A 54,964-nucleotide genomic window follows, 5' to 3' on the forward strand; every position below is an offset into this window, starting at 1 on the left:
AAGTGCGATTTCAATGTCACGACAAAGTGCAATAACAAGCTCATTGGAGCTCGATACTTCAATTCTTTCGATGGCCCAATAGATGACAATGGCCATGGCACTCACACGGCCAGCACTGCTGCTGGGAACTTTGTAAGAGGTGCAAATGTGTTTGGCAATGCTAATGGGACGGCCGTTGGCATCGCTCCGCTTGCTCATCTGGCTATCTATAAAGTATGTTCTGTTTCTTGTTCGGAAAGTGATATACTTGCTGCAATGGATGCGGCCATCGATGATGGAGTCGATATACTTTCTCTATCACTTGGTGGATTTGCAAACAATTTCTACGACGATAGCATTGCGCTAGGCGCATATAGTGCAATGGAGAAGGTCGTTGTCCAATGAAGCGCCCTGGATCCTCACGGTTGGTGCTAGTACTATCGACAGGAAAATAAGAGCGACTGCCGTTCTTGGAAACAACCAGACATTCGATGGCGAGTCGACCTTTCAACCAATGGATTTCCCACCAACATCGTTGCCTCTTGTATATGCTGGTATGCTCAACACGAGTGATCGTAATATCCAATTTTGCACCGCAGCATCATTGAACAGAACTGATATACGAGGGAAGATAGTAGTGTGTGAAATAGGATTCACAACAAGAATTGCAAAAGGAAGAGCAGTGAAGGCCGCCGGTGGCGCCGCCATGATTCTGGTAAATCCTGCAAGCTATGCGAACCTTACTCTTTCCGAATCCCACGTCCTTCCAGCAACGCACGTAAGTTACGCCGATGGATTAAAGATCAAGACTTATATAAACTCAACATCCACACCCACGGCCGCAATTGTGTTCAAAGGAACTATCATTGGCGATGATCGTGCGCCTGTGGTGGCTGCATTTTCCTCCAGAGGACCGAACTATGTGAGCCGCGGCATCCTGAAACCCGACATTTTAGGCCCTGGAGTGAACATTCTTGCAGCATGGCCTGTCTCAGTTGAGAACAACACAAACACAAATGCCACATTCAACATCATCTCTGGTACATCCATGTCATGCCCACATCTCAGTGGAGTTGCTGCCCTGCTCAAAAGCTCGCACCCTGATTGGTCTCCTGCTGCCATCAAATCAGCAATCATGACTACAGCCGACATCCTGAATCTGGCCCAGAACCCGATCGAGGACGAAAGGTTCCTTCCTGCCAACATATTCGCCACTGGCTCAGGCCATGTGAACCCGTCAAGAGCAAACAATCCAGGACTCATTTACGATATCCAACCAAAAGACTACATTCCTTATCTGTGCGGTTTGAACTACACGGACCGACAAGTCGCCTCAATTTTGCAACGCAAGGTGAATTGCTCAGCGGAATCAAGGATACCGGAAGCTCAGCTCAACTACCCTTCATTTGCTCTCACTTTTAGTCCATTTCAGCCAACTGTTCAGACATATACCAGGACAGTAACAAATGTCGGCGAGGCAAATTCATCTTACGTGGTCAAGATCGTCCCACCACCTGGAATTGATGTAGTTGTTGAACCCTCTAAGCTCGATTTCTTGGAGGTTAACCAGAAACTGCAATATCAGGTGACGTTCAGCCGACTAAACTCCAGCTCGAACATTGGTGTTGTTCAAGGTTACCTGAAATGGAATTCTTCCAGGCGCTCTGTCAGGAGTCCTATTGCCGTTATACTGCGTTGATTAAAGAACCTGGAAGAATATATCTTTCTAGCAAAATATTGCGTTCTGTTTAACAAACTGTCATGAATTGGTTGATGTTGTTAATGATGTTAGTATAGATATAACCTGGGATGTTATAATTGCTAATAATAATTTGTTGCTGAACTATTCATCTCGTTGTTTTGTAAATTCAGTAACATGATTCTTGTTCTGTTCAGATCTCGATTTGGTTTCTTTTTGTCGTGGGTAATAATGAATAGTTCATTGCTTTCACTTATTATTATTATTATTATTATTATTAAATTCTCTGATTTTAGTTGAAATTCTCTTATTTTAGTTGAAAATTTTTTATTTTTAGAAAAAATTACTTTTCAGGTCTACTTTTTCTTCTTATAATAAAATAAAATTCATTTCATCATTTAATGTATTCAAATTTAAAAATTAATCCAATACATGAACAATTTTAAACCAAATTCTAAATCGACGAATATGTTCAAAGAAACAAAAAAATAAAAAAATATTATAAAAGTAACCATTATACCCAGGTTCGCAAGAAAATTACTCTTGGTACCATTAAAAATGATAAAAATGGAAAAGAAAAAGAATTGAACCAAATGTGCCTGCCTATTAGAACGTTTGCAAAGTTACCTTGAGAATGGGTCGAATGGCTATTCGTCGGGGTTTTTTAAAACTGCATGAATAGTCGTGGGTGATGAAGTCACTAGAGTTGTCTTGGATTTCTTTGCTACGGGGAAATTTTTAAAGCAGGTCAATTGTACGCTCTTGGCGGTTATTCCCAAGAGTGGGATTTCCTCCTTGCCACACTTCAATTATTTGGGTTCCCGGTCATATTTATGAGATGGATTGAAGAGTGTATTACAACACCATCATTCTAGGTGGGCTTGAATGGGAAGGCACACGATTTTTTTGTGGGCTCAAGAGGGCTTCGCCAAGGTGATCCTCTATCTCCATACCTCTTTGTCCTTGTTATGGAAGTGATGCACTTGGTCTTCCTCCAAATTATTGAGCAAGATGGACGCTTCCAATTTCATTGGAAATGTGAAGCCTCCAATATCTTCCAACTGGATTTCGCCGATGATGTTATCTTATTCAGTCGAGTAGCGGTGGACTCTATACGTGTATTCAAGGACGGACTGGATCACTTTGGTGATTGGTCGGGGCTTCGGTTAAATGCGCAAAAAAGTCATCTCATATTGTCCCGAGCGGCTCAAGGAATGAAAGAGGAGCTGCTGACGATGCTTGAGTTCCAAGAGGGACAACTGCCAATGGGGTATTTAGGACTCCCCTTAATATCATCTAGACTTTCGATATCTGATTGCCTACCCTTGCTGAATAAAATCGAGTCTCGTATTACTGGATGGGAGGGGTTGGCTTTATCATATGCAATACAAGTGCAAATTATTAAATTTATGCTTTTGTCCCTTAGTATTTATTGGTCTTTCGACTTTCATTCTCCCAAAAACGGTCATTAATGAAATTGAAAAACGCTTACGGAAGTTCCTATGGAAAGGTACGGGGAGTAGTGGGTATGCTTAAATTGCTTGAAGGGAGGTGTGCAAAAGAAAGATGAAGGGGGTCAAGAATTGAAAGACATTGGGATGATGAATCGGGCCCTCATGTGTAAAAAATTGTGCGATGTTATTCGTTGTGACGGGACATCCATTTGGGTGAAATGGTTACACCAAGGACGACTTCGGGACTCCTCTATTTGAACTATATCTGAAATAAACTCATGGTGTTGGAAGAAACTTATACGGTTAAGGGCATGGCTGAGATCGGAGGTTGTTTACCCGCATCGATAATGGGCGGAATTTTTATTTATGGAGGAACCCTTAGCACCATGTAGGCCCTCTTATTCAGAGAGTTCCCATGGACCTGGATTGCAGGAATCTAGTAGGTTGTGGGCTGTCATTCACGAGGGTCAGTGGCAATGGCCTTCTATCACTAACTACGAATGTCTGGAGATCTTGCAAGTACTACCTATCATTCACGGAGGTAATGACCGAATTTTGTGGCGGTCCTCGGGCAATATTGTCACCACACAAGCCATCTATCGCTTATTTGATCCCCTGGGTCCAAAAGTAGGCTGGTATTAACTACTTTCTGGACCTCTAAAAATTTCTCGGCACATGTTCATTCTCTGCATCGCTATTCAGGAAAAGCTTGCTACAAAGGACAAGCAATGGTTATCACATTTAGGAGGATGCGTCCTATGTACTGAGGACAACTTGGAGACATACACGCATTTGTTCTTTCATTGTCAGTATAGTAGACGTTGTTTGACTATTATCAGACGAACTATTCGATTTCTCTGGCCTAACAGACAGTGGCGAATGGATATTGAATGGGCTTCTAGGAAGTGGAGCGGCAAACACATTATTAACATGGCATACCGTGCGCTGCTTGAGGCATGCGTTTATCACATTTGGAGGGAACGCAATATGAGACGATTCGCGCACACTTCAAAGTCGCCGGCTATGTTAGCTAGCTTAATCATAGAGGATGTTAGATTACGAATTCTTAGCAAAAATCTTCCTAGCTCTGTCAGCTCTAGTGCACTTTATAGATTATGGCGTATCCCTTGGCCTGTCGAGGGATTACATATCATATGAGCACTGTTGTATTATACCTCCTTTTTCCATTTATGAAATTTACCTTTCCCCAAAAAAAAAAGTTACCTGGAGAAAGAGATCAAAACAAAAGCTTTTACTTTTATTTATACATCTACCATACAACTGGCAATTCAAAATATAATCTGAAACAACTGCAATTCACAATATAATCTTCAAAATCGATGGCTTTAACAAACTTAAATAACATCATAGTCGACTCTACTCAATTTGATTTGTTTACAACCTTGACCATCAACATACACTTGAAAGTTGATGAACATTTTTGCAGTGAATCAAGTAATTCTGCTAAAGTTGTTGCAAGCACCATTACAAATTCGTTATCAAACAGGAAGAAAGAACCAAGAAAAAGCTTAGTTTTGGCATTGCAAAGACAGATGTTGCTTGGCATACAACTAGAGAACCGAAAGCACCTTACTTGATACAACGACATCAATGAAAAGAAAGGATCATAAATTCAATAGGAATGGAAATGAAATAACTTAGGATGGTTGTACAATATTACAGGTTGAAAATCAAAACTCAGTCAGAGGACTCTAATTTTGTAACTTATCTACTCAAATTGTAAATTACAAGGAAATAAGTCTAACTCAATGAGCCTGTCGAAGCACTCCCCCAATATAATTCAGCAGCTGAGATTGCTCACACGTCACCAAGTACAAACAGGAAACTAAAATGAATGTTCATCTTCTTCAAGTGCATTGAAAATCATCCTACACCAAATAACAATGTGATCAAACTATGTTATAGAAACTTGGAGGATCTAAACCCTTGTTACACTGAATGAGGAGAGTAGGTTGCATGATTCACTTACCAGAATAAGCACATAAAGAGAAGAAGTATGATATAACCAAGCTTGAAAAGTCTTTGCTTCTTTTCCCAATTGAGCAAGTTAAAGATCTCTGTTACATCTATAAGGTGCTGTCTTCGTAGGTACCTGATGAAAGAAAATAACAGCTCAAAAAATATACGACAATCATGGGTGGTCAATTGGCCTAAATTACATCCCATTGGCATGGCCTATTTAATGAACAAAATTTTTCGAATATGTGAGAAGTTCATGTGATCAAGCAGTAATTCATCTTAGGTCAACAAGATGCAATGCATGCTAAAAGATCTGTTGCGGATTGGGAAACAAAGAGAAAGACTAGTAAGAATAAAATTTACACACATATTCATTAAAACTAGTAATTCAAAGGGAATATATGTATAGCAGTAACAACAGATAGATATCGGTTAAGTTACGACAGGATTGAATATACTTTTATATTATTGCTCTAAGCCTCAGCAGGATCTTAAGTTCGTGATACTGGTGTAAGTCTTTAAAAGTTGAATATAGCTCCTTATTCAGTAAATTACTAGGACTGTTGAGAAAAATACATGCAGCAGATGCAGTGCGCTAAAAAAGTTGTAAAATCCACCCTTTAGAAGAAAATACACTTAGTGCAGTTCTCCTATATCATGCTGACATATTTCTTAATTCTAATTAATATAAGTTCAATATTCCAAAATATATTTCCATAATTTATTTTAGAAGCTTTTGCTGACTAAATAAATTAGCTTGATGTTGATTTTATTTTAGGTATTATTACTTTAATTTTACTTTGGACAGCAGAGTGGTTCAAAGGCATCATGAATCATGATGCTACTATTCTCGCCACTCAACCTCAGCCAGAGCCCTAGGTTCCAGACAGGGTGGCAGTGACCAAACATAGATCATCCATATGCATAAAAAAATGAATGTATTCATGAAATGATTATGCTAATAGGCATACGGAGATACACATACAACCACGCAATTAACTGGTGGCTATGATGCATGGAGGCGGATCGGACACAGCAACATGAAATATTTTAAAAAATAGGACACGACTCGACACTTACACGGCTAATATATAATATATTTTTTATCATATATACTTTCAATTTCTAATAAATTTAAAATATGCAAAATGGAAAATTAACAAATAAAACATAAAATAAGCATGTCTTACATCTAAATTCTTAACAGAAGTTGGCTTAAAAAATATACATAATCAATTTATTTCAAAAAGTACGCAATGAAAATTTTCTAATAATCCAAATTAGTTAAATCATCATGACCATCTCTCGGATTTTTAGTAATGTGCTCCCAAAACTTTTCGGCTGAGATAAGTGAATTAATTTTTTTTTCTTTTTAATCTGGATATAAAAGTCAAGTTCAATCGTAACTCATTCCATTTTTTTTTTAAAGACAGCCCAAAACTTTGTGAAATTGTAAAAAAAATCCTAAACATGTCTGAAACTTGTCGGACATGCCTCTGTGTCATTTTTTTTTTCTTTTTCTATTTTATATTTTCGGCACGCGGATGCCGTGTCCGTGTCCGACATTGCACCAGAAAATTTTTTGGAGCATCTGTGCATTATAGACTGGTGGACTAGAACTATCAGTGCAATCTTAGGTATATATAGGCATCCAATATTTCCTGAAGAGCAAATCAATTTAAATTTGAAGCAAAAGAATAAGAGATCTTACAATCTCACGTTGTAGTACAGGTACGGAACACAGAGAAGTGACATAACCCAATGCCCTGTTACCAGGAAGAGGAAGCATAGCACTCCTTGTGTGATGAATTCTGGTAAAACCACATTGTTTATTCGAGATGCAGAGTCATAAGGATTGATATAATCAAACTCTAGATCAGCCAAGCACATGAGCTGCACATGTGAAAAAATGTTTACAAAGTTTGCAGACCATGCACTTCACATGAAAATTAAGATAACTAAGAAGCACCGAAACACCATGTACTGTGACATGGAATTTAACGAAGCAAGTAGGTAACAAAGCTACAATTGTAACAGATCAAAGTCCTGGTCTATTCACATCCTACCATCTCTGAAGCTGTAACAGAAAACTGAAATTTGCAATAACTTGCTCTATCCTAGTTCAAAACAATCCTATTAAGAACACCTACAATCTCATTTGCAAGAGAAGTTTTAACCTACTGATTCAAAATCTAGCAAGAAAAAGAAAATTATACATTCTTCAAGTTGAACGCATGAGAAGTACTTATTATCTCCAGATTATTAACTGGAAGCTTGAATTCAAAGATCCAATGCAGATTTCAATCCAGGATGGTCCACTACCTTGCCATCCATTACAGAACAAAAAGATGGATCTAGAATGTTGAATACCTGTAGATTTTAATCTTGCACACTTCAAAACTACTCTCTACGTATAAAAAGTTGTAAAGACCCCCTCTTCAAAGTAACCTGATCCTTAAACCCCGCCAAAGCCTTAGACTTTTAGACGAACTCAAATTCTATGGACTCTATCAGAAAGACCAAATGCAAAACACTGGTTATAGTTTCGTACCCCAGTATCATGCCTGAAAAATCATTAATCCACCGCTTCAAATAAAAGATTAGACTTTCTCTGAGGCATCACTATTGGCAACATTTTACCAGTCAACAGACTGAGTCTACAAATAAACTTAGATACTTTTCCTACCGAATAATTTTAAATAATTAATAACTCTAACACCAACTTCTTTTCAATCCAATAATTCTAATTTCAACACAATTCATCAAACATTCAAGGCAAAGGAATACCGTACTCAACATTGAAAAACGACAGAATTAACCAAAGTATGCACAAAATCAAAGGAAAACAAAAATTGCCAAAAGCTTCCCAACACTATGCGTCCCGTCAACAGCATAAAAGCTACAAAATAAAGTAAATCCAAAAAAACATGGTTTTGGGAGGTAAAATAACCTGGAAAACAATCATAACAAGAAGGGCAATGAGTATGAAGAAGAAGAGCAGCCACGCGAATACATCCCCCATATCCTCTTTTTCCTTCGAATCTTTCTGGGACAATGAATGTTCTTCTTTCAGGGAGCTATACAGAGGATATAGGGTAAAGGGAGTTGAGTAATCGGAGCGCCAGGTGCACAGTGGCCCCTGGTGGTTGAAATGACAAGAAAAGAATCGGAGATGATCGGAGTTGAAACCCTAGCTGAGGTGTTGCTCGGAGAGAAGAATCTTTTGAGGTGTGTGAGACCAAATTCTATGAGTCTAAGAAGTCTTTTTCCATATAACTTTCTTTTCTTTTTCAATCACTTTAGAGCTTCAACATATGTTAAATTGGACTCAAGCGGAGCAAATAGTCTTCCACTCTCCACTTACATATTTTTTGCCCCCAACCTTCCACTATTAACTATTCGAATAATTATATTTTATTTTTTAAGATTTTGTATAATTACACGTAAATTTATATCTAACAAATATCGACATAATTAATATGTAGAAATGGAATTATATGAGAATATAATGAAATAAAGAAGGAAATGGAATTGCATTTAATAGCATTCTTATTATTGATATATTCAATAAATTAGAAGATAATATAATTGACCCCGGAGCTCCTTAGTTGATTTCATTAACATAATTAATAATCATAAAATAATAATTAGTAATAAAATAAAATTATTTTTATGACAAATTTTTTCTTTAATAATTTTTTTAAAAGAAGTATTTATTCATATTTTTTTGAAAAAGTAGAATTCAATGGTATAACAATATTATTCCAAAAATTGCTTACGGTAGGTTATAAACGATTTATAAAGCATCTCATATATTATTAAAAATATATATTTATGTAATTATTTATTTACATAGCTAATACCATGTTGGGGGTGGAAATCGCGAATTCCTTATTTAATAGAATAAGAATTCTTATGGGAATGAGAATTCTCAAACTTAATGCATACCAATCAGAGGTGTAGGAATGGATTTGAGAATGCTTATGTCGTTCATGCTCCATTCCTACAAACCAATCATACCCTAAGTTTTTTTGTTAGTTAAAATTCATCGAATTCGATAATATTAACAAAAAACTTGGATAAAAAGTCCATATTTATTACCAATTAAATTTTTATGACCAAATCACTCTTATACATCTTTACACATTGTATACATAAAGATAGTTTACTCACAAAAAAAATATTTGACCTACAATAGCCAATAATAAGTCAATCAAAGGCAAATACCGATTTTCATTCAATTTTTCATTAATATCAACAAATTCAGTGAATTTCGACTAACAGATAGACATATTTGTTAGATGGAAGCAGACCCCGAGGGTACTAGATGTAATTTTTCAAGCCACAGAGGTTTTACGTATAATTACACTAAATCTTAAGGAAGGAGAATGCAATTATCCCTTAATTATAAAATTAAATTAACTTTAAAAAATTAATATGATATTTGTATTTATAATCTTATGATTGATTATATAATTGGACCTGCAAGAATTTTTTTTGTTATGTATATTATTTCTATTATATCTTATATTTCCAGCACTTTTAATTTCTTATTATATATGTATTCTTAGGGAAAAATCTCATTTTTAATTCCATATGTTAGGCCCTGTTCAATTATAATCTCATTCGTTACAAAATTTTAATTTCAGGATAATATCTTTTGATTTGTCCCAATTCTATCACTAAAAAAAATCATTTTATAGTAACCGTCAGATTATTGATTTGGAATAGTTTTTGAAAACTGTAACGGTTTTTGCAACAGCAATCCTTACCGCAGTTTTTTTGGGAGTTACAAAATATTTGTAACGACTTACTTCATGGTCGTTACAATTTGTAATGGTTTTTTTGTTGGCCATGAGAGGCTGTTACAAGCATGGTCCAAATGCAGAAAATGCATTTGAACTTGTTTTTGGAACAGTCAAATTAAATTTGATTTAATTATTATTGAACAGTCTTTATAATACATATATGTATGACTTTTGTAACGGCCTTTGTAACTCTTTATGCGCATGTTGGTCTTGTGTCAGCCTTTGTAACTGTTTTTTATACTGCTTTGGCACAACTTTTCGGACGATCATTTTCAAAATTGATAACTATCTTTTAGACGTTTTTGTAACGACTTCCTGATTTTATAAAAGTAAATTTTATTCCGAAAGCCGTTAAAAAAGCAATGAAAAAATCTAAAATATTTTCTATAATATTTAATTATATTTAATCTATTTTAATATTCATTTTGTAAAAATAAATTATTAGATTTTTGGTTATATAGGTAGTTTTAATTTCTTAAATGTGTAATATTATATAAAAAAATATATAATATAATAAGAAAATAAAATTATTTAATTATATAAATAAAAATTTGTTTAAATATTGTATTTTTACAAATAAAAAGAAATCATATTTTAAATCAGCCTCCCTGTCTTCCGCTTATTCGTCATCGCCGTCGAGTACATAGGGATAAGCTGGAGGCTGCGGCACTGGAGGATCGGGCTAGGTGGGATCCATCCACTCCTCGAGGGCGATGGAGCAATGGACATGCTGAGTTGTGATGGTCCAGCAACCGTGTGGTGGGTCTCGAACCAAAGACCAAATACTCAAAAATTACAAATATTTTTTTAAATTAACACAAATTACATAAAATTACACTATTCATAAATTAAAATAAATTACATAAAATTAAACAAATTACTTAATAAATTACATAAAATTAAATCCCAACTTTTTTCCTAATATTCATAAGATTACAACAAAAGTAAAATAAATTTCACAAAATACATAAATATCTATTTTCAGAAATTACTGAAAACATTACAAAAATACTTACAGGAAAGATTCAAAATTTTTAGAAAATTAAATTTTAAAAACTTTTAGAATCTTTTCTAAATTACACATAATTTTTTTAAATTAACACAAATTACATAAAATTACACACACATATTCATAAATTAATACAAATTACACAAATTATACATATTCTTAAAATTACACAAAATTAAACAAATTACACATATTTTTAGAAATTACATAAAATTAAATCCCACCTTTTTTTTTAATATTCATAAGATTACAAAAAAAGTAAAATAAATTTCAGAAAATACATAAATATATTACTGAAAATATTACAGAAATATTTTTTTAAAAAAATTCAAAAATTTCAGAAAACTAAATTTCAAAAGTTTTCAGAATTTCTTTTTGAAATTACACATATTTTCTTAAATTAACACAAATTACACTTATTGATAAAATTAACACATTACACAAATTGAACATATTCATATAATTACATAAAAATAATACTAATTATACATATTTTCAGAAATTATATAAAATAAAATCCCAACATTTTTTCTAATGTTCATATGATTACAGAAAAATTAAAATAAGTTTCAAAAATTTCAGAAATATTTTCAGAAATTTCAGAAAAATTAAAATAACTTTAAAAAATTTCAGAAATTACTGAAAAATTTTCAGAAAATATTTTTAAAAAAAATCTGAAATTACCTTTTATATTAGAATTTTGGAACGGCTCCAAAATGAGTTGTTATATATATAAAGTCGTTCCAAAAGGAGTTCTAACATTTCTGTATATTATTTTTCATAAATCAAAATGACATCATATTGGTTAGTCGTTCATAAAGCCGTTCCAAAAGGAATTTCAAATAAAGAATTATTTTTTAAAAATATATAAAAATTAATAAAAATCCGTAATGGACAATTTAATGCTGAAGAAAAGTATCCATTGTGTGGAATAATACAATTGAAGTACATAAAATATTTGAAATTGAGATTGATATATGTTTACAATATGAAATAAATTAATATATTCATAATTGTTAGTATTACATTGATGTAACTATTATCTTATATTATTGTGCTGCATGGCTTAATTGAACCGCCAAAATTTAGATCGAACCATTAGATATGATCAGACTAAGAAAAGAATACATATGATGAAGTTTTGGACCATTGGGTTCACAAATGTCGAGATATTATATTCGAAACATTAAAGTATTTTTTCAATCAGGTACATCATTGGAATCAGACCATGTGATTTTAAATCAAACCGGCAGATGTGATCAAATGGACATCGTCTTATATGTATTTAAGTTTGACATAAATCCGGTACATGAAGACTAAGATATCGTACTTGGAAACAAAAGTTTTGAAATTTAAAATAGATATTGTAACGGCTTTTTACACGACTTTAGATATTAACATAATGAAATGGCTTTTGGAACGGCCATTTGAAAATTGGATTTTCCCCAATTTTTTTCAGAATTTTATGCCAAAACGAATAAATTGGAAATAGGGGCGGTTCTAAAATTTAAATTTCCCTCCACATTTTGAACCAGTGCCAAAATAAATCTGCCAAATATCGTAAATTTTGAAACAGCCTTCGTAACACATTTTTTAAATTTTTGGCCGTTCTAAATATTAATTTTTATTTTTAAAAAAATAAAAAATTATTGATAAAATATTATAAACTTAAATATTTCACAAAATATCATATAATTGGAACGGCTATTGAATTTATAAACTTTTGTGCATGATACAGGGTTCATGCTAGTTGTAGCTAAACACTAAAACTGACCTCATTTGTAAGATAAGAAATTAAAGAATTCTTTATGGGTGAAATTCTGATTTGAGGGAAGTATTTGGAAAAAGAAATTTAAATGAATCTATTTGAAAACAATTTGATTTCCATTAATATTTAGCAATACGTAGTTTAAAATTAAAATTGAAGAATTTGAAATTTATTATATTTAATATTATTCATATAATTTAAATAATTTCTTATTAAGGATTTAAAATATATCTTTTAAAGATATATTAGGTAAAATTGGGGAAAAGATACAATTTATCCTATGTGATATGAGAAATGAGCAAAGTGAAAAATAAAATAACAAATTATCCCCTATTTAAACCATTGATCATTGGGGGGTATTTGCTCATTTCACACATAGGGGTAAATAGGATTAAAAGTTACAGATCGTAGCAAAAATGTGGTAGGATTTTATGGAGCCGGTGATTGCTGTATGTGTGGTTAGACGTGAAATTTACTCGGACAACTCTGAGGACACCAGATAGTCTCTCTCAGACGCCCTAATGGCTTATGCAGGGATTTAGACGAGTTATCGTTGATATTTAATTGAGTGATATTGGGTTCTCAAGTCGAAAGTTCACCCGATGTATCAATAGGGAGTATTTGTAATATGGTACATTGTAGGCTTGAAGGACTTTCTCTAGGCTTGTTGAGAAATTCAATTTGTAAATTTAAGCCTTACAATTATTTTTTTTTTTCGAAAAAAACTAATGCAGATTCAGAACAAAATCCACTGAAATGCAAAATTAAACAAAATGCAAAATTAAGCACAAGTACTGAAGATAAGTGAGAGTAAAGAAGAAATCAAATTCTTGGATCAATGTATTTATATATCCCCAAAGATTACATTAATCCAAACTCTATATACAAATCTCATGATGAAATGTTACTTGATTCCCATTCTATATATAATTTTTTTTCTTTACAATCGACTATTATTACAATGATTAATATCAAATATCGATATTTAAAAAATACCAGGAACAATTATAACAATCATATACTATTAATCAGTATCAGATAATTATATCTAATCAACACCTACTATTAAAGTAAAATTACTCCACATATTAGTGGAGTTTGAACCCACGATCTTAAAGTCACGAGACTTTAATTTCGCCAACTAAATTAAATTTCATTGTTCCACATATATATATATATATATATATAAATATATGATTTGTTTATTATATATTTGTATATGAGGATTATTAATAATATTTATATATGGGGGGTGGGTGGGGGATGGGAATCCAGTACAAACTACAGTAAGAAATTGGTGAATTTTGTACTAATAAAAGGAGACTTGGCTACTATTCTTGGTTCACTAGAGTAAGATGAATTCACTGCACACCCAGGTTTTGGACATAAAAAGAAATTGCGGGATCCCAACTCCATCAACTTCTCCTCTGCCTTCAAACCTGCAGTCCAATTATGCCAATATTTCTTACTATCTTCACCCAAAAATTTGGAATAAAAAATAAAAAAATTGTTTAGGAGAATCTTAACTTTTTTTATACCTCTATTTATCTATAAATTTATTTTAATTTCTATTTTGGATAGTTGTGTATATTTCGTTAACTTTATCTTTTGTATATATTCAATAAACGCAAAATTGTGAGACATCGTCATAATTTTTTATTCTTTTTACTTTTTAAATAGAGCGTTTGTTCCATTTAATATATATATACACACATCGTGTATCTTGTAAGTGTTAAGTATAATAAAATTTGAAATAAAAAATTAAATAATACTCACTTTCGAGGCTGAACTGGGAGTAGTGAAGCTCGTAGCACTCGGGATCACTACTCCCCAACAAAGGGCGTCGCTTCTCTTTCACGTAAATGCCTATCGCCGCCTTCGTCAACTCCCCTACAGTGTTTCCCGCCGACATCACCACCTGTACTGCCCCGAAACTGTTTTGAATATTCACATTGAGCAACACTTTTGTCAGTTGCTGCCGACTCTCTCCGCCTCCTCCACTACCGTTCTTCCGCCCTGACTCCGAACAAGCTCCTCTCTTGACACCATGGCCTTGGCGTTTACGTGGAGATGATAAAGAGTCCATCTTAGTAACGAAAGAAAGATAAGAAAAAAAAAAGACAATTTGAAAAAGAAATCTTCGTACATATATATAGATGATAAAATATCATGAGCAAGCTATAAAGTACTAGGATGATTTATATAGGCATAATCGTCTATTGTCCCGTGTATAAGGGATGGTAAAATAAGAACTCCAAATATATAGAGGTGGCAATAAATAATCCTTACAAGACTTTGGTTACCGAAATTTTAAAAGTACACGGAAATTGATGAGAACTATGATTTTTTATGGATTTTCGCTGACTTGATATTTTTTTTTTTTTTTGCAACATAATTACATACGTGGAAAATATCTCTTCACACATAAGCAATGGCGAGGAAAAAAAAAGGGGAAAACACTTTTAAATTTTGAGGTTAATTTGTTGGCCGGATGATCTTTTAACCTCTCCTCTCACACATAAAAGCTTACATGCGAATAAAAAATGAAATTGCATAAAAATATAATTTGAATTGTTGTTATGTACTATCTATCATGGCAGGGTGTCGACTCCGACTTAGGCTATAGCAGTCGCCAAGATATATCTATTGTTCGCTGGGTGACGGCAGCGTCGCTCCCCTTTGCTGGGGGTAGGGTTGCTGTTGGCCCCTTCTATGGGGGGACGGGACAATGGTGGCGATGGGGAAATAAAAAAAACTACTTAGTCAGTAAAAGTTTTAATTTTGTTCACCTCAGCAAATTCCAATTATTTTTAAAATTTTGATGATTGGAATCCTGCAATTATAAAAAATAACCAATTAAGAATTACTAAGTACATATAACTAAGCTAATTTAAATATATAGGTTAGAAATTGAAATAATATATATATGTATTATATATTATATTATATTATATATATAGGAAAAATTACAATCATCCCTTGAGATTTGAATAATTATGAATACCCCCTTATTGTTTGAAAAATTACAAATATGCACATAATATTTGATGAAATTATATAATCCTGGATGGAGGTATGAAATTGTCAATTTTGCATTTATAATATTTTTTATTTTTCAAAAAAAATAAAAAATTACTAAAAAAATCAAATGAAAGGGATGAAAAATTTTTAAAAACTATAAAAAAATTATCCACTTATTTCATAAAAAGATTAAAAAAATTAAAAATTAAATAAAAATTATAATTTTTAATCCACAAGCGTATTATGGTCAGTTCACCATAAAAAATGGATGAAACACTAACATATTGGGTTAATTGTTAGACGGTCATTAAAATTATAGAAGTATTTGTAATTTTTCAAATAATGAGAGAATATTATTAATTATGCCAAATCTCAGAGGATGTCTTTATAATTTACTTATATATATATGGATATGGTTGGAGGATATTAATGATTAATTTGTGGGAAGATAATGCATGCCGCATGAAAAATAATTGCATGGTGCTGGAATATTGTGTCGAAAAGAGTTTGGGATAGGGAAGGTTCGGCGAAATTTATCAACTTTTGTCTTTGTCTAGTATGGGGAATATGACATCACAACTCTACATTTCTCATCAAATCATCTCAAGAACTACAAAAAGTAATTTTTTCACTAAGGCTTTTCTCTTACCTTAATCAATTATTCCATGGAAATTGCATATTAGATAGGAATTAACCCATATTCTTTAACCGCTCACATGATACGGTTGTTAAGTGTTCAGTTTTTCACTTGATTAGCAAGAATTCAAACTTTATTGGTGAATATATAGAGCTCGTTATTTTATGTGACCGTGTCATGGGAACGTCAATCTGTTCATAATTATGTTTGATATAGTGAAAGTTGAGTTTGAATTGTTTGTATGTTGGTTGATTATAGTGATAAGATTGTACAATATCTCAACAAGTTTGGCGGAAAGAACGTCTAACGGTGGTTAGGTTGGATGGACACAATGGGTTTATTCCATAGTCCTCATCTCGCTATTTTACGTAGGTGTATTATAAGATTACGTTGATCGACTCATTAACCCTTTAGCTCACTAGCAGTTGGTCGCATTCAAATACATGTGTAATTAAAATAAAAAAATATAATATTTATATATTTAATTATATAGTTTTCTTAAATTGTACGAAATAATTAATTTTAACGATTTCAGTATTAATAAAAAATGTCCCTAAATTACGATTAGAAAAACTTAGTGATATCTAAATCAAAAAATAAGATATAATTATGGAATTTTTAGCCATTTCTTTTAATAAGTATATGTCCACAAGAAAATTTCTTATCAAAATTAGATTTGGTCGAAATAAATCAATCACAGATTAAATTTATCAAATTTATATTATCATGATATAGATAAAGTTCTCAAGTAAATGTAATTGATGATAATTTAATTTTGATAATGTCACGTGACATCTTGATACTATATTATTCATTCTTGTTGTGGATGGGTTTAGGTCTCAAGCAGAGGAGGTTTTAACTGAAAGAAAAGGTTGGCCTGGGGAAGTTGGAATGTAGCCACAAATGTTAGCAATATGAGCTATTCATAGCTAATTTTTTGTGGGCAGACATCTATACTATGAATTATAAAATCTCGAACAAATTCAAACATCATATCCGTACTTTAAGTCTCACATTCACAAATAATAGCTAAAGATACATCAAATAGGTCTGAATTATATCACTTCAATATTTGAGTCAGTATGACTCGATTCGAAATAAAATTTAGAGCAATAAACGCGATTAAATCACTTACCTAGCATACGAGAAGGATACTTATAGCCCACAGGTTGAGTCACTTGGCCCAGTCAAATAAAAGTGACGTGATTCAAATGTTGTCATCGATCATTTGAAAATTAGATGATTAGATTTGATGATAGCATCATTCGATTAAGTTGGATTGGATCGGGTCCTTAAATAAAATTCACGAATCCATTCGTTTTTAAATTTTAAAAGGGTATTTATGTAATTTTTAATTATAGAAGACCATATCAAGTAGATAAAGTTGGGATGAACAAATTGGTATTTTAACATGGCGTGCCTAATAATGCACCAATTGATTCGCCTTAATAAGTTGGAATTAATTAGACAAATTTTCACCAAACTTTAATGCCAAAATGCCTAATTAGCTTACATGAAACATTTTTCTAAGAGAAATTATCTCAATATCATTGGTGTAAGCACTTTTCCCCCTAAAAGATAATTATATTTTTTAATATTAATATTATATATAAATTCAAATTTGATAGTAGTTATCATTCTTTGTATGAACTTTGCAATTTGGAATTGCTGATATATTCGATCAACTATTGATTTATATTTAAATGTAGTACATGGGGAAATCATACATTTTTTTTTTCCCTCATAATTTAGGGTCTTTCTATTTTTAGTTCTATTGGTTACAAACTTCTCACTATTAATTCCGTAACTTCTAAAAAATATCATTTTTAGCTAATGACACATTTCTGTTAGATAATTTAACGGAAAAATGCCACGTGCACAGTTTTTGTTCCATTAGATATGAAATTCTCATTTTTCATCCCATAACTTTAAAACGCAGCACTTTTGGTCCCATGCACTCAGTGCTCACATGGTCTTTTCTATTAAATATCAAATGATAATACGTCATAAGACCAAAAATGCTATTTTTTTTTTAAAGCTACGAATGTAAAAATGAAAATATGTAACTGATGGAATCAAAAGTAGAAAATCGTAAATTATGAGATGAAAAATATTGTTTTCCCCATTAAATAACTTAAATATGTAGCGTACATGAAGAAAGAAAAAAAGAGTAACAAAGTTATATCTATTAAAGAAAGGGTAAGGAATTATATTGATTAATTATATTTAAAATATTCTAGATTTCTATTCTTATTTTTTTTTAAAAAAAAAGATAATAAAAGATGAGGAATTTTAAGTTAGACAAACAACATTTTCTTTTCTCTAACAAAATTTAGGCACGATAGCGAAGTCATGCTCATATTTCACGCATCTAAAGAAATACGTACGTAGAAGAAATATCAGCTGAACAATTTTATCGAGAGTTTCCGCCAAATGTGTCATTTCTTGTTAAATCGATTATATATATAGAGAGAAATTATAATTATAATTATATCTATATCTCAATATCATACATCACAAAGAATAATACGTAAATCCTCTGCCAGAAAAAAATATTACTTTTAGTAATAGCTAATTACAATAATTAAAAATGAAAAAGTATGACAAATGCTAAATAATTATAACTATGCAACAATTGATTTATGCAAGAACTGAGAAAAGACAATCTTTGAAATTTTCTTTTATCCCAAATGCTAAATATAGATTGTGCCTAAATGTATATGTTTTCAATTTACGCAATTTTAGGACAAAATTGGCTGAAAGGCCAGCGGCATCGCTTTGTGGCCAATTTTGAAAATTTCGGTCAATTTATTTTGAAATTGCAAAAAATTAAAACGTACAGGATTAAATTTCCAGCCTAGTAAGTTATAGAATTAAAATGTTAAAAAGTCATTATTAGGGAACAAAAAATGCATTTAAGTCTTATACATATATATGTAGGATAAATTATAATAATATTTTTTTTGAGATTTGCCATCATTACAAACACATTATCGCTGTTTGAAAAATTATTTGCATTTGATTTAGAAATTTTGTATCAGCAAGAATTTTAAATTCTTTAAATCTCATTTCGAAATATATTTTATGGATTAGTAATAGATTTTAAATTACTCTAATATAATGTTATTTAAAATCTTTTTTTTTTTTTCAAATTCGAATCATTTCATCCAAGCATTAAAAAAAATGACTTTGAAGGCTGCACCTTTCAAGAAAAGCTTGGGAATATGGATCAAAAAAATCAATCAATGTCTTTGAAAATGTAGGACAAAAGTAAAGAAAAGTAAAAGAATTTTTACATTTGAAATCATTAGCACCCCATCATATCACATACACATTAATCTTCATACATATATATATAATATCAAAACTTTTTAATTGGTCTCCAAAATGATTAGAGAGATCTTCAACCAAATCCTCCTCGAGATGCAAATACTACATGCCATCTGCATATGTTTTTAGAAAAATAAAAAAAGATAAAAAAAAAATACAGCGAAATATATTATTTATATATGACACTAAAATATATAAATGATTATTTCAAAATATAATTATTAGAGAAATAAATTTGACTTGGATTTTTAATTTTCATGGGATTTAAGTTAAAGTACATTTTTTTTGCGGACACAATGACATTGATTACGTGCGTATATACGTATATATATAAGAATAAATTATATAGATGTTCTTTAAAATTGAGTTTAATTATACAAATGTTCCCTATTATTTACATGAGGTATTAGTATAATAAAATTTAATTTCTAGAAGTGTCGATTTATTTTGAGCATAATATTATAACGTGTCGAATTGCCATAATGCAGAAGATTATATCTTTATTATTCCTTCTTAGGCCCTCTTTTTGGTGACTTTAATGACTCAATTAAATTGGTTAATCAACTAATTAGGAATAATAATTTTATTACATAATTACATATATATGCTTTCATTATGACACCTTAATTAGAGGATAATCAAACCATTGACCTAAGTATGATCCTTGTATAATTAATTAGTGTATAAATAATGGAGAGGCGTTGTCAACTGCCTACCATAAATAGCCTAATCCACTCTTTACTTTTCAATCATGTCTTCTACTAATTATCCAATCTACATAAAATTTGCAATTTAAATTAAATTATAAAAACAACATAAAAGAATATCAACTAATTGTAAGTCTTAATTCCGTGATACATACTATCAATGTGGCCTTGTTCGATTACATTCAAAAAATTATGGGTCCGAGTCCTATGAATGTGTGTATATGTCTACTTTAATAGTAGTTTTTTGTTTCTTTCTCTCGATTCAACGTATTTATTGATTTGAATTGTTGATGTACTAAATCAAATTTAAAGTTTTGAGGTATTGAATAATGTAATAAATTACATAAAATAATATATATATATATATAGATCATATGTACTTATTAAATAATCTAGACAAGTACTATAATCTTTACTTAGTGACATGTTATTCATTTTTTGTTGCTATTATTAGGAATAGTGGTTCATTAATATATATAGATTGTAAAATATGTGCAAAAGAATCAGAGAAGAAATTCACTACCATCAACGATAGTATTAATTAATTAGCCTTACAATCAATTTGGGCTAACTCAATTAGCAAAATTGAGACATTTGATCTTAGAAGTTATATGCGTAAGATGTTGTTTCTACGATATAGTAGGTGTTGTTTTTACTGTAATAGTAGATGTTGGTTAGATGTAGTTTATTTGATTTTATTGATTTGGGTATGATTGTTGTAATGGTCTTCGACGAAATTATTGTGATCGATTTATTTCAATTAATAATAGTTCATTTTTCTTGCTTCAAAAAAATAAATAATTATCTGAGATTTAGTATATATACGAATACCCCTTCATTGTGTGAAAAATTCCTTTCTGATATTGATGAAATTATATAATCATTAATTGGATGGAGGTCTGGAATTGTCAATTTGGCCCTTGCTGTATTTTTTTTTTTTTAAAAAAAAATAAAATTTGTAAAGAGAATGTACGAGGTGGATGGAAAATTTTAAATTATTTTAAAAAAAATTATCCACGTTATCCGTAAAAAAGAGTTCAAAAAATTTTAAATAAGTAAAATTATAATCCATAGTTCACAAGGGCATTTTGATCAGTTTACTAAAAAAGATGGATGAAAACCTAACGGAGACTAATAGATTGGACTAATTGTTAGACGATTGTTAAAATCGATGGATTATTGATGATTTTTCAAACAATGATGGAATATTTATAATTATACCAAACTTTAAGATACTTTATTATAATTTACACTATTAATTACAATGTACTACGGGACGTTTTCAAAGTTGTCAATGAAAGTTACATAAGTGACAATAATTTTAATTTTGTATAATTTAATTTTCACTATAAATATAGATAATTATTGATATGTTTATACCAACTATTCAATGATAATACAACTATAGTGACAACTCTATTTATTATTATTAGGCTGTGATCACTATACATATATCGCAAATTACTTTTGTAACAACTTTATGCATAATATTATTTTATTGACTAATTTTTGCTACTATTAACTTTGACAAAATAATTGTAACTATTAAAATTATAAAACTTATTGTTTTAACAAAATAAAACATATAATTGATGATATTTTAGTATCATGACGGAATTCTTTCGCTCTAATATTATAATTTTTTAGTGAAAATAAATATAAATTTAAAAATTTGCATGATTCGAGAATATTTCTACATACATCTGCCGTTACACAAGAGTTAATTTCACTAGGACGAATTTTTATAAATTACAATAAAAGATCATATATCAACAATATATATCAAAACACTTATAAAATTTTAAATTTACATACACTTTCGATAAAAAAAAAAAAGTAAATACTAGTCCCCAAGGCCCTCTTGCGAGCAACGGGTCCTAACCCAGCAATCAGTTCCGATTTCTCAATATAAAATTTATATATTTAAATATAATATTGGATCAAACTACACACTTCGTTAATTATTTTCTGTGCAACAAAAATAGGGACAAGCTAGCATATCTTACCCTATTCAAAAGGGGGTAAATCGTGTTTCACAAGTGCGGTCAATGAAATGAAAGCTGCATTCGTAAATTGGTATCTCGCCTTTTTCTTTTTATCCTCTTTGGGATGATCATCATGCATGGCATGTGCCATCATGAATTTGGGATTACTTTTTTATCACTTTGATGGAACTACCAACACGACTTAGTTGCTACCGCTTCACGAAATATAATTTTTTATTATAATTAATTATTATGATTAAAAATAAAAACTCGTTATGAATACAAATTAATAACAATTGTTCAAGAATTACTAGTCGTTGTTTATGTATGAAGGCTCAAACATTCGACATAAGTAAAACGTGAGATTGCCTCGATCGCAACGTAGCTGATTTGAAATTCGACTATAAACAACTCTTCGTAAAGAAATATATCAAATGGGCGCACTTGAATTTTTTTCAAAAAAATTATATGATTCTTATTAGTTTTTAATTGATGTGGAATGTGGTATCACATCCCATCTCATCTAGTAACAGTTCTTGGTATAGATATATATTTTTGTTTATGAAAATATATCTCAAACTCAATTCACAAGTCTTAAAAATAAAAATAAAACATATTACATTAATTATAATAATTACATGTCATTTCTTACATAATATGTTTTATGTATTACATCAACTATTATTATTATATTTTTTTTTCTTACGTTCAGTCACGTGATTTTTTTAAAAAAAAATTATTTCATGTAAGCTTGTTTCATCTCATTTTTTTCTGGAAATGGAGGGAATATTATTAAGGGATAATTACAATCTCTTCCCTTGAGGTTTCGTCTAATTATATGTAAACTCCTTGTGGTTTAAAAAATTATATCTAACACTCTTAAGGTTTGCTTTCGTCTAATAAATAAGTTCCCCATTAGTCAAAATTATCCAAATTTGCTGATATTAACAAAAAAAGTTAAAAAAAGATCTATATTTACCCCCCGTGTTGACTTATTACTAATCAATTGGAAGTCAAATAAATCTTTTTATGATCAAATTACACTCACACACGCCTTCACGAATTAATGCATGTGAGGGAGGTATATCTTCACTGTTATAAGGGTAGTTTAATCGGAAAAAAATTTGTTTGACATGCAATAAGTCCGTAATAAATCAATCGAGGGTAAATAATATCAATTTTCATATATATATATTTTTTTTGTAAAATCAACAAATTCAGTGTATTTTGACTAACGGAAGATCAGTTGTTTATTAGATGGAAGCAGGCCTTAGGGATAATTTTTCAAACTATAAAAACTTTATATATAATTACACCAAATCTCAAAAAATGAAAGCGTAACTATCCCTATTATTAAAGGGATCATGTCCTAAGCAAGCGTGCTTCAATAGGTTTTATTTAGTGTAAGTAATTTGTCTGAAAGTATTCCCAGCAGAGAGAGGGAGCATTTGGTGTACATTGATGAGATGGGACTCACCTCCTGAAAAGCATACGAAAAGTTAAAACCTAACTAAAATCTGAAGTGGTCGTGAAATGAAATAGTGATGGTCGATGCAGACATCAGTATGTGGAAAATGTACTTATGATGTTATTGCAATGAGACACTATGATATGAATATATGTCATGCATCAATATTCATATCTATCGACAATTCCAAAAATTCATGTCTTGTCATGTTATCCTTCGGTTCACCAGCATTTTGATGTTTTATATAAAAAATTATATATGTAATGGATTTGAAAATATCAAATATGGGATATATGCAAGTCTTCATATTACTATGATTTAATTTTTATTAATTAGCTCATATTTTCATAGCTAATAAATATAGAAAAATAAGTTACAAATATGAGCCGTGATATATACTGTAACGGGGTACGTTTGTTTGTATTTTTATCTAATCTCGTTGAGAAAAATCGAGAGTATATATGTGACTTGTTGTGGGATCAATTTGTAATGATATATTACAATTGATATAACAATTTTGATAGTAGATGTTGTTTGGTAATAAGGTATTTTTTATGAGATATATATATATCTAGAAAACTATAATCTTTGAAGAATTTGCTATAATGTACTAAACATGATGTAATAATATTTTTGAAGAAAAATAAATACATATTCTTTTTGTAAATTTATATGTACATATATGTTACTTATATTATTTATTGAACAAATTGCAATCTACCTATTTGTAATAAAAAAAAAAAAAAAAGCAAACAACTACATTGTTAAAAAAGATTTACTAATTTACCTTTCTCAAACATATGCAAAATACCCTTTTCATGCAGATTGTGTGCATCACACGCCTTTGGGTGTTAAGTTTTTTTAGCTATAAATTATTATTATATTCTTAATTATAAACCGTTTGATTTTATTATTTATATATATATATATATATATATCAAAGGTTCACATTTAATAAACAAATCAATGATCTACATATTTTTTTATTTAGATCAACGGTCTATATTTGATATACAAATAAGGGATAATTATAATATACCTCCTCATCTATTGTTTTTTTATACAAATCACCCCTGCCTTTTTAAAAATTACAGAAATCACCCCTAACAACCTTTTAAAATCTAAAAATGCCCCTATTGACTAGGTCAACCTTTAAAATAATTTTTCAAAAACAGAAATGCCCTTAGGGCATTTCTGTAATTATTAAAAGATAGAAGGCTTGTCAAAGTAACATTTATGAAGATAAGTAATATGACCTCATATATTTTTTTATTATTTATACTAATTTTTAATTTAAATTTAAATTATTTTATTAATTTTCTTTTACTAAATCTCTATATATAATTGCACTTTTTAATATTAAATTATGCAATTAGTATATAAATACAATTAGTTAATAGATTTTTTTAAATTAAAAATTTATCACACTTGTATAAATTATTTAAAATTATTAAAATTAAAAGATTACTTATCCTCTATTTTTATTTATAACTAAGTTTTATTAAAATAAAAATTAAAATAAATTTATGTATTTTATATAAATCTAATTAGAATTAATCAAATTAATTAATTAATTTATTTAAAAAATATTTTAATAAAATGGGGGTTAGGATGGGCATGGCAGTGTAGTTGGGAAAGAAGGAATAATTTTTTTAAAATAAATAATTTAATAAATTAAAATATTTTTTAATAAATAAATTATTTATTAATTTTAATATAGTTTATATAAAATACATAAACTATTTTTAATTTTAATTTTAATATAATTTAATTATAAATAAAAATAGAGAACAAGTACCTTTTCGATTTTAATAATTTTATTAAGAAATAATTTATATATTTATTAAATAATTTAATATTTTAATTATTAAAAATTGCAATTTTATATAGAGATTCAATAAAAAGAATTAATTATTACTCATCTTCAAAAAATTACTTTGACATTCCTTTTACTTTTTGATAATTACAGAAACACACCTAAGAGCATTTGTCCTTAAAAAATTATTTTAAAGGTTGACCTAGTCAACAAAGATATTTTTTTAATTTTTAAAAGGCTATCAGGAGTGATTTTTATAATTTTTCAAAAGACAGAGATAGTTTGTATAAAAAAATAATAGGTGAGGGAGTGTAAAATGCAATTATCCCAGCAAATAAATGACTTATATCCATTTGATTTAAATCAATGGCTCAAATTTATTAAGTTACGAAAATAAATGTATAAAATTTATAAAAATAGATTTTGTACACTAGATAATATATAAAATAGACATACATATATACAAAATACACAAACAGTATTAATAAATAAATAAATAAGAACAAAAAAAATGGGGGGAACCGCCGAAGGGGGAGTGGCGAAGAGGGATAGGCGGTGGCGTCTCCAGCGAAGAAGCAATTGGAGGCAGCGGCGGGGGGGGGGGGAGGGACAGATTTATATATATACTTAGAAGCGGGGAGGAGGAGGTGGAGCGGAGCAACAGAGGTGGAGCGGAGCAACAGGGGGTGGATGCGGTGGGAGAGACGGTGGTGGAGGCAGGGGGTGGTGGGGAGGAAGATCATAAATTTTCTTTTTCTGAAAAAAAATGATTTTATATCTTTATATTTTATAAATTATATATATGAAATAAACTCGACCATTGATTTGGAAAATAAATTGTTGGCCATAGATTTGAATAACATATGATCTGAATCGTAGATTTCTTAAATAAAATATGAACCATCAATTTATATTATATTAGATTTAACGATGGTGAAATAAAAATAAAAATTTTAAAAAAGAGAAAAATTCCCACACGCGCACATGAAGGGGTATTTTGATTTTTTTTTTTAAATATTGAGGAAGGTAAAATTCCTATTTTATTTTTTTTATAAGGGGGCTATTTATGTGTTTTACGTACCAAAGGTAGATAGATTAAAATTTACTGATTATTTATATACAATAAACATACAAACTATTTTTTATAATTATTTTAATTTATAGAATTATTATCTTTTTACAAATTATATATAAATATAAATAAAATATATACATAACATTTATATACAAATGAATTATATAAATACGTGGGATAATTATACTGCAACATTCTGAAATTTAGTATAATTATATGTAGATCTTCTGTAATTTGAAAAACCACATTTAATACGTTTAATGTTTAGTTCTGTCTAATAAATAAATTTCTTACAAATTAAAATTTATTAAATTTATTAATATTAATAAAAAATATTAAATAAAAATTTATATTTATCTTAATTAACTTATAATAATTTACTGTGTATGAAATAAATATTTTCTAATAAAAAAGACGAATATATTTAAAATACATAAAAATATAAAAAGTATTTAATCATGTTTGCGTATCGCGAAAATGTCAAAATTCAAGACTCACTGCCAAATCCGCTTATAGCTTCCGAATCTGGAATCCTGGTCTAAAATCTAAACCAATCCCACCTCTACCAAACAGAGGATCGACAAATTCTAGGAACTGTTCTCTCCAAATAGTATCATCTGCACTCATTTCTCCACCACCTCAAGATCAACATTCAACACACATCCTTTTCAATATTTGCCTGTCGCCACCTCTTCTTCTCCATACTATAAACCAAGAAACTATCAGACAAGTGAGACACATCATACGACATCCTCTACCCCCACATAGACATAGACATAGACACTAGCAGACGCACAGAGCAAGAACCCCACTTTCCTATTTTAGTCCACTCAGCCAATGCTGCCTTACGCCACCGTTCAAGAGGCGGAAGCGGCCCTTGGGAGATCCCTTACTGCAGCGGAGACTCTATGGTTCAATTACTCCGCCACCAAGTCGGACTACTTCCTCTACTGCCACAACATCATTTTCCTCTTCCTCATTTTCTCTCTTTTCCCCTTCTACTACCTCTTTCTTGAATATTTCTTTAAGGGTTCTGTTGGGCCTTACAAAATTCAACCAAAAGTGAAGATGTCTTTTTCTGATACTCTTCGCTGCTACAAATCGGTTATGCGCATGTTTTTCTTAGTTGTCGGCCCCCTTCAACTTGTATCCTACCCCTCCGTTAAGGTAACTTCCGTGTTTTTCTAGCAATCAATTGCATTCTTTCGGTGCATTTTGCTATGATGTTTTTTCTTGTTGAATCCTGGATTAATGCATGTTTTCGGTAATAGAAAGATGGGTTCTCTGTAATCTGTTGTTCAATGCTGTTTTGTTTGGTTATCTTTCGTGGGTTTTGATTAAAGGTGCAATCTTTACATCTGCCAAGAGTTTGTGTTGCATAAGAAACATTTAGTTTTGTTCACTTATGTTGGATCTTTTTGTTGTGTTTTTCTGTTTAATGAAGATGATTGGAGTAAGAACAAGCTTGCCATTGCCTTCACTGTGGGAAATAGTACTGCAATTGGGGGTGTATTTCATAGTGGAGGACTACACAAACTATTGGATCCATAGATTTCTGCATTGCAAGTGGGGTTACGAGAAAATTCACAAGGTTCATCATGAGTACACTGCCCCAATTGGGTTTGCGGCGCCATATGCTCACTGGGCCGAGATTTTGATCCTCGGGATCCCATCTTTTCTCGGGCCCGCGATGGTCCCTGGCCATATGATTACATTCTGGATGTGGATTGCTTTGAGGCAGATTGAGGCTATTGAGACTCACAGTGGGTAATGGATTTCGCATGCTTAATGCTCATGCTTTTATTTGATGCAATTTAGTGAGAAGTCTCCAGCTTTGATTGATTTAAGTGCCATTCTACCTGCTTTGCTTTTGTTAATTTGACTAAATGATGGCTCAACAGTGGTATTCATTCACTTCCTTTTCACTGTTTGCTTTCAAGATTTTGATTGATCTGCTGGAAAGTAATTGCCTTTGTGGGATGAGGTTAATAGTGGATTAACTTTTGTGCACGAGGAGAAGGATTAGGAGTGTTTTTCTTCTCTTTCTCTCTCTTTGGTGCTATCTCTCCTTCTTTCTTTTTCCCAGTCTTTGCTATTCTTACCATTTCGTTAATTCTTTTTCGCCTGCACTGTTATTTAGTAAATTTAGATGTAATTTGGAGGAAGTGATACAGAGCTAAATTGTTGAAATTTCAGAAAAACCAGGGATTCCGTAGAAACCACTAATAGACTAAAAAGCTGTAAGTTTGAATTTATTACACGATGGTTTCAGTTTGGTCAAATCATAGTTGAGTTTTTGTTTAATGAGATAATGTGTTTACTGATAAAAGATTAATAGAGGCGTTTCTTCTAAAACTTGTAAGAAGGAGTACCTAAAATATGTCTACCTCACAGATTGCATTGTAACTAGCTTATATTTGCATTTTAACTTTTTATTCCAATTTCCTTGCAAATACGAGCCTGAAAACATGTTATCTGTCTATCAGCTTCTACCTTTGCTCGACTGCAATTTGTTGGAAGTTTTTAAGTGTCCTGCTAGAGGCAGCTGTAATCTTAACAAATGCCTTTTCAGTTTCATTTATGCTCTATTATGGATCAAGCCAAATGCATGTATTGCTCTGACATAAACATCAGAAACTGCTTCAGGATGCTGGGAAGCAGCTCTTAGGACTTATAGATAAAAGTGTCCCTGTAGTCTGAAGAATCAGAATGGATAATTGGCCATTCTCCAATTAATGTTGACTGCGAATGATTTATTGCTTTCTTGATGATTCTGAAGCTTTCTTTATCATGTTTATTGGTCTTATATACTCTACTTTGTAGTTACAGTATAGACTCAGTATCATACATGCTACAGGAAACTAAAGGCAACATCAACTGTGATTGTCCGTAGTTGTATGCTTACACCGAAACTTGGATTTTTCTGATTTTATTTGAAATCTTTATGTGTTCAAGCTGAGACTTAGTTATGCTGCTGTTTCTGTACATCAGCACTAAACAGTTAGCTGTTAGAGATAGTTTCCTTATCTTGATCTAGACGACAATGGCACTGATTAATGATTTCTACAATTTCTGTTTGACTAGAATGAAGTATTGAGTTGAGGAGAAATACGGGTAATTCTCTGCTTGCAAGTATTCTCATTTGTCTGTCAGGCTAACAATTCTAATTGTCTCATTTACTTTTCTCGTTGTTTGTAATATTGAACAGGGGCCTATAAAGTCATGAACTTCAACTTGATTCTTTTAATTACTGAATTTTCCTCTGTTTTCTACTTTTCTTGGAGCTTCTCTGAGGATGAATCTTCTTGTATGTTTAGGTATAAACTGACTTATCGACATACTCACATTAACATAAAAGACATTTCTCGTGAAATAAAATCTGGGAAAATGTGAGTTACATCTAAGTGTGTGCTTGGTTAAGAATGAGGACGTTTACTTGACCTGCAGTAATAGTTTATCTGGCCAACTTCGTAATTTTTTTCGACCTCGTATGTGGTATGTTGAAGGTGATTAACTAATACTTAATGACGACTATATGTAGACTAATGAAGCAAATTCCAGGATGCGTTTGATGATGTCAGATTTAACATAACCGGTTTTTAGAAGCGTTCTCTATGATCCCTCTTTTACAATTGTTTTGTTAAAGATAAGGATTTTCTTCTGCTGCTTTTTCCATGAAGGCATCACAAGTTTTCATTCCTGCAGATATGACCTCCCTTGGACTCCAACAAAGTATATTCCTTTTTACGGTGGTCCAGATTACCATGATTACCATCACTATGTTGGTGGACAAAGTCAGAGTAATTTTGCATCCGTATTCACCTATTGCGATTACATTTATGGCACTGACAAGGTGATTAATATTATAATGCATCATATGTTCCTTCAGAAGGTTATATTTTGGAAAATTCGATGCCGCTCCATGTGGGTATAGTCGTTGGATCAACACATGATGATGTGATCATATGTGTTGATCCAAGGGCTGATACCCTACTTGGGTACAAACTCACATGGGCGACAATGCTAGGCCCGTATACTTTGGCTTTAAATTTCTTACACTGCTCTCTTTTTGGTTTATCTGGCAGGGATACCGCTACCAAAAGAAAGTCCTCGAGCAGGTATCTCCTTTGATATAAACTGCGTTCTTTCATCATTTAATATGTATAAACTGGTCCAATATTTTTCGAATAAGTTGACAACAAAAGACTTGCTGATACGTTATAAAGTATTTTAACCTATGCAGTTCTTTGTTGATCCCGACATTGTTAACATGCTCGTTTATGAACTTACCATCTTCTTTGTCTAACAAAACTTGTTCTTCCTCTCGTCCAGTTGCGGGACGGGCTAAAAACCAACGGAGAGCAGATCAGGGTTCCGCATGACGTATCTACACAAGGTCATAAAGTTGACTGATTTTGTGATGAAACAAGCCATCTCTAGATAAACGGCCTCCTGTCTGAAGCTTCTTATTAGCGAAAACTAGCTGAAGTGCTAGGCTTCGAGCCACCTCGTGTGTGTGTGTGTGTGTGTGTGTGTCTTAACAATCAGTAGCGTTGGAGAAGTTTTCATGGTAGTGGTGGGGTGTGAGTGGGAAGTAAGCTTCCTTTTCTGATGCTCTTATGTAGTCTTGCGTAAGACTTAATGCTACAGTTTGAGGCTTGTAGTTGCATTAACCTAAATCACTGTGATTGTTAGTTTTGGAATGAACTCTTTTGTCTGATTCTACATTTTGCAATTATTAATATGGGCTGTAATGCATATGCTAATTGTAGCTGATATAGATTTCAGAATTTTGATTCAGTGGGAAATTATGTTTGGATCTGTTTTTGGGCTGTTTCTCAGACAGTGGGAAATGTAGTTATGTTTGGATCTATTTTGAGACGGCCCAAAAATAGACCCAATCTTTGATTGAATATATTTTTTATTTAATCGTATTTTTAATTCGGTAATTATGGTAATTTGACATTTTGGTTGTATAACTTACCAGGATAGTAATTTAGTCTTGTATTTTTTCAATTTTTCTGGTTTCAGGAGAAAATTGGTCGGAATATTTTTCATTTTCTAGTCAATTTTAAAAATTTCGACCAATTTTGTCTTCACATCACAAAAGTTAAAAATATATAGAATTAAATTGCTATTTTAATAAGTTTCAACACAAAAAATGCATTTAATTTTGTATAGATTTTAGTGTGAAATGAAAATATATTTGAATTAGTTAATGAAATTTTATTTTATATTAAATTATATATTTTAATAAGAATATGTATAAACAGACATGGTTATATTTTAACTATTGTTTCAAAACCTCAAAATCGAAAATAAAAATAGAATTTATTGGGATATACAAATATAATTTTTTCTTAAATTTAAATACATCAATCCAAATATAATCTTCAAATATAATCTTACAAGCTTCTGTTTTGACAAAAAGAGAATGTTTTACACATTAAGCCATGTTTACCTTTTGATATGGTTATTTTAAATAACACGATAAAAATAACACCCTATATTAATTATAGGGATAATTACATTCTGCTCACTAAGATTTGGTATAATTATACGTAGATTTCCTATTATATCTAGTATCATGATGTTTGCTTTCATCTAATAATTAGGTCCCTCCTTTGTCAAAATTAAATTTGTTGATATTAATAAAAAAAATTAAAATGATATATTTACCCTTGATTGAGTTATTACTAACTTATTGCAGGGCAAACAAATTTTTTCCAAGTAAATTACCCTTGTAAAGATAAAGATATACCTCATCACATGCATTATCGTGTGAAGATATATAAGGATAATTTAATCATAAAAAGATATATTATATATCCCTTAATTATATTATTTGGTGAACAATTCAATCCAAACAGTAATTAGTACCGGGGTCTTGGATTATAAACGGGCCTTCATAATGCGAAAAATAAAAATAAAAATAAAAATTATTGGAATGTATTAAAACTGCTTGTATGCAACCTAATAATAGAAAGCAAACAGGGCTTTAAAGAGGTTTGATAGATACTTTGATCCATAAGGTCAATTTTGTCCTTTGGCCCATGCGTCAAACCCCCCATCCCTGTACTCTTTGCAGCCTAACAATTCGCAGACTTTAAGGGCATTGATGTCTTTACCAGAAAAAGCCCAAGCACTGTACATGGAATTTCCATCATCTTCTTGTTAAGTACAAACACGTTTTATGGGTCTGTATGAATAATTGATGAGAGAAAAGGGTACATTTTTATTAACTGGTAGTAGCTTTTTTTTTTTTTTTTTCATGTTTGCAAATAACTTATATAATTATTAAAGAAATAAAAAAAATTAATTTTAGTTCTGTAATTTAGGAAGAATCGTAATTTGGGTCCTGAACGAATTCATTTTTATAATTTAGTCCTATAACTTTAATTTTTTTTGGAATTTTAGTTATTTTTCAGTCAAATTAGTCGAAAAATTGTACGTGACTTACATATAATTCAATTAAATTGTATATTAAGTCCTGTAAATCAAGAATAAAAAATGTCAACCCCCTAAGTTACAGGACTAAAATTACAATTTAATTAGGTCCTCTGTAGGTCACATCCAATTTTCCAACCAATGTAGGACTAAATTGCCCAAAGTTTAAAATTAGAACTAAATTGCGAAAATCAATTTGTGTTGGACCAAATGCCACATCTCTTATATTACAGAACTAAAATTGCATTTTTTTCTACTTTTGCAGAGGAATTTTTTTTTCTTCATGGTTCAGAATAAGAGTTTAGTTTTTCATTTCCAATTTCAGCTTTTAAATTGTTTAAACTAAGTTGAATTAGGAAAAAAGTTATAAGCAGCTTCCTATCAACTTTTTGTAACTATTGGTAAAATTATAAATATTAAATTATTTTTCAGATACTGCAACTCCAATTTTTTCTCTCCTACTTTTGATTTGTGTTTTGAGGTGCTCTCAACTTTTACTACAGTAGGCTATCCTCATACCACGGCCAACAACCGTTGCATGGCTGTGGTCAATGACTATTTGCTACGGCTATTTGGTTTTTAATCATATCAATTAACCATGATTAAAATGTAAGATTTTTTGTAGTGTGCTAGTTTTTTACATGTATTTTACTAACAGTAGTTAATAATAGTTCTGTACCATGATTTTAGTCGTAGTCATTAATATTGTAGTTAATAGTAATTTTTTATTTTCATAGTAGTTATCGTAAAACACCATAAAAGTGGCTACATTTTGACTATGAAATCCTGGAGATATGGTTGAATTGGGGTTGGATATGAGTAATTGGAACTGTTCTCTTACATTCCAACAACCTTTGTAAGCTTTGAATATGGGTTTTTGTGGAAGGACCGCATAAAAGAGAGATGCATACTATTGTGGCATTAGAGAATTTTAGCATTTGAATTTCCAAATGTGGTGAGGATATGGGAATGGAAGGTGCAAATTTTAGAGCCAAGTTTTCAGAAACTAAATTTAGAACAATATTGTAAGAGATTGTTGTTAAATACTTCAAAAAGCGGACTCGGAAGCTGCTATGTGTGGACGAACTCAAAGGAACTGATCTTGAGGAACATACTCGTCTGATGGAAACTTGCAAGTTGCAACCAACACCAAAGTAAATATATATGATGCGTGTTGAAGTCTATTATCACTATATTGGACGATGGATCGTTAAAAAAAAATTAAAATCAAAGGAGAATTAATCTACAAAAAAAGAGGGGTTATACTCTAATTTTTATGTCAGTATTAAATAATTAAAAAAGATATTGGGTAAACTTGAATTAATGTAAGATTATGGTGAAATAATTGATGTGAAGTGGTAGAATATTGAAATGTGAGTGGAAATGAGCTTGTGGAGTGCAATAAATGAGCAGGAAGTGAGTATTCTTGTTGTTGATCGAGAGAGTAAAAGTGTAGAGTGTGAATGATCGAAATTACTCTTTTGACTGCAGTAAGGCTTCTAATTTTAGTATGGTTTGAAGTAGAATCTAGGAGTAGTTTGGGGCAAAAGCTACAAATATTAACTAACTAACAAAGCAATCGGAACATGATTTGGACTTATATGTACGGAGATATCATATTTTGAAAAGTCTTGCCCAATCAAATTGAAAAATTGTTACCAATGACTTGACAGGTCTGATCCCACTGACATAGGGGGAGTTAGCTGGAGATTTTTAGTATGATGCGGCCTGAAATGTGGAGAGTCTGTCTAATGTGGGATCCCTGTTTTTTGTGGAGTCATCTTATTAAATCGGATTTGGATCTGTCTGCGGGCCTTGCTAGATTAGTATAAATGCAAAAATCATGGATTTGGCTCCTTGCTCATAGGCCAATAAGATTGGACTTGTTGGGCTAATCGGTAGGGGTCTACTCTATTATTCAGGACTTTGAAAAAAAATATTTAAGAGAGATATCAATATATCTTTAAGTAAAATACATAAACTTATTTTTATTTTATACATGTCATAAATATTTATTAAATAGAAAATACAAGAGGTGTAGTAGTAAATCTAAGTGCCCAACTACAATTCTATTTGAGTTTGGTTTTCATATGTTGCTAAGTGCACTACCCCAATTCAATTTTGACTTGGTTTAGTCATGTTTGGCTTCTCTGCTGCTGTGCAAGAAATAAAAAATACTGATATATATATATAGGAAGGTAATATTTTTTAGGGTAAATTATTTTTAACTATCCGAACTATGACTGTTTTTATATTTTGGCATCTAAACTTTTTTTTGTCAACTTACCATCTCAATTTTATAAAATTTACAATTTACCATTTATAACTATTTTTCCACTAGGTTTTTTATAAAAAAAACATCACATGCAGTGCAAATGTGATATTTAAGGATTATGTGATGTGATATTTTCACATATGCACAACATGTGTCGTTTTTCCCGCAAAAAACGATCATGTATGGAAAGTGCAAATTTTGCGAAGTTGAGATGGCAAGTTGACACAAAAAAAAGTTTAGATGCCAAAGTGTAAAAATATGTATAGTTCGGATGGTAAAATATAATTTACCCTACTTTTTACTTTATAGTGTCTTTTCACTTTTAATCTTGTAATTTTTATAAAGTAATACTACTTTTGATTTTATAACACATTTTCGTTAGATATTTAACAGAAAGCACGTCTTTTTAGTACCTTTACACTTTTGGTCTTCATTGGTTTCGAAATTTTTATTTTTGGTTCTATAACTTTAAAAAAATATCTAACAAAAATGTGTCATGTGATTAAAAGCGTTATTCTTTCAAAATTATGAGATCAAAAGTGAGAATTCCGTTCGTAACTAATAGAATCAAAATAGAAAGACCCTAAATTACAGGGGGGGAAAATACTATTTGACTTATACTTATTTATATATATATCCTTTTCTATTCCCACTAGGGTGTGAACCCAAGAAATGTGAAAAAAGAAAAACTGAATATTTAAAGAACAAAAAAGAGAAGTTGTAAAATTTAAAAAATTAGTATGTGAAATAATCTTGAAAAAAGAAAAAGAAAAGATTAAAATCGCTCGTGCAAGTTAAGAATATTAGATATCATTACTTTATATATATTCTCAGTCAATCATAATAATATTTTTCAAGTATAAAAACAATAGCAAATAAATTTAATAATATACCATATATAAAGGTCTATACGTACACACATATATATATATGATAGAAGACATTATATATATATAGTAGCATAGAATCAATTTTAATTAAATAAAATATTTATAGTATGTAAGGCACCAAAAATTCATACATATGTAGATCATAGTAAAAATTTTGCAGGGAAAATAGAAAAATAAAATTTGCATAAGAAAACTAATATATATATTTTGTGAGAAATAATAAAGCAGGAAAAAAATAATGCTCCGAATGTCGTTTACTATTGAAAATAGTAGCTTTTTTTCATAGTTCACTATAAAAAAAAAATTAATTATTCTCTACGCTATTAATTACTACAACTTAAAAATCGTAGCGAAACAATATACTATTTACCACATAAGGTCAAAAAAAATTAAAAAACTTAAATTTTAATAATGGGTAATTAACATTCACTATGATTTAATCTATGACTAAAATATTTGTAATTATTTTTTAGTTGTAGAAAGAGTTAATAAATCGAGTATTTAAATTCACGGAAAGTGTACTTGACGTACATTTACATATAATTAAGGGTGCAATGTGTAAATATAATATTAGCCCGTAACTATACAATAATGATAACATTCTTTTAGATGAAAAATTTCAGCACTTTGCACACAAACTTCGCACACATGATTAAGAGTAAAATGTAAGTATTCAAATGCGAAATAAATTAATACTTTCAGGTTTTAAACATGCCTGATTAGTACTATTTAGGGTTTCTTAAATATTACGACACTAGTTAAATTATACCCCACCAAAGATACATTGATCGATCTGTATATTATTTTAATTGATATATACTAAATAAAAAAAAATTGATATATATATATATCACATCACTTTCTAGCATAAAGAATTCGGAAATAAAGCATGAAACTTTAATTTGATTGATTATATATACATCAATATTTTTTAATCATCCAATTAAATTAACCCTAAGTGTCGTTATGATGGAAAGTTCAAAAAAATTCGTGTTTCATGTGTTAATAATTATTTATTGATCCTTCGTAGATATGAAGTTTTGAGTTCAGGTTCGGTGTGGTTGTTTGCAAACTTATATGTGAATATTGTTAATTGTTTATTATAATTTGTTGATTATTGAATATAATTTTATTAATTGATATTTTAATATAATGAATATATAGGATTATAAATATATATGTGGATGGCATATGGGTCACGTTTCAGTTTTGCTTGTAAAAATTTTAAGACTCGGAATAGACCCTCGGACTAAATATATTGAAAACCTCAGAGTTGTGTATAATGTTAAAGACATTAAAATATGATCTTGTAATAAGAAGTAATTAATTAATTCCATCCCCACTATTTGAAATATAAGAAAAACTTATATCTTCCACAATAAACTAATTATTTTGTGCACATATATATTAATTTTTAAAATATTAAAATTACAAACATATTTATTATCCGCATATGTATTAAAATTTAAATTATTATTTCTCTAATTCAAATACTCGCAAACTTATAATTGAATTGTGAATAATCATGCAACGTTTACAACAAAAAAAAAAAAGAATACGTATGATAAATTTAAAAAACATAATTAATCATGTCGGATTTACGTAGAGTCCAAATTCAAAATCTAAAATCTAAAATTCCACATGAAAATCCGATTATAATTTCAAACTCATCATTTTCAGCAGAACGAATTTACCATAAATCCAAATTTAACCTAAATTCATTGTCATCAATCCCTATATATGTACATATCTCATTCATTAGCCCATTCTACTTTTTTACAAAAGTGGCAAAGGGGATGAATTTATATATGGGATTTTCTCATCATCTCATGTAGGCTTTATAGGTTTCTTTTCCAGAGCAAGTTGAGGAGAATTATTGACATCAAAATCTGCACCATACTCTTAACAAACCTACATATTCTCCCCCTATTTCCATCATAGATCACTTCCACCTAAAGCTTACTGTAAAAAGAACAAGTTGGATTAAATAAAGAGGAAGTAAGTGATATTCAACCCAACACAACATAAGACATGTCTTATGGGATGTGTGTTATTATCAATAATATGTTGATCCCGTAATAACTGATTTGGTTCTTAAGATTGAATCTTGAAAATGAGCAATATTCGAAGCCCTAAAGTCATACTTATTGGAAGGGGTTTAACTCTTCGCTCCCGCTCTAAACAGAATTAGTATCATCTTTTGATATCGAATGAGCCCGGACACTTGTGGTGGAAATATGCATATTTATGTGTATACATATCTGCAACCATCAACCATAAAAATAATCGATCTCGATGCATTTTTATGAGTCTTAATATGTGCCATTATCAAAAGGGTAAATTATTTTTTGTCATCCGAATTACTTCTATTTTTATATTTTTCATCATAGTTTTTGCTTTTGTGTGTTAATTTACTATATCAACTTTGAGAAATTTGTACTTTGCCATATATGATCATTTTTTATTTATTTTTCTGTTGAAAAAATATCACATGCTGTACATGAAAAATATGAGATCATATAACCCTTAAATATCACATGTGCATTGCATGTGATTTTTTTTCCTGATAAAAACATGGTGAAAAATAATTATAAATAGAAAAATATAAATTCTGTAAAGTTGAGACGGTAAGGTGATACAAAATTAAAAAAAAAATAGATATTAAAGTATAGAAATGTTGAAATGTTAGATTTGAGTATGGAAGAGATCCAACATGTGAGATTTTATACAACATGAAAAAGAAGATAGAATTTTCAAGAGTTTATAATTAAGTCTTTGGGCTTGTAAATATTTAATATAGAAAGTGTGAGGAATCGTACATAATATATATATATATATATATATTGAGGGCTCTCGACGTTAGGCCTAATCATATAAATATTTTTTGTCTTTAGTAAAATTGTAGGAACATCTCTTGAGGGGTGTTAGTACAATATATCCAGGAAGTGTTTGTGTAATATTTCTCTATTTAATAAAATGTATTGGTAATTACAACTACAGTTTCAAGAGATGTATTTATAATTTTGTATATGACAGGAGGTGTTTATATAATTACACATAATTTGAGAGAGTGTCAATATAATATACCTAAAACGAATAGAGTGAAAAGGACGGATGCATTTTTTAATATATATATATAATTTCAAATATTAATTATATATTTAGTGATGTGGTTCAAATTTTTTACAATTTTTTTAGATTCTAAATTAAAATCAAACCAATAGGGCAATGCGATTTTACTCTAAATTTAGTGTTGCTATTTAAAAAATAAATTATAAAAATTAATTCGAATCCATTAGTTTAAAATTGCGGTTTAAAAAATAAATTATAAAAAATAATTCAATTCAATTTGGTTCGAGCGATGTTGAGCGATTTTATTTTTTTATTTTTATCACCCTAGTATTGTCGGTTTAATATCATCACTTCACTTTATTATTACTTCTCTCTATGGCATATCACTTTAAATTAATCATTTGTTTGGTGGAGAATTTATGAAAATTAAATGTTCAACGGAAAAATGAGGCATACATTCATAGGATTTATTCTAACCACAAATTATACCTTTGCGTGCATTTCTTCCCTCTAAAATTTCCTTAAATATATTAAATATTATATAATTTTCCTCTTTAATAAACGTTTATATGAAATTATCACTAAACATTTAGAGTCAAACCAAACAAAAATATTTGGATTTGAATCTCACTGTCATCCATTAAAAAATTAAATATTCAAGATTTGAACATAAAAATACTGCCTGTATCTGACGGTGTGTGTTAGAGTCTCAAGTGCGAGACTTAATAAAAAGAATACGGCTTGCGCGTAAGTAAGATATTGAATTATTGTCCTCTCGAATAATTTAAACTTGGAGATAAAATAATCATAAGTTGTGTATAAGTCCACCAAATTTTTGAAGTTTCGAAAAATTTAAAAACAATTTCCAGATAATATTTTTAATCTTTATGGTACAAAAGAAATCTGAAAAGCTTCAACTCCGATTAATAGCTTTGATGACCTGTTTTACTATAGGGGCCTTTTTTTTGAAAAAAAAAAACCGAATATAGGAACAAGAAACCAGGTGAAAATTCATTGAAGTCCTAGGTTGCCCCTTTCACATTATACCCATATTTGTTCATTGGATCACAAGAACAAATTATGCACAAATTGAAAGCTCCATCAACTTGCATATTTGGAAAAAACAAAAAAAATACACATAGGGGTTGGTGTGGGGTAGGGTAGGGTGGGTAGGTATATATACTTATATTATTTATATATATAAAATAAATTATAATATACCTTTTTGAAATTTATCATAATTATAAATACCATATCATTATTTGAAAAATTACAAATACCTCCTAAAATTAACTCATTCTAACTAATACCCTTTACAATGAATTGTCATGATAAAATATTTATTAGACGGCCATCAAGTTTAGTAGGTATTTATAATTATGATAAATTTTAAAAAAAATTATTATATCTTTTATATATATATATGCATATACATGTATGGGGTGACGTGGTAGATGATATATATATATATATATATATATATATGAATAAATTAGAGAAAACATAAAAGACTATGTATGGTGGGAAAAAAGGTAGAAAGAAACAAACAAGAAAAGGACTGTTTGTGACCCACAAAGAAAGAAGACCCCAACAACAAAGGAGAAAAGAGAAAACGTCATACACAAATGGCGTCAATTCAAACCTCTCCCTCAAATCGCGTGTCTGTCCCTTCCCTTTCAAATGCGATGCGCCTTTCTTGCACCAACTTGAGAGTAGTTTAATTGCATCATGGATTTTTCCTAAGTTGAAAATTCAAGATTGGCCCCCCAATTGTTTGCTATTTGCTTTAATTAAATTGTCTCCATTAGTTTTAATTCTTCTTCATCTATACTAATATTTATTCTAATGCTGGTTATCGTATCACGTCATTCCTACGTGCATATAATAAATAATTTTTTAAATTTTAAAATATCTTTTAAATATAAAATATACAAACCAACAAATTAATTTCAAAAAAAAAATTAACTAAAAATATTATCGACACAATAAAAGAATTAGTGAATGATGTTGAATAATATGGAGTCGCTCATGTAAAAAGAAAAGTAACCGCCGTGTCGATACCCATATTTGTTGTAGGGGTATAATTTTCATATTTCACTAACCATCATTTTTTAATGTATTTTTTTTCTTTTTTACATTAATATAAAAATAAAAGTCCTTCCATACTCACAAACGGTGATTAATGATAACGCCGCATCAATTTTTTGTGAAGTAAAAAATGTCTTTCGTAATAATATAACTAACTTATTTAACTTCTCAAAATTTACATTAATTGCCAAATTATTATTATTTTTCTTTTTTTATTTTTATTAATGTAAAGTACTTATTTATTTTTTATTTTATTTATATATCAATATATTACGTTAAAAAAAAGAAAGAAATAAAATAAAGCTAATTTATCAATTAATGTAAAAATTTAGAAATTTGAACGAGTTAGTTATCTTATTAGTTGAATTACATTTTTGGTTTCATAAAAAATTGATGCAATTATGTTATTAACTGCTATTTGTGAGTGTGGAGAGATTTTTTTTTTTATATATATTAATATAAATATAGATAAATTTATGTCTTAAAGTCAACTCCTAGTCCACCCACCTGATCAAATTATTGATGTTAGATTGACATGTCATGGTGTTCTTTTGATGATAGTTAAAAATTAGAAATTACAGATTTTTGCAGTAATGTTCTTAAAATATTACATTAATATTTTAATTGAAATAAAATTCCATTTTAGTACCTAGAGTTATTAATGTAACATACCCCAGAAGAATGATTATGAAGTAAAATTAACAGGATTGAAAGTTTAGTCAAACTACACAGCAATCGATTTGAGATCGATCGATAAGAAGTCATTTGAGTTCGATTCGTTAATTTTATAAACCAAACTTGAATTTAAAGGGTATTTTGGTGAGCTTATAAACTCTAAAATATTTGAGAGTTTATAAGATGATACGAAATGTTTGATAATTTTTTTTTCTAATTTTCAAGAATAATAAGGAATTCTTACCTTAGAAAATCTGAACATTTTTTTAATTAATTATAAATTTGTTATTATCTACATCTTATAAGCTGCGTTATTTTCACTACAAGAAAATGAATTAATAACTACGGAAATATTTAATACTAAAATCATCGTCGAACTAATTAGTAAGTAAAGCTTTCGTTGGTAATCTACATTATCTAATATATATTTTAAACACTTCATTGCTAAATTCGTTAGTAAGTAAATCTCTTGGATTTAATAGTGTGGATTAGCAATGAGAATTTTACTTTCTAATTAGTTCGATGCTAATTTTTTTCATTGCTATTGAGCTATTTTCTTGTAGTGTTTTATTTTATCTAAGCACTTTAAATACTTATTTTTAAAATAAGATTTGACATCTTATAACCTTCAATGATATCTTATAAAATGTATGAACATATAAGAAGTTTAAATATAATTTACATTTTCGCTGATAAATTTTTAAATTCAATTTGAGTCCGAGTTGTTTACTAGAAAATAAATAAATATTAAATTGCTTGAATTTCACTTGTATCTAATTCAATAAAGATTATTTAAATTTAATTTAATTATTAATAAAATTAAATGTAAATATAATTTTTTAAATTTAATAATAATTAAAAATTTATTTACATAATGATTCGTTGAATTCAACTCGAATTATTTACGATCTTCGAATAGAAAAATGTAAAAAGTTTATGAAAATTAGGCTTGGAATTTAGAAGCTTCGAATCATGAACAGGGCAGAGGCGCGTGTTTGCAATAACACTCCTGTTAGAACTTAGAAACCAGCCAAACTCAACTACACCATACCAATACCATATTCTCTCTCTCTCTCTCTCCGTTTCTCTGTCTACACTGACTTCCTCGCTCTCTCTCTCTCTCTCTTGCTGTGCAGCTAGCTATACATTCTAACCCCCAAACCCCAGCTGAATTTCACCGCAATCGCTCCTCGACCCTTTCCAAGCAACCCCGCGCGCCACTCACCGGGGGGGCAGCCGTCGCAAGGTTCACCGCCGGAGTCCATTATGTACGCCTGTCTCCCTCCGTCGGCACCCGCCTAAAATGCATACAGAACCCATGTCGTACCTCTCCCACCTACACCTCAGGAACCACGGATTCTCTTGACACTCTCTCACATAAAATTATAACCTTAACCAAGAAACCAACGGTGCTACATTGATTAATTGCACAGTGGTTCAACGTACGATTTTTGGCCACAATGGCGGCAACGAACGCCACCACTGCAGCTGCGGTGGAGACCTCCGCCGTGTCCTCCGATGAGCTTGCTGCGAAGGCGGCGCATAAGAGGTTCGAAGGCTTGGTCATGGTACGGACGAAGGCAATTAAGGGCAAAGGCGCGTGGTACTGGGCGCACCTTGAGCCGATTCTCGTGCATAATTCTGATACCGGCTTGCCCAAGGCGGTGAAGCTCAGGTGCTCCTTGTGCGACGCCGTTTTCTCCGCCTCTAATCCGTCGAGGACCGCCTCCGAGCATCTCAAGAGGGGCACCTGCCCGAATTTCGCTTCCGTGCCCAAGCCCATTTCATCGGTGCCTTCGTCTTGTTCTGTTTCTATTGCAAGCGTGCCGCACACTGCTAGTATTTCTCCTTCTTCTCCGCAGCCGCCCCATAACCACCGGAAGCGCAGTTCGGGAAGTCGAGGCGGCGGCGGCGGCGGCGGCGGAGGGAATGCGAATTCCGGTGGCAATGTTACGTCATTACCAGCTCATCATGTTGTTACGCCTTTGGCTATTGTTGACCCTTCTAGATTCACAGTGGATTTAGCGTATCCACCAGTGGTTTCATTCGCTAGTAGTAGTGTTATTATTGCATCTGCTAGTGCGAGTCCCGGCGGCGGCGGTGGTTGCGGTTTGTATGGGCATCAACAGCAGCAGCAGTTGGTTTTGTCAGGCGGAAAAGAAGATTTGGGAGCTTTAGCAATGTTAGAAGATAGTGTAAAGAGGCTGAAGAGTCCCAAAGCATCTGCTGGACCGACATTGAACAAAGCACAGATTGATTCTGCACTTGATTTTCTTGCTGATTGGGTCTACGAGTGTTGTGGGTCGGTGTCATTTTCAAGCCTTGAACATCCCAAATTCAAGGCATTTCTCACCCAGGTCGGACTACCAGCGATTTCAAGAAGAGAGCTTGTCTGGTCAAGATTAGATGGTAAGTACGAGGAGGCCAGAGCTGAATCCGAGGCCAAAATTCGCGACGCTATGTTCTTTCAGATTGCTGCTGATGGTTGGAAGTCAAAGGATCATGATCATGTGGGGGAGGAGAACTGTGTGCAGTTGGCAGTGAATCTTCCGAATGGAACTAGTGTGTTCAGGAGGGCTGTTTTTACTACTGGTTATGTCCCGTCAAAATATGCAGAGGAGATCATGTGGGAGACCATCACTGAAATTTGTGGGAACGCAGTCCAGCAATGTGTGGGGATAGTTTCAGACAAGTTTAAGGCCAAGGCATTGAGAAATTTAGAGAATCAACATCATTGGATGGTTAACATTTGCTGTCAGTATCAAGGATTCAACAGTCTGATTAAGGACTTCGGTAAGGAGCTTCCCTTGTTCAAGAACGTGACTGACAATTGCTTAAAATTGACAAATTTCATCAACAATAAGTCTCAAATTCGGCATAGTTTTCACAAGTATCAACTTCAGGAATACGGGCATGCTGGCTTATTGAAAGTACCGTTGCGAGGCTGTGAAAGATCAGATTTTGGGCCTGTTTACGCAATGGTAGAGGATATATTGAGCTCAGCCCGGGCTCTTCAGTTAGTACTGTTAGATGAATCATACAAGATAGTGTTGTTGGAGGAGCCGGTTGCCAGAGAAATCGAAGAAATGATGAGGAATCCGCATTTTTGGAACGAACTAGAAGCAGTGAATTGTCTAGTTAAGTTAATCAAAGCAATGGCTCAAGAAATCGAGATGGAGAAGCCACGAGTTGGTCAGTGCCTGCCGCTCTGGGAAGAGCTTCGCGTGAAAGTGAAGGACTGGTGCTCTAAGTTTCACATCGTTGAAGGACCTGTGGAAAAGATAATCAACAGAAGATTCAAGAAGAACTATCATCCATCTTGGGCTGCTGCATTTGTACTCGATCCACTTTATCTGATCAGGGACACCAGTGGGAAGTACTTACCACCATTTAAATGCTTGACCCCTGATCAAGAGAAGGATGTCGACAAACTTATAACTCGACTCGTGTCGAGGGAAGAGGCTCACATTGCACTCATGGAGCTCATGAAGTGGAGAACAGAAGGGCTTGATCCAGTTTATGCTCAAGCTGTGCAACTAAAGCAGAGGGATCCTAATACAGGCAAAATGAAGATTGCCAATCCCCAAAGCAGCAGGCTTGTGTGGGAAACTCACCTAACTGAGTTTAAGGCGTTAGGGAAGGTAGCAGTTAGGCTGATTTTCCTTCATGCAACTTCATGCGTTTTCAGATGCAGCTGGTCTTTGCTGAAATGGGCTAGTATTCATTCTCATTCGAGGGTGGGAAGGGATCGGGCCCAAAAGTTAGTATTCATTTCTGCACATTCGAAGATGGAAAAGCGGGAATTCCCCAATGATGAAGACAAGGATGCAGAGCTTTTTGCCATGGAAAATGGTGAGGACGATGTGCTCAATGAGGTTTTTGTTGATACATCCTCTGTGTAAGATTTCCTTTTTTCCCCCTACTTTGGTTGCTTCATCTTAGGTTGTTTTCCATTTTGCCAATTCTTGTCCTTTTAACTCTTTCAAGAACCTGGTTTTGGTTGCCTGGAACAGTCAGTTGATAAAGGCGGTTATTACATTGTGCTTAGAGAATAGCTGGTTGTTTGTAGCATAATGGGGAAGAGGCAGGAACACCATTATTCTTCCTTAGGAAATTTGAATTAAATTTACCATGGAGAACCCTTTTGTTTTCTCCGTTTATTCTACATCAATTTAGACTCCCAAATTGTTTGAGTTATTGTTAATACAATCCCAACAACAGTTTGGAATTTGATGAATATGTTGCTTTTAATCATTAATGAGTAATGAGTTCTTGCCTTTAGTTGCATACGGCTGTTAAGCGTAATATTCGTGTCATTTTATGCTTTTTCTCTCATTTTACTAATTTCATCTGCATTTCAGTGGTTCGACTTACTATCTTAAACTTAGACCTGCAATCTACCGAACAGAAATAAGTTCAGAGGTCAACGGTGCACCTTCTTTTGAGCAAAGCTTTATCTGCAGGCTAAAATTTCAATACCATTTGCCTCAGTGATGCTTTAGAAAACTTTTGTAGCCTGGAAACTACGGACCCTTCTTGAGAAATTTATCTGGTGACCATTGAACTGTCCATACAGCAATGTCCTGAGCTGCGGATGAAATAGCTCTGTGAAGCCGCTCTCTCCTATTTTCTGGAGTTAAATATAACAAGGAATTGTTTAATAATACAAGTTGATTTTTATTCTACCATCCGTGTCGTAATGGTTAATTTTGCACATAGCTACCCTGGAGATTGAGTACGAGTGAGATAAGATTTCCGTTTTGTGGAAAAACGAAAGTTACAATGGGTTCCTCTATGAGCTCGTGGCATAACAAAATCGGTCCTGTTCTGCTTAATTTGTGCAAGCTCGTAGTAATTATATGAAATACTGGTTTCGTATTCTTCTGTAAGGATTTGGAATGTATCTTCTTTGCCTTAAAAGGTCGTTCGTACAACAACTGTGATTACGTATCCACAAAGATGTTTGTTATTACTTCCTCTGATGCTTTCTTATATTACGAAACTGAAACATAATGCAATTTTGATGTTTCTGATGACAGGAGCATTTGATTCCGACATCATTAGACTTGCAAGACCGCCATGACAAGGTTGGATTTGATCAAACTATCTCCTACAGGCGGGTGGTCTTCTCGACTCAAAAGCAGTACTAAAACAACGAGGTTTATACAACCTCAAGGAACAACCTCGGAAGACCTAGACCTGGAGCCGCAGTTCCAGCTGTTTCTATTTCATCCCCAACTCCTGGATTATGTGCTTTTCGACAGTAAGGAGCCCCCACCATCCACAAAGTGGAAGTCTATCTCCAATCTTTGGTCATCACATTGCTAAATAAAAGTCGGTTAATTTTATTTAAATCACACGGATTCTTTCTCCTTTAAACACTCCAAAGCTCGTGATTCATGCAGAGTAATCGGATGGATGATGCTCCCCATCATTGTGAAAAAGGTCATTAGCGGACCCCAACAATGAACAAGGCTGTCTGCATCAGCAACGCTAGAGATGCCCGATAGCGACTGCATAACTAAGACAAACTAGCTTTGTGGGTTCCAGTTAGCTACCGGAGATGGAACTGTAGTGATGGTCGTAGACTTATTCAAGCTGTACATACTTCATCAAGTGGTCACAAACGCTTTACAATTCGATGTTTTGGGTAATGTACGCTCTTGGTTAATGTCATCAATCATCGGCGAGATGCTTCGCAAGAATGACTCTCGTTGGTTTATTTAGCGATTTAGCAACTGTGACGGCTTAAGGTTCCGTTAGAGAAATTTCGTGTAATTTGGCTTTTCATTGATCAATATATGTAACTTCATGGGTAGAAACAAGCAGGTTTTGATCTGTCCGAGTCTGTTTTTCCAAATCCTGTTGAATCATCTATTACATTTAATATATATACAGTTGCTTGTATATTTTTTTTTTAAAATAAAATAAATAACGTAATTTTTTTACATATAGATTAGATACAGTAAAAAAATAATAGAATTTGAATTTCGATATGTTGGTGAAGTAACATAGGAATTGCATTGTTTATTGGCATTGTGTAATTATTTTGAATTGTGCAGATCAAATTATACCATTACTCTTCTGATTAAAGAATGCGAAATATAAATAGATCAAATCATCATAACATAGTAGTAAAATGACGAACCAAAGCATTATATCACCCAACACAATCAGATATAAAAAATTGATTAAATTAAATATATTAATCATTTTAAATCAAAAACTACATTCGAATAAATCAATAAACACATCCGTGAAATTCAAATCCGCAATCTTTTAACTACTAAGCCTCAGTCCGTCACTAGACTAATGCCTCACCTGAAATTGAAGAACTTCAATAGGGCCGTAAATGATCGAATCGGGCTCAAACGAGCTTTAATTGAATCACACATGAGTCGAACTCAAGTAACTTTATATTTTTTAGTATATTTAATTATTTTTGCACTAATTAGAGTCGAGCTTGAGTCAAACTTGCAAGCTTTCCAAATAAAATATTTTATTCAAATTTGGTTCATTTTAACATATCGAACACAAACATACTTTTAATTTTCATCTCAACCTATAAATTATCCGTTTACAATTGTCGGACAAAGCAGAAAATTCAAGAATTTTCCCCCCACCCCCCAATATATACATATATATATAAATGATGATGATTTTCATCATAGTTTCATCCACCCTCCATCATCACAAACAGTACAAGTCGAAAGTAGAATAAAAAATGGAGTAGGGTATTATGCTACCTTTGCTTTTTAACCCCTCCAATTACTCTCACTTAGTCCCAGAGACACAAAATTCCTGTCGGCAACACATTACTTAAAACTGTCTCAAAAACACTGACTGCTCACCAACTGCACATTAAACACACACAAAATGACTAAAAAGTCATACAAAACTACTCTTCTTTTTGTACAATTTTACCTGTATGCTTATGCTTCATTACACCCCACTTATGATGATAACAAGCTCAAGAAGGATCATGTAATGTAATGATTAGGGTAGGAAGACAAGTAGCTATGTGTTTTTTTTTTTTTTTTTCCTTTTTTCAAGAATCTTTTCTCCATTCAAATTTTACTAAGAGGTAAAAATTAGGGTTTTGGGATTCTACGTCAGAATTCTGGCTTAGTACAGATTATTTACTGTGTATCAGAAAGAGAGAGATAGACTCAAAAATATTAAATTCGTATTGATTAAATTATATACAATGTATAGTTCTCATCGTTAAAGTTGTCGTTTTCACTAGGGTGAATTAGTTCATCATTATTCCTTGAACCTCTCATTTTGCAGACCATCTCATTATATCTAATTATTGATGGGGACAAGGGCATGAAGAAAGTTTTCACTTGTTTCAAAACAAAGTCAATTGTCAATAGTAGAGTACTCATACTACTACTCTGGAAGGTAAAATTATACTGTTTGTTTCATATCATAGGGTTAAATACTTTTAATCCCCTGCTTTTTTAAATTTTTAAAATAATCTCAAATTTAAATATATTTAGCTTTTTATTTTACGAAAAATTTAAAATAGTCCAAGAAATGAGAAAATTGTACACATTCAGTCCTCGACTTTACGGGATTTATGAAACTAAAATATGTCAAGTTTTCTCCTACGGGACTAAAAGTATAATTTCACCTACTTCGACTAGGGGTGGGGGGGAATCTCATGGATTTGAAATTATATATTTGGAGTATGCTATAAATTGCATGTTAAATTTTCTTTAAGTTTTTTAGAAAATATAATGAGTGTCACTTATGTTTTCAAATCTTAATATTTTTTTTAATTTAAACAAATTGTAATTTTATTATTAAATGGCATTTAATATATTATAAATAGTTCGAAACATCTTAAAATAATTGTGCCTAATAAAAAGTTTTTGAATAAGTTTAATCGAACATCCTCTGAATTTATTATTATCATATAATTTTGAGTTTATGAGATATTCTAGACCATCGGTGATATTAATCTTATGATCAAATGGGTGGAACACAACATGCGAAGTCGTAATTAAATTATACTTTTTTTTTACTTCAAGAAAAAATCAATTACTTTTTATACGCTCAAGTTTTTATTTTTAGAGTTCATTAGTTTCTTTTTTAGATGTTAAATTAATTAAAATACTTAACTACCGAAGCATTTTGTAAAATAATCTAAAATATATATAAACCAAGAATTAATTTAATCAATTCACTAAGAAATATATATTTATAGATATGTCTAAGATATCAATATGTTTAAAGATATCTTTTTTTCTCCAATTTCAAAGATTAAATATAATAATATATCAAGAGTACAATAACAAACAAAAAGATAAAAGTAAAAGTAATTAAAAAAAATCCCTCAAATATGTAAAATAAGTCTATTGAATCACATGTCTTTTTATGGGAGTGGTCCAAATTATTATTGCACACATATAAAGCAACGAGGCAAGAAATAGTAAATAGGTGCACACTTATTTTCTTAGAAAAAGTAAGATTTATTGTTTAATACTTATAAATTATTTTATATATATTATATAAATTTGGGAAAAGGGGATGTTCCCTACTCTTGCTTCAAATTGTTCTTTTCTTTTAATATTGATGTTTTTGAAGGATGTTTTTTAAATTTTCATATGAAAAAGTGCTCTCTCTTTACGCTACCTTTACCAAACCCCTCATTTTATATATATTTGCATTTCGGCCACATGAATTAAATGCATTTTTAGTTGTTTCTATTTGGTCATGAGTACTTATCAATTACTCATTTAAAATACATGACATGGATTTTGTATTAAGGTGATGTAGCCACGCATTTCACATCGACAACAAACAAATAGTTTGAGCAATCTCCTCTCTTAGTGAATTTTTTTTTTTTTTTTCCCTCATAACCAAATTGTGAGGATTATCTGAAATTAAAACAAACAATAATTCACGTAGTAAAGGAAAAACTTGCAATTTTGGTCTCAAAGTATGGATGGTTTATAATATTAGTCTCATACTTTCTAAAATAGCAAACTGATGAGAGTAATTACTGAAAGATGGAATTGCCCTTCTATTTTAAAGAAATTTACAGTTAAAGGTAGGATCCGCGTATGAAGACGCGGGTCGGGTCGGGCCTGACTCGGTCCAATTGACCCGCCCGCTATGATAACCGTCGGATCACCTAACACTCAGACAACTAAATGATGCCACGAGCAAGTTCATAAGCAGTACCGTACACTATATATATCAGCATTTATGAACATTTATGACAAGTGCATTTTATCACGTTTTTTTATTTCACTAGCTCTCTGTTGATCGCTTTCGACCCCACTTTTCTAACTTAAGTATCGGAGGGCCTTAGCTGGGGCTACCCAACAAGCCTAACATGTGTTCTGTTATCAGGATCCACTCGTAGTAAGCTCAAAGAGGGAGTCAGCAACCCGATCTCAGGGTACCAAGTTCAACGACCCGATCCAAATTATGCGACCTGCAGCACAAACTAATCCCATACTCTAGGAAAACTTGCAGGGTTCGTCCAAAATTTTGATGGTGCGACTAATCTTACAATGTTTTCTTAAAATGTGGGACTAACTTTGTAACGTTCTCCCATAGCAAAACTAATATTACAATGATGGGGCTAACTTTGTAATATCTTCTTATAACGGGACTAACATTGTAATGGTAGAACTAATTTTACAACATTTTCTTCATAGTAGAAAAATCAATCCGATCATCGTGGGATCCGTATTTAATTTTAGATTTCGACGTGAGGATGGCGCAAGGAGTGTAGAGTGAGGGATGATGGTCCAGGGAATTGGGTCACGTGAACAGCAGATGATGCGTCGGAGTAGAATCTACAAAATTTTTCCCAAGATTCCCCGTCCGTACAGATGACGTCATCATTTTGGGACCATCACTCTTTTGGCTCGTTCATCAATAAAAGATTTTTCTTTTTATTTTTAATTTATTTGATTTTTTGAATAAATAATTTTCACTGCATTTTCTTTTTCCATCATTGGAAAAGTTTGGAGATTTACTAGCTGTTCGAGCATTTTATTTTATTCTTTTATATATTTGTTTTGTTAAATAAATATAAATAAACAATTAGTGATTAAAATTGGTATAATAAATTAACTTTAAATGCATATAAATAAAAAATTACGAATGTTCAACAAAATTATCGGGTCATCTCAACTGATCAACCGAATACAGACCACACTGCAATTAGCGGGCTAAGGATTGGGTGGGTTGGTTTTGAGCTAGTAAAAAATATTTTTTTTATGAAATAAATGAACATATAGTAGTATATTAATTAGTCCGCGCACATTTTACCAATCAAAATAGTTATTTTCAAGTCTCCTCTTTCATAAATAACTAGTGTATATAACAATAACAAAAATTAAAATTATACGCATATTTCGAGTGTGCTTCGAACAATAGTCACCTATTAAGGTTGACAACTTTACATAATTTTCCCTATTGACCTGCTATTTTTTCCCCCTCTAATTTTGTACTCAAAATAATTATTTACTTAATAATAATTAATTGCACGTGGGTTCAATTAAAGGGACTCTAATAATAATAATCTTCTTCACCCCTTTCTTATAATTATTACACAGAGTTTATCGCACGTTCTACAGTGTAATAATTATTATTTTTAGTCTCCTACTTAAACATGGATTTAATTAGCTGTTGGTCCTTAAATAATTAAACTTATATTATAGGTATAAATACACAGATAATATTATTATAAAATAATTTTAATTTTAATAAATTTAAATCAATTATATAATAAATACATTATGTGCCGAAAAATATGGATGATAAGACAGAAAGCGGGCTTTGAAACTGTAAACGGGTCTTCGGTTTTGGTGTATCTGAGGTTGACCCTTACAATACCGGTCTGGTTGGGCGAGTTGTAAAGCTGTAACGGGTCCATGGCTCCAATTTGATGTATTAGACCATAACCCGACCCAAATATGATCTCTTTTAATATTTTTCTTTATATATACATTAATATGGTGTATATTTATACATATGTGTAAAACTTATCTACGCTTACATAAAATACAAAAGAAAATAATACTTTTATGAATTAAAATAAATGGTATAAAATTAATAGCTTGTAGTTTTTAATGTAATACAAGTAACATATACTCCGAAAGTTTCTAATATCCTTAGGGGAAAAATGTAACTTTGGTTCAATTTTTTATTAATGGTGGTAATTTTAGTTCAGATCCAATTCAAAATAGTGAATTCAGACATTAATTTTTAAAAATTACCAATTTAAGGATAAAGCCCTAATTTTGCCAGAATCGTGCACATGATGCGCATGTGACCATACAAATTTAGGTATTTCTCCAAAAGCCGGCGAATTAGCTTACGTGAAAGTATTTTTTTCAGTCGAAGCTTACGTGGCAAGGGGTAAGCACCAGCTGAAAAAAATACTTCCATGCATGCCAATTCGCCGTTATTTGGAGAAATCCCCAAATTTATGTATTATTCGGACAAATTACGGCATTTTGTCTTTAAATTGTTATTTTTTGAAAATTATTGTCCTGATTCGCTATTTTAAATTAGACCTGAACTACAATTGCAATCATCCTTAAAAACCTGGACCAAAATTGTATTTTTCCCTATCTTTAGAGCCTAAATTATCCACATATAAACTTACAATAAACAAAATGTTTATCTTTTTAATAATACTATTAGCTCATATTTATGAAGTCGTGATATATAGTATTTTTTAATAATATTTTGAAATTTTTAATTTGGGATCTGAGTGGGTCCCATATCTAATGGATTGATTTCTGCCCATTAATTATTTGTATCCAAAAAATAAATAAATAAAGGACAAGTAATTTATATTTGTATTTATATTAGTATACATAGCACTTATTTTTATTTAATTATGTAGGGCCTAAGGTTTATTTAATATGGTAGGTAAGTTGGGCAATGAAGATTTGGTTTGATTACTTTAAAAGCATAGTCTTTGGTGTAATAATTGAATATGTTACCTTTCTTTTTCCACTTTTTGTGCTGCCAATCACATTTAAATGTATCATACCTTTTGTATAATAAAACTTAGTGGTGCAAAACTATACACCTACTCACCACACAAATACTACACTGCTTTATGCTGTTTTATTCCAATGTTTGAACACTTCATTTCATATTGTACAAAATGCATAAAATCCCCCTGTGTTTTAAAAAGTATGTAAAAAGCACCTCCCTATTTTCAGAATAGGCTAAAACCCCCCTCATATTTTGTTTTAGTCAGCAAAAAACCCCCATTCTGTTAGCAACTAACGGGAAGTGGAGAAGACGCGCGTCTGTTGCGTTTGGTAGTCTTTTTCTGCGATTTAGGTTGATATTTAATGATTTTTTGGACCAAAATACCCCTCTATGGATCTATATAACACACAAAGGGGTTTTTTGCTTGTTTTGTGTATTCTTTTTGTCATTTCTCACCTTAAAAAATAAATTAAATTTTGGCATATTAAATTTAAATTGAAATATTAAATTAAATTATATTTAAATTCAAATAATTTTGTAATTTTTAATTATTAAAGCTAACTATTATTTTTAATTAATTAAAATATATATTTAATTATAATAATAATTATTATAATTATTATTAATTAGCCAAAATATTTAATTATTATAATTATCTAAAATATTCTTAATTTACTAAGATATATTTTAACTAATATAATTAAAATTAATTAAAAAATTAAAAAAAAAAGAAAGAAAATCTGGTATTTCGCCCACTTTCGCCGGAAACTTCGAAACAATTTTCCGACGCCGTCCGGACGAATTT

General features: G+C 31.2%; 6 protein-coding genes across 8 annotated transcripts in view; 4 read left to right on the forward strand and 2 right to left on the reverse strand.

Moving 5' to 3' along the window:
* Positions 1-384, forward strand: part of LOC110012182 (subtilisin-like protease SBT1.4) — a gene marked incomplete at its 5' end in the record, with an annotated part of 840 nt that extends 456 nt beyond the window's left edge. The window contains 1 exon segment of the mRNA XM_020695037.1: positions 1-384. Coding sequence (XP_020550696.1) covers positions 1-384 — 384 coding nt within the window.
* LOC105164196 (subtilisin-like protease SBT1.2) lies at positions 377-1,874 on the forward strand. The gene has a single exon (XM_011082802.2). The coding sequence runs from the start codon at positions 494-496 to the stop codon at positions 1,676-1,678; it is 1,185 nt and encodes a 394-aa protein (XP_011081104.2). The 5' UTR covers positions 377-493; the 3' UTR covers positions 1,679-1,874.
* LOC105164197 (protein cornichon homolog 4) lies at positions 4,656-8,412 on the reverse strand. The gene is made up of 4 exons (XM_011082803.2): positions 8,063-8,412; positions 6,824-7,005; positions 5,123-5,245; positions 4,656-5,021 (listed from the first exon to the last, which is right to left on the reverse strand). The coding sequence occupies exons 1-4, from the start codon at positions 8,132-8,134 to the stop codon at positions 4,979-4,981; spliced, it is 420 nt and encodes a 139-aa protein (XP_011081105.1). The 5' UTR covers positions 8,135-8,412; the 3' UTR covers positions 4,656-4,978.
* On the reverse strand, positions 13,893-14,938 carry LOC105164198 (uncharacterized protein At4g22758-like). Its single transcript, XM_011082804.2, has 2 exons — positions 14,474-14,938; positions 13,893-14,136 (listed from the first exon to the last, which is right to left on the reverse strand). Exons 1-2 carry the CDS (start codon positions 14,781-14,783, stop codon positions 13,979-13,981), a joined length of 468 nt encoding a protein of 155 aa, XP_011081106.1. The 5' UTR covers positions 14,784-14,938; the 3' UTR covers positions 13,893-13,978.
* Positions 27,237-31,536, forward strand: LOC105164199 (methylsterol monooxygenase 1-1). Its single transcript, XM_011082805.2, has 5 exons — positions 27,237-27,903; positions 28,181-28,503; positions 30,442-30,589; positions 30,822-30,854; positions 31,069-31,536. The coding sequence occupies exons 1-5, from the start codon at positions 27,574-27,576 to the stop codon at positions 31,147-31,149; spliced, it is 915 nt and encodes a 304-aa protein (XP_011081107.1). The 5' UTR covers positions 27,237-27,573; the 3' UTR covers positions 31,150-31,536.
* Positions 43,224-48,090, forward strand: LOC105164201. 3 transcript variants are annotated; one of them, XR_002287298.1, is made up of 3 exons: positions 43,224-46,081; positions 47,223-47,446; positions 47,589-48,090. XR_002287298.1 is itself a non-coding variant. In XM_011082808.2 (2 exons), the coding sequence occupies exons 1-2, from the start codon at positions 43,644-43,646 to the stop codon at positions 47,264-47,266; spliced, it is 2,436 nt and encodes an 811-aa protein (XP_011081110.1). In that variant the 5' UTR covers positions 43,224-43,643; the 3' UTR covers positions 47,267-48,090. The 3 variants fall into 3 exon arrangements, 2 of the variants coding, with proteins under 2 accessions (XP_011081110.1, XP_020550415.1); XM_011082808.2 differs by having other exon boundaries at positions 43,224-46,035; positions 47,223-48,090; XM_020694756.1 differs by lacking the exons at positions 47,223-47,446; positions 47,589-48,090 and having other exon boundaries at positions 43,224-47,188.

Source organism: Sesamum indicum, linkage group LG6 (assembly GCF_000512975.1).
Source record: "Sesamum indicum cultivar Zhongzhi No. 13 linkage group LG6, S_indicum_v1.0, whole genome shotgun sequence".
NCBI classification, from domain to species: Eukaryota; Viridiplantae; Streptophyta; class Magnoliopsida; order Lamiales; family Pedaliaceae; genus Sesamum; species Sesamum indicum.

What these genes read in the sequence shown, in the direction of transcription:
- LOC105164196 (XM_011082802.2), top strand. Translation starts at nt 494, where the DNA reads ATGGATTTCCCACCAACATCGTTGCCTCTTGTATATGCTGGTATGCTC.
- LOC105164197 (XM_011082803.2), bottom strand. Translation starts at nt 8,134, where the DNA reads ATGGGGGATGTATTCGCGTGGCTGCTCTTCTTCTTCATACTCATTGCC. An exon ending in CTGTACTACAACGTGAGATT is followed by an intron (nt 5,246 to 6,823) that starts GTAAGATCTCTT and finishes TTCTTTCATCAG; the next exon opens with GTACCTACGAAGACAGCACC. An exon ending in CTCTTTATGTGCTTATTCTG is followed by an intron (nt 5,022 to 5,122) that starts GTAAGTGAATCA and finishes TATTTGGTGTAG; the next exon opens with GATGATTTTCAATGCACTTG.
- LOC105164198 (XM_011082804.2), bottom strand. Translation starts at nt 14,783, where the DNA reads ATGGACTCTTTATCATCTCCACGTAAACGCCAAGGCCATGGTGTCAAG. An exon ending in CTCCCAGTTCAGCCTCGAAA is followed by an intron (nt 14,137 to 14,473) that starts GTGAGTATTATT and finishes ATTGGACTGCAG; the next exon opens with GTTTGAAGGCAGAGGAGAAG.
- LOC105164199 (XM_011082805.2), top strand. Translation starts at nt 27,574, where the DNA reads ATGCTGCCTTACGCCACCGTTCAAGAGGCGGAAGCGGCCCTTGGGAGA. An exon ending in ACATTTATGGCACTGACAAG is followed by an intron (nt 30,590 to 30,821) that starts GTGATTAATATT and finishes TTTATCTGGCAG; the next exon opens with GGATACCGCTACCAAAAGAA. An exon ending in AAAAGAAAGTCCTCGAGCAG is followed by an intron (nt 30,855 to 31,068) that starts GTATCTCCTTTG and finishes CCTCTCGTCCAG; the next exon opens with TTGCGGGACGGGCTAAAAAC.
- LOC105164201 (XM_020694756.1), top strand. Translation starts at nt 43,644, where the DNA reads ATGGCGGCAACGAACGCCACCACTGCAGCTGCGGTGGAGACCTCCGCC.